The 72,089-nt window shown below is 41.4% G+C and overlaps 2 protein-coding genes and 1 long non-coding RNA gene across 4 annotated transcripts in view; all 3 read right to left on the bottom strand.

The window, feature by feature from the left end:
* Window positions 1-3,605, bottom strand: part of C15H5orf47 (chromosome 15 C5orf47 homolog) — a 6,345-nt gene extending 2,740 nt beyond the window's left edge. The window contains exons 1-3 of the mRNA XM_064671775.1: window positions 3,046-3,605; window positions 2,265-2,356; window positions 721-823 (exon numbers count right to left, since the gene is read on the bottom strand). Coding sequence (XP_064527845.1) covers window positions 721-823; window positions 2,265-2,356; window positions 3,046-3,274 — 424 coding nt within the window. The 5' untranslated portion in view covers window positions 3,275-3,605. The remainder of the gene's footprint in view (window positions 1-720; window positions 824-2,264; window positions 2,357-3,045) is intronic.
* An 8,544-nt stretch (window positions 3,606-12,149) lies between these two features.
* CPEB4 (cytoplasmic polyadenylation element binding protein 4) lies at window positions 12,150-54,601 on the bottom strand. Of its 2 annotated transcripts, XM_064671772.1 has the most exons (9): window positions 51,909-54,601; window positions 41,968-42,049; window positions 25,723-25,746; window positions 23,707-23,880; window positions 21,281-21,370; window positions 20,668-20,786; window positions 19,691-19,805; window positions 19,327-19,508; window positions 12,150-16,566 (listed from the first exon to the last, which is right to left on the bottom strand). In XM_064671772.1, exons 1-9 carry the CDS (start codon window positions 53,028-53,030, stop codon window positions 16,339-16,341), a joined length of 2,136 nt encoding a protein of 711 aa, XP_064527842.1. In that variant the 5' UTR covers window positions 53,031-54,601; the 3' UTR covers window positions 12,150-16,338. The 2 variants fall into 2 exon arrangements, with proteins under 2 accessions (XP_064527842.1, XP_064527843.1); XM_064671773.1 differs by lacking the exon at window positions 25,723-25,746.
* Window positions 54,602-59,530: 4,929 nt separating this feature from the next.
* On the bottom strand, window positions 59,531-68,675 carry LOC135422545 (uncharacterized). The gene is made up of 4 exons (XR_010434520.1): window positions 68,459-68,675; window positions 66,611-66,674; window positions 63,362-63,517; window positions 59,531-62,374 (listed from the first exon to the last, which is right to left on the bottom strand). It is a non-coding gene; the product is annotated as an uncharacterized LOC135422545 (long non-coding RNA).
* Window positions 68,676-72,089: the final 3,414 nt, after the last annotated feature.

The following is a 72,089-nucleotide window of genomic DNA, read 5'->3' as shown; positions in this document are numbered from 1 at the left end:
TGTGGGTGAACATGTCATTTTGTAACTTGCCTGGTAACTCTTCATGGATTAGCATATTCTTTTTCCTAAAAATTCATCAGACTGTGAGGCCAGAAATTCCAATTCCATTTGTAAGCATACACTGTATTATCTTAAATTGTGCAGCAACTACAATGTCTCTAATTGAAGCTGGCTCAATGCACAGCACCAGTTTTAATTCCCGAGTCATTTTCCAGTAATGAAAGAGCTGAATTCAGTGCACAGTGTGAGAACATGTTCGATGGTTATGTTAAATTGTGTTACAGCAGCCTTTGGGGAGCATCTCATTTATTTATTGTCTTATGAAACCAACTGCTATTTTCCTACGTGGAAAAATAAATTGTTATTCACACAAGTAGTGCCTTGGACCGATCTGTGAATAAGTTCAGTTACACATTTCACATGTTCAGTAAAACTTGCAGATGTTTTGTGTTCATGTCTTTAATGTCAGATTGCAGCAAACACTTCCACCATCCTTCCTCCAAATTAATGCACAGAAGACCCTCAATGAAACATAAGGGGCTTTTCAAATAAGGCTGGAAGTGTCTAAAGTATGCAATGAATTCCATTTGTGAGTTGTAAAACCTACTACCCAAAGCAAACAGCTGAATGGACCTTAAACCTTGGGATCTTGAGTCAAACCAGTTGTATTAATAATTTGTTTTTTCTAGTAAAATAAAACACTATCAGTTTATTTCCTACCTTCTCCATCCAGCTGACTGCAGGCCAACAGTCGACTTCTGAACCTTTCATTTTCTTCAAGCATTTTTGAAATGACTTTCCAGACCTTATGCCAGACTTTGGACTGAAAGATAAAATGTGAAGCATATCAAAAGTTTGCATTAAAACATCTATTGGGCAGACCTTTAAATTCTACACAATGTCTATGAAGCCCAGCTGTTGTTTTTTGTTTTGTTGTTGAGGATGGGGAAGGAGGAGAAGTGAAGAACGGATATACATGTGGAATACTGGAAGAATTGCCTCTATTTGTAAGTTAAAGCCATAAATTCTTCCACAAATTTCCACATGAGATCTCCTCCTCCTTTCTTGCCTAGAACTATGTGTTTATCCAGGACTTGTGAAGCACCCTTCTAGATAAGTAAAGCTTAGGAAAATGTGTGTAGAGCCATTAAGCTCTCTTCAAAGCCATCCAAAATGGGGGGAAAAATAAGATTGTTTATTTTTCCAGGAGCAAAACCTTTCCCATGTGATCCCTCAACAGCAGCATAACTCAGGCCCCATGCTCAGCTTCCAGAATGGTGTTGCTTATTTCATATCAAATCCATATTAATCTGTTTTATAGATGTTGATAACCTTTATTTTAGAGGCATAAAGCTCTGTCTGTAGTTGGCACATTTCAAACTTGTGCCTTGAAAAGATTAAATTGGAATTGTTGATAAAGGCACCCAGACAGAGGTGGCCTAACAAACAGAAATAGCTGTTGATACACTGAAGTTTGGACTTTTGCTGGACCCCATCTGTGAAACTAGTTTAAAGATAATTCCTTTCTCGTGGATATTTATTGCTAAAACATATCACATATTCCTCATTCTTTTTGAAGACTATTAGATGTACCAGCAGAGTGATATTCTAGGATGTTATTAGCTGTTCCTCTGCAGTCAGTAGCATTTTACTGTTTTCAAATCAAGTATCTATGACATTTCTCTATTCCAGTCTGGCTGACTACTTGTACTTCACACATTACAAAATCTCATAACAAGTTACTGTTTAATAAATGTCCCTTTCAAAATTTCAAGCATTTGAAAAACTAATGAACAGGAACAGAAATACATCTGTGAAGCAGAAAGCAATTTTGCATTGCTACAAGGATGGTGTTAATACCTCTGATTCCTGCCTTTGCTTATTTGTAACCTGTGGGAGTTCTTTGTTTAAAACACGAGAGGAAGAAGAGCTGCAGAGCTTTTTCCTGCTGGGTTTCACCCACAAGGTGTGCAGTGCCCTGGCCCAAATCCAGCAAAGCATTTCAGTACAGGCTTTAAGTCAACAGCGTACTCTCATTTTTCAAGGTAAGCACACACTTAAGTGCTTTATTGAATAAGAGCCAGGATTTTAAAGCCTCCAGAGAGGGAAAATAATACCATTTTTTCTTTTCTGTAAGTAAGGATTTCAGTAACAGGCTACCAATTCCATCTTTTAATCTCCCTCATGCGCTCTCACACACAGAACAAACAGGAAGCAGTTTTCTCAAATGCCAAGGCAACTAATTCAGCTCCCCCATTTTATACCTTTTTCTTCTTTCGTTTTATGACTTTATCAACATGTTTTGAAGGGATGGGAAAGTCAAAGGTGTGAGCCTTAGCTTTAGCCTCTTGGTCACCTAGAAAGAGAAATTAGAAAGCATTTTTTGAGTACTTACAATATATTCCTAAGAAAGCGGTTGATCACTGGAAGTGTTCAAGGCCAGGTTGGATGCAGCTCTGAGCAACCTGGTCTAGTGAAAGGTGTCCCTGCCCATGGCAGGGGTTTGGAATGAGGTGATTTTTATGGTCCCTTTCAACTCAAACCATTCTATGATTGTACATTCCTATTAAATTTTTCACCGATGTAAGTTTAACACCCAGTCTAACTGTGCTGGGCACATTAAATTACAGAATTGCAAAATACCTGAAGCTGGAAAAGACCTCCAAGATCATCTAGTCCAAGCTTTAATCAAACACCACTTTGCCACCCAGACCAGAGCACTTAGTGCCACATCCAGTCATTCCGTGAACACCTCCAGGGATGGGAACTCCATCACCTCCCTGGGCAGCCCCTTCAGTGCCTGACAGCCCTTTCCAGGAAGAAATTCCTTCTAATGTCAAACCTGAACCTCCCCTGGCACAGCTTGAGGCAGTCCCACTATTGCTGATACAGACAATAAGACAATGCTTGAGCCACCTCCACCCCTCAGAGAGCGAGGGGAGCCCCGGTGGGACAATATCCAAAGCCCACCCCTGGGAAAGGGGTTCCCGACACACGGGGGGCACAGCCCTGAGCTGTGCCGGGCCCGGGATCTCTGACACCTACCGGGGGGGCGGCTGCTGGGTCTCCCCGCACGGCAGCTCCCCGGGCCGGGGCTGGGCTCGTCCTGCGGCTCCGGGGCGGCCCTCGGGCTCCTGGCCGAGCCCGGGGGACTCTGCTCGGAGCCCCGCCGTGAGCCCCGGCCCAGGCGGATCACGGAGCCGCAGCGGTGCGAGCCGAAGCTGTTCACATACACGAGGGGCACGGGAGGGCGGCTGCGGCGGCCGCGCTCCATCTGCGGCGGGGGCGGCCAGGGGGGCCGGGGCTGAGGGGAGCCGGGGGTCGGTGAGGGGAACCAGCGACCGAAGAGCGATGAGGGGAACCGGGGCTGAAGGGAGCCGGGGGTCGATGAGGGGAACCAGGGACCGAGGCGCGATGAGGGGAACCGGGGCTGAGGGGAGCCGGGGACTGAGGGTCCGTGACGGGAACCGGGGCTGAGGGTGGTGAGGGGAGTTGGGGGCTGAGGGGAGCCGGGGGGTCGGTGAGGGGAGCCGGGGCTGGGGGGGTGGATGTCCCCCTTCCTCCGGCCAGCGCTAGGGTTTAGCACATAGTGCTGCTGCCCTAAGCCATGTATTGATACATTTCATGCAAGATATTGATCTATTCCTGCCAGTGATAGGCGGACTCCGGGCTGAGGGTTGGTTGGTGCATTGTTTGTCTCTACAGCAGAGGAACCAGCGGCACCTCCTTGGTGCGGGTGCTGCCGCAGATCCTGCACTGATAGAGAGAATTTCACCCCAGACAGTCCGCCTGCTCCAGCCGCAGGCTGTTGTCCTTCAGGCAGCAGCAGCTGCGCGACAGCGAGAGGACGCCCGGCGTGGTCAGCCCAGCCAATGCAGGTGCTCGGCAGAGACGGGTCCCACTGCAGCACTGGGGTTTTGCTGGATATGGACAGTGACAACTGGATTTCTGAAACCACTTAAGAGCACAAGTCATAGAATCATAGATTGGTTTGGTTCAGAAAAGATTTAAAGATCATTTCATTCCAATTCCCTATCCCAGGTTGCTCCGAGCCCCATCCAACCTGGCCTTGAACACTTCCAGGGATGGGGCAGCCACAGCTTCCCTGGGCAACCTGTGCCAGGGCCTCACCACCCTCACAGCAAAGAATTTACATCAAGTCCCACTTACATTTTCTTTGACACTGAAATACTGCTCTGGATTATTTCCCAGAGTTTCAGCACCCTTGGCTGCCCAGAGGAGGGGCAGCATTGCGAATTAGAAACAATAAATTCTATGAAAATGCTTTTTTTCTAATTGTTGTAACAGCACCAGCAATATGAATGGTGCTGACAATGTGTCACCCTTGGGAATGGATCCAAAGAGACCACGAGGTCCTTCCCAGACCTGAGGAGGCTGAGGGTCCCTGTGTGTGTCCAGGAAGGGCAGGGAGCTGCGGAAGGGTCTGGAGAGTCAGTCCTATGAGGAGCAGCTGAGGGAGCTGGGGGGGCTCAGCCTGGAGAAAAGGAGGCTCAGGGGGGACCTTCTCACTCTCTACAACTCCCTGACAGGAGGGGGAGGCCAGATGAGGGTCGGGCTCTGCTCCCAGGGAACAAGGGAAGCGGAAAAGAGGATAACAGGAGACTACCTCAAGCTGTGCCAAGGGAGGTTCAGGTTGTACATCAGGAGGAATTTCTTCCTGGAAAGGGCTGTCAAGCATTGGGAGGGGCTGCCCAGGGAGGCGGTGGAGTCCCCATCCCTGGAGGTGTTCAAGGAACGTGGCACTCAGTGCTCTGGGCGGGGTGACAAGGTGAGGATCGGTCACAGGTTGGACTCGATGATCTCGGAGGTGTTTTGCAGCCCCAATGACTCCGTGATTCCCAGGTCCCGTGTTCCCGCTCGGCGGGTGCAGTGCGGGCGGGCCCCGCCAGGTGGCGGCCGCTCCCACGGAACCCGCCGCTGTCCCGGTCCCGCAGCTCCGGGCCGGGAAAAATCCCACGGCACCGTCCTGCCAAGTATCCCTGGATTCCCAGCTATTGTACACACTGTCATAAAAAGGCATGTTGTGTATGCAGCTGGAAAAGAGAAAAAACAACTCGCAGAGGCACAGCCTGACAGTTCGCCTGAGTAATTTGTTATTTCCCAATTATAAAAGGGCATCTCCTGCAGGCTCCAAAGGGTACAGACTAAAAAGGAGGTTATAGATATGACACAGCCACCGAGTCAGGAGCCTTGAGATCAACTGTGACCTCAAATATCAACTATGACCTCCTATATTAGGAAAAAGGTCTTCCCTCAGAGGGTTGATTGGGCACTGAACAGGTTCCCCAGGACAGTGGTCACGGCCCCAAGGTTGACAGAGCTCAAGGAGCATTTGGACAATGCTGTCAGGCACATGGTGGGATTGTTGGGGTGTCCTGTGCAGGGCCAGGGGTTGGACTTCGAAGATCCCTGTGAGTCTCCTCCAACTCTGGATATTCTATGCTTCTACGATTCTCAACTCCACCCCTCCCCAGTCCCAAAACTCCCTCCTTCTCTGCAAAGACCTGCACTAACCAGCTGTCCCAGTGAGGTGGCAGCCAGCAAGTTCAATTTGGGGGTATTACACCCAGAGAGAAGCAACCCAAAACCTTCATTAAAAACCACTCCTGGTGTACAAACTTCCCCAGGTCCATCACTCACACAGCCCTGACCAAGAAATCCCTCCTTTAGCTGAAATATACCTCAGTCCACACCACAACCCCCCACTGAATACTCACACATAAACCTGACCAGCCCCATATTCATTCCATGACTGTCCCCACACTGTGCAGGGACACTTGCTGCTTTATCTTCCCGGGCAGGAGCTGCCTTTGCCAGCTGGCAGGATGCTTCCTTCCTCCGGCCTCGTCAGGGCATCACAGCTGCCAAATCAGTGGTTTTCCCAGCACCTGTATTTATAGAATATGCTTCCACCCTGCTAATGCAAACACACATGCCTCGTGTGGCACATTTTGTCCACTTTTCCCAACAGCACATTGCCAGGACTTTGATCTCAAATGCAAATTCAGCTCAGATCCCTTTTAGGATCTGTTGCTACTCAGAAAAATCAACGTCACCTAAAATCTATCTGCAGATCTGTCAAGTTCAGCTATTTTAACTGCACGCTGCTCTTCATCCACCTTTCCACACGTGTGAATTGACTACCAGCTGGCCACTATCTTTGTATTTATCACTGAACAAACATCTCAGCTTTTCACCACAGCTGCAACTGTCTAGTTAAAAATAGCTCAGATTCCAGCTTTCAGTCTGCACCTCATCGAGTTTGTTTTGTATTCCAGTGTCAGCTCCTCCAGCTCAGAACTTACGTTGGTTCCTGAATTCCATTGTTTCAGTTTTACTTTGGCCAAGTATGTGCCTTCATCTGTGAACCCTTACAAAGGTTTTAAAATGAGGCAGGTTTTGGTGGTAGCAAACCTACAGCTCATGCCAAGGAGAAGGAAGAAAGGAGCTGATGGGATATTGCTGCACACACAGTCAGTGATTCCCTGAATAAACCCCACCCTTCTGCTGCTGGTAGAGATTTGTTTTTCTCTGAGCATTCTTTGCAATGGAATTCAACAAAGTACTCACATGATTCAACATAATTCATAAAATCAGGGAATGGTTTGGGTTGGAAGGGACCTTAAAGCCCATCCAGTTCCAACCCCCTGCCATGGGCAGCGACACCTTCCACTATCCCAGGTTGCTCCAACCCCTGTCCAGCCTGGCCTTGAACACTTCCAGGGATGGGGCAGCCACAGCTTCTCTGGACAGCCTGTGCCAGAGCCTCACCACCCTCACAGGGAAGAATTTCTTCCATACATCTAACCTGAATTTACCCTAAAATTCAATATAACTCAGGCAAGGCCAGTTGCTCATTAACTGTTACATTATCTTGATCAACTGCAGTGAATACATGAGAAATAGGAATCTAACACTGTGAAGAGGGATTTTCACATGAAAAGTGTGCTTATTCTGACAACAGCTACGCTCAAACCTTGTTAATTATACCCTCAGCAGTAGCACAAACAATTATTCTATCACCTTCATTTTCACAGAGTATTTAATAAGAGTCACTGGCATGAGGTATTTCATTAGAATGTGGTTACTCTACAGAAGACACTGGGGACCATTTATTAGTGTAACCAGGAATCATTATAAAAACAAAAGTCACCACTTCTGGTAAGTCAAAGCAATGCATTTGCCTTCAGATTCTGCTTACTTGTAGAATTTCATCATTTACTCTGGCTCTCAGTTAATTGTGTGAGCAATGACTGGGCAGCAGAGAGAGAAAATGGCCAACTGCCCTTGGAATGCACCTGGATTTCATAGCAATGAACCTGCACATCTCCAACTGCTTTACAAACCATACACATGGGAATCACTTCCTCCACACCACTCCTATGGAGAGGCCTATTTTCCCATCTCTTCATACTGTGCATAAAATTATTTAGCAGACTGTAAACTAAGTTTGTTACATAAAAGCCTGAGCCTCCCCTTGAGAGATTTCCAAATCACTGAGAAGATCCATAGGCTTTATAATCAAAACCCAAGTCAATGAAACCAAAACCCTTGGCTTAGAAGAATTTCATGTTACAATATTTAAATAGAGATTGCCAATTGGAAATTAAACTACGGGGAAAACTCAAAAAGACAAAACAAGCCCTGAAATAACACCAGAAGTGAACTGCCTGATTTCCAGGGAAGGTTTGTAGTCAAGTGGATAAAGCAAAAAGCAGGAAAGGATTTCAGTTGCTGTGATTTCATTTTCCCACATAAATGTGCAAGTTATCAGTATTAAGGGATGACATCCTTTGTTTCCAAATCAGAGACAGGAAAACTTTACCATATTTTAGGCTGCAGAGACTATGAAATTCAATATTAAAAGTTACTCCTGCTATTCTGGGGAATGAGCAGTCAGACCCTGTGTGAACACACTGCTGAGAAACTTCAGTGACAGGGTGGGGATCGGTCACAGGTTGGACTCAATGACCTTGCAGGTCTTTTCCAGTCTCAATTCTGTGATTCTCAGCAGTGAGGCCTCTCTGTGATAGCACTGGGGCCTTTGCAGAACTCAGATATTGAACATTCCCTGCCTCCATACCCGCAGGGATCAGGATGTTGCCAGAAAAGGAACTTGAGCAGGGCTCCTGTCTCCATGGATTGCTCACTCTGCAGAGAAAATTGAAGCAGTCAGTGCTTTGTTCCACCATCACATTCTTCCAAAGACACCCTCCCCCCTGTAAAAGCAATGCTTGAGCAAATTTTCTTGCCACTGACTGAAGAGCTGAGTTGATTTTGCCAGTGTATACAGAGCAACATCTGCCTGTTCACAGCTGGCCCACTGAAGCAAAGCTGGGGGCTACTGCCTGCTGCTTAGTGATGAGAATTCCTCAAAAACCTAAGAAATTGCATTTAAGTCACTGACAGAAAATTCAGAAACACTTGGCATGAGCATCCTCCAACCCAAACCAGCACTAGGCATGAGCTTAAAGCCACAAGCACTGTCTTGCAAAGCGACACTCCTAAATTGACAACTTAATGCATAGCAAGGCCTAAACAGTCCCTGAGCAAACTGATCCTGGTCCATGAGTCAGCAGCACTGTCAGACTGTGATTTACAGTGAGCACTTTTTCAAGCCTTGGCTTGGAGAAGGCTGGCAGAGACTTCTTTTTTCTTTAAATGCACTGCCCTACTAGTGCATTGCTACCCTTTCACAGATTTCAGATCTGGGCTGTTATTAAGGCACACAGTGTGTGTCCACTGCATCTACCCCATCACTCTGCCATTTAAAAACTGTGTTCTTCAATCCCATGAAAAGCAAATCAATTCAACCTGCTACAGTTTTGGAATAAAAAAATACCACATAGGTGAGAGCAATAAAACTAAGTCCATTTTAAACATTAAGAATAATGGAAACCCAAAAATGTGTCCTCAGAGTTACCCTTTACCTGCACTGTGTTCAGAGGATTTAATCTCAGCTTTCATAACTTACCAGAAATAAATTTCTGGAAGCATAGTCAAACACAGTCTTTATATATTGTTGTTTCGTATATACCAGGAGTACTGAGAACTTTTGACCAGCAGATTTTGTGACAGAACCTTAAGAGAACATGGTCTCCCGAGCTCCATAAACAAGGTGACTGAGAAAGCTTCCCTTAGTGATAGATATATTCAAATAAATCAACATTTAGTATCAAATTGTCTCTCTGACAAGCTCTACAAGAAGTCAGGAAATTATAGTTCCTGTGTCATGAAAACAGGTGATATCTGATGGCATCAATCAGAGCATCAGGATTCAGGAAGACTTTCAGTGATGTATTCAGAGCACTGATTCACCCTCTTCAATTTCTATGACTGCATAGACAGCTGTGAGTATATTCTTATCCCACAGGCTGTTTTTCATACTGACAGACTGAATCAGCTTATTTTACACAGAGGAAGAGATGCCAGTGTTTTTCCTCATCTATCCTTTCTGAGGCTATTACTTGTCCTAGATTTCCTGTAGGCAGGCACTGTGCATTTTGGGCTGGGGCTGAGCGAATAAACAGCAGCTGGAGAATCTGGACTGGCAAAACAAACTGTCCAGCAACAATATGACAGCTCAGAGACTGTCTGGAAGATACACCTCAGCCTTTAAATCAGCACAAGATGGGTTATATCCACCTCCAACCAATGTGGAATGTGGCAGCTCATTTAGTGCAAGGAGCACCAGGAGAGCTGGCAGTGACTGTGCTGGGGCAGCTTCTGCTGAAAGGAAAGAGCTGGGATTCCATACCGTAGAAATTCTGGAATTTCACCCAGCAGGCCAACCTCCATCTTCTGGAGTCTGCCTGTACCATTTATTTATAGCTTCAGGACACACTGGAACCCAAAAGGGATTTGTTACGTCATCTGTCCTAGAAAGTTACTTCCCAGCAATTCAGAATCAGCAAAGGCCATCATGTGATCACTACCAACAGTGACCATTTGGAGTTTTGAATGCTCCAGAGCTTTGGCATTTCACCTTACTGAGTTGAATGTTTTAGATTCTGCCTATATAAGAAAATTTCATTTATTAAATATTCACAAAGTATTTTGCAATCTTCAGAACAAAAGAATTTTAGACTGAATATGCACATCCTCAGCTGTAAATCAGATACTGGATCCTGATAAAACACTTCTAAGTTTACAGCACTTTGAACTGAAATCAGCCAGGGAGTGCCTTGTTTGTGAAGGACATTGCTGATTCCACCACCATGGCATCCAAAGACTTAAACCCTCCATATTCCAGGACTAAATTTCAAGTCTATCATAATTGTTAAAAAACATCAGATAAGCCTCTGGTAAGCACCATTTGCACTGGAAAACAATGACAGGAATTTGCTAACACATCGGAGAGGCTGAACTGTGACTATTTCCTAACAATCCCGATGCAGAGAATGAAGGGATAACTCTTTCCAGCCAAGTCACACTGGTTACTGCTGTCTCATGCTGCTTGGCTGGCACAAAGGGCAGCACTGATCCAGCCTCTCTTTCTCACCCAAAGCATCCCAGCTTTTCTGTTTACACACTCTCATTTTAAGGGAATGGAAGTACCTGCACCAGCCACCAGGGAAACTTTTCATTCTCATTAAAAACTAGTTTCTAAAGGCATTAGCTCCTACTTGGGAATCCTCTGAAGCCAATGGCAAGTGATGTAATCAGCCTCTGGCAGAACTAATCCCAACCCCGCAAGATCTGCATTTCCTGGAGCACCCACACAAAAGAATGATACTCACCATCTATTTAACATTTACACCACCATTCCTTCTGTGATGGCACATGAGATTAGTGACAAAACTCTTGAATTCTTTCAGCACAGTTCCTGCTGAATATCCTTGAAGAGCAAACACATAAGGTCGTAACACTTCAGGGAACTTTTCAGAACTTTAAAATTTAGATATTTTAAATTAAAGACTGAAATTAGCAAGCTCTTTAAAATGCCGGTTGTCCTCCTTCTGTTTCTTTCAGATCACAACCATGAGACAATTTAAAAAGAATCCTTGTCTGTCCACGCCTTGCTGGGCTCTGCCCGAGCCCCAGTCTGGTTATCTGCTTGTCCCAGCTGCACAGTGGTTTCTGATTGATATGCTAAAGAGAATTGGGATTGTTCAGCCTGGAAAAGAGAAGGGTTCAAGGTGACCTAATTGTGGCCTTCCAGTACCTGAGGGGAGCTGACAAGGAAATTGGAGACTACTCACAAGGGCCTGGAGCGACAGGACAAGGGGGAATGGCTTCACACTGACAGAGTAGGGTTAGATTAGGTATTGTGAAGAAATTCTTTCCTGTGAGGGTGGTGAGGCCCTGCCACAGGTTGCTCAGAGAAGCTGTGGCTGCCCCATCCCTGGAAGTGTTCAAAGCCAGGTTGGACAGGGCTTGGAGCAACCTGAGATAGTGGAAGGTGTCCCTGCCTATGGCAGAGGTTTGGAACAAGATGATCTTTAAGGTCTCCTCCAACCCAAACCATTCTAGCACTACCTGTGCCTCAGGGGTTCTCTCCTCACTGAACAGTCACCTGCCCAGTTACCTGGATCTCCCAGCTGTGTTTAGGGTTTCACCTCTCTGGATGAGCTGCAGAGAACACTGAGTACAAACAAGTGACCCAACTACAATTACCTGGCCAGGCTGACACACTTAAAGCTGTGCAAAGAATAGGAAGGGCAGTGCTGGAACTGCTGAAAGGCTTTTCCAAAGCTCCACGAGGTTTCTACTGAACACTCAACAAGCACCAAATTCACAAAATTAAACACTTAGCATGCAACACATGGACCCAGTGGGTAGATGAGTAGAGAGGGTTCTCGGAGCCTGATTCAACAGAGAGCAGCTCTACAGCCCTCCAGACACAGCCCTTCCCAGTGCGCAGCTCTGCCCAGGGATTTGGTACTGACTGGGTGCAGCGTTCAGGGCTCTCAGCATCTCTCACCCTCCTTCCTCTCCCCAAGGAAACCTCACTGCACTTTTGTGACCAGAACAGGGCACCAGAACTTCCCCTAAAGCCCTTTTCACCTCACACAGCCACACACGCACCGTAACCTCTGTCAAAATCACGTCCCCAAGCCCCACGAGCTTCAGCCACAAAGGAACAAGTGTCTACTGGAAGATCAAAATAAAAAGGTTAAGGAGAAACATTGAGTTAAAAGTTTTATTCATTCAACATCTCACATTACAAATATTTAAAAATTATATGCATACTGGTATAAATAGTCATTTGCAAACTATTTAATAACATTAATTTTCACTAGCACTTCAACAAATGAACTCTTTAAAAAAAGTAACTTGTGTTATATAACTTAGAGTAGAACATACAAAAATATGAACTTAAACGTGAAAATGACTTTAATAAAAAATGAATTACCCTTATTTAAAATGCTATAATAAATACTACAACCTCCCCATACACAGTAAAAACTATATGGAAATTCAGCCAAGTAGTACAATTAACTGACATACTTAAATAACTTTTCCTTCTGATAATATGAGCAATACATTGGGGGAAAAACATATTAGGGATTAGTAAAAACTAGACACCCACTTGCTAAAAGTTTCACTTCCAAAAAATATAACAAAAAATCTGATGAAAATTATAAAAACTAATTATACTTTAAAATTTAAAAATATAAAAAATAAAACAGTTGAATACAATATTGTCCCAATTCTTACAATGCTATCACAGTAGCTTTAAAATAAGATAATAAAATAAAGCAAATGACCAAAACCTTTTATTCCATTTTTTTTAAAAATAATCTCAAATTTACATTAGTAGAAAGATTGATTTCTGATTCTTTTCTTTAGAAACACCAGCAAGAAAGAGGATTTACTAGAACAGTAGAAAATGACATTTTTAAATGTCTGCAATTAAAAACAAAGAATTACACTGCAAAGATCTTCCAGAAGTCTGAAATAGGTATTGCACATAACTTGAAGTTAACTTGCCACAATTCATCACATTCAAGTTTTAAATCACCTTTGAACAGAAGGTTTTAACTCTTCAAAAACACAAGGGGTGAATTATCAAGTCTTTCCAACAGCATCCTTATAAAACGCTAAATTCAGTCACTGCAAGGTTGAAATTTGCATTCTGCAGAGGTCTGTGTATGGAGAAGTAGAGACTATACCAAAAAGCACGGGGCAGTGGGGTTCCTTTACATATAAAATAATCAGAAACACTTTATTTTACATTGCAAAAATAACCATGTAATTACTCTGTAACTACACTGGAAGTGCCTGGGCGGTGCCAGGCCAGGGGGATCCGACTCCACGCTCCCCAACCCCGCTGCTCATCGAAGGGACACCCCACGACTGGTACCTAATTACACGTTAATCACGTCTGGAGCTACATGGTAACCCCAAAACTACAAACCCCATGGAATCAGAAGGACATGTCATCACTATTGAAGCACAGAGTAATGTATATAATTGTTTATGCCCTGTAAATCGAAGTGTAACCAAAGGATCTGTAAACACGCTTGTCACACAATCACAAGTGAATATTAGTAGAATAACAATTTCTTACATTAGTCATGCATACTAACATTACATGCCTGCCACCCAGCAGACTCTCTTTTATTCTTTAAATATAATTTAAAAGAGCAGACACATTTCTGCATCAAACACCTAACATCGATTCTTTATTAATAATAAAAATGGCTAAACATTCACCAAAAACGTCTGCATTTGTGTATAATTTTTAAAAACTCAGTAAGAAGCGGTAGACAATTTTGATGGTTCTTGACTTTTAAATTTCTACACTATATTTATGCATTTAAATTTCATGGGTCTAAAGACAAGTGTCATTTGTCACTTTCATGCTTTTCTTCTTTAATTCTCAACTTTACATATACTATTTCTTAAATTATATGTACACCAAATACCTGGTGCTGGGTTAAGATGTTTAAGCAACATGCTTTCTTTTCTCTGCAGATTCTAAAATAGCATTGCCAGTGCACAACATCCATAATTCAAAATGTATGCAGAGCACTGAAATGTATAAAAAGCAGAATATAAGAAAATAAAATTTATTAAAATTATTTATATTAAAAAATGAAGTATATGAAGATCTCTCAGTAATAAAAGTACAAAAAGCTACTCTTTGCAATATGAAAAATTGAGGTATTGCATAAAGAGATATCCCGTCAGTGAAAAGTGTGCCTAAAAATGCTCACTGTTGGAAAAACAAGATATACAAAAGTAGTGCATAACAAATATACATTATGTGCATGACAAAATAAGTTAGCTACAAAAACACTGTACCGAAATTCAGCAGGTCATGTACAAAGGGAAAAAATTATTATTCAAAGCTAGTTCTCAAACAGTGTTATTTCTTGTAATGGAAACCCACCTCACCTGTTTGCTGGGTAGGATCGGCACAATAGCACACCCCAAGCCACCTACAAGCATTAAAAAAATTAAAGGAACATTCCAACTATAATTATGTACTTCAGAGAAAAAAAAGTCCCTGACAATCTACACAAGAGCACTCTGCATTTGCATTACTGTTGTCAATATTTTCAGGGATTTCAGTAAAAGCAGCTCCCTTGCTATACTTGACTAGTAGACAGCAAATGTCTCCATTTTGACCTTTGGAACTTGGTAAGGTATAAGTTCATTAAAGCCTGTATTGAAAATAAAAACTGCTTCTCATACAGATAATGGGGGCTGGGGGAAGGGGATGAGGGGGGCCCATGAGGGCTTTTAACGGAGCAGATGTTTTCCAAGCAGTGCTGAGGCAAGTCTTTGGTTTGGGAGACTCTGGGATAGTCCCAGGCCACTCAGAAGATTGCCAATAAATCAGTTTATTTGCACACTGCTACATCATCATTTGAGAAGTTGGCCAGGGAATTAGTTCAAAGGTAATAAAAATAATTTTCAGAACTACTCCTTCATTTGACTGTTTCAAACTAACCCCCTGCACAGCTCACATGGACTGGGTTAATGCTTCTCAAGGTACAACTCAGTTACAATAAAGCCGGCATTAACTTCGCAAGGTTGGCACTTCAAACACCTGCGTGTCTTTATCTCCCCATAGTTAGTTCTGGACAGGTGGAATCTTAGTTGGGATCCTTCTACAGGAAGAGTAAGAAAGGCGTGTGCACACTTGCACCATTCCATGCACAAATTCAGAAAATAGTGCAAAACAAGATTTAAAACTCCTTCAGTTCATGCCGTCTGTTACCGATAAATTTGAGGGGATTTTAAACTGACTTTACATGGGAAACCAATAAATAGCCAATTTGAGTTTGTGTGCCACAATGGAATATCAAAACTTCAGTAAAAATCAGTGATATCCTTGAGGTATCTTTAGGTTTTCTATTTTTTCACGTCAAAATGGAGAGCAAAAGCTGGCCCCTGATGAATGTTAGTATATTAGGATATAGAGTTATATATAGCCATCAAAAATAAAATCTATATATTTATCCTTCAGGAGAGGAAATGCCAGTTCACTAGTTGTCATTACTCTAGCTTTGGTAGAATATCTAGGGTTGTAACCAGACAATTGAGTTCTCTCAAAGAAAAAAAAAAGTGCACTCCCCCCTCAGTAGTAACTTTACTCAACTTTTACATTCAGGAATTCTTAAAATGTAATCATTTTGATGAAAATATAGTAAGCTCTGCCTATCTCGTTAGTAATTTGGATGCGGGTGGTAGCCAGAGGCACGGTCAGATACACACCGAGCTACAATTTCAGCCTCAAAACCCTTAAGAGATTTTAAAAAAAAAAAAAAATCATTATTATAGCGCTGCTTCAACTTTGCTCATGCATTTTTGTTGCTTTAAACATGCTCTTTCCTGTTGGTAGGTAAATGCTAACTTCATCTGTTGCTGGAAAAATCCAAAGTCCAAACAAAAAAGAGAGGCAAAAACAGGCTTCCCTGGGGGAAAAGTGTCAGAACAGACTGATAGTGTTATTGTTACATGGTTATTTAATAAAAGTATTATTATGTTCTTTATTAACAATAATTTAATTAAAAAACCAAAATACTCTATTGTTTCAATTCTCTTTTCTTAATATTTTTCTCTCCTCTAAGAAAACGTTGCAGGAAATTAAGTGTTCTCTCGGTAGTAAAGACAAGAGAATGCAACTCACTTGCAACATGTTATCGATACGAAAAGGAGTTCCCAATACAGTTTTCAATGACAAGGTTCTATAAAATACCCATATTATAGGTAATTCTTTCATTATACTATTGTTAAATTACAGACTACTACAAAAGGACATGCTGTGTGAGTAAGAGACAGGGCGGGGAGGGCTGGGGGCGGTCGGGAGAACAGAAGAGTGCACTTAATTGGAGGCCTGCAAATGAGCACTGCAGTGATCCTTTAGTTCCAGCGGAATGAAATATGTCTCGGGCGATCTCCTCCCTCCTTCACCAGGGGCTTGTGGAACTCCCTGCCAGCGCGTGAATGGATAGCAGCCCAGCAATATTCACAGTAATACTGCAGACAGGTAACGTTAGCACAGAAAAACGGAGCGAACTTCCCACCGCAACGGGCCCCCTGACATTCATCACAAAGCTGATCATCCAAGACATATGGCTTAACTTCCACCTGCGTTCAGAAAACGAGAAGAAAGTTCACAGTGCTTAATTACAATGTAGATAATGACAATTCCACAGCACCTACTCTCTGTGTTGTAGCAGGATGGCCATCAGAGTTCTGTAGCAGGGAGTTTACACTCAAGAATTTCTGCCCTGATTACACATGATCATGGCTGTTGAACACCCAAAACTCCAGTCACTTGAGAACAGTTCTGCTCCCAATCCCTATCCTTAAAAAAACCCCAGAAACCAATGCTGACCATCAGCATCACACATGCTGTCACTGATTTATAGAAAGGCCCAATCAACCTATTGCTGATACACAGACTGCTATCAAACCCCTGGAAAATCCTGAGGGGTTATTTTTAAACACGGTGATACCCGATTAAGATCCTCCCCATTCAGGCAGGAATGGAAACTATACAACACTGTAACTGCAGATTAAATATGCATGTGGTCTGCAAATTGCAATGTCAGAATTCCCAACATTAAAAAAAGTCATTTATTATCTAAATAAATAGCTCATGTCTGTATTTTTTTTTCCATGACTTAGTCCTCTCAGCAAAGGAAATCCACCTGATCTTGTTGGGATACAATGAGAAGCTTAACAGGGAACTGATTCCCGCCTACGCTGTTGGCATTAAGGGCCAGGTGATGGGCTGTAATTCAGTGCAACAGAAACAAATATAGGTACAACTTCCTGCTCTAGAAGTGTTTGTGATCCTTCTCTGAAGCCCATTTAATTAGATGTATTCACAAACATTTTCAAACATCCAGACTTCAACTGGTATCTCTACTGTTATCTCTGCATCTGCCCCCGGGCTGCTCCTCTCTGCACCTCATAAGCCTCTGAAATACCTCAGTCAAATAAGGACATTCACAAGTTCTTGTGTTTTAAAACTTACCCGATTTTATCACAGTCCAGACTGAAGTAGCTTGATGTCATTTGTGCTTACAGGAAATATAAGCTACTTAGAGACAGCACAGCAGCCTTTTTAATGACCTCAGTTTTTCTCCTCTTCCAGTGCTCAATTTGCATTTCCCAAAACCCCTTTGTGCCAGCTCAGAAGAATGAATTTGCAGAAGAGCAGAAGCAGACAACAAATATTCTCCATCCCCTAGTCTGCTATGTAGTGCAAGGCTGGGAATGTATTGAGGAGTGTTGGCTTCTCCAAGTGCTAAAAGGACGAAGATGCTACGCAGGCCTCCTTCAGGTGGTGGTTCTGCTCTGTTACCTCTGCTCAGCCACCTTCAGAGGCCAAACCACAGCACAGGTGTCCTCAGCACATTTATTCAGAGTGTGATAGGAGCTGTAACTGCTCCCTGAGCTGGTTACAGAGAGATTTCCCAGCCCCAGAGAAAAAGCTTTATCAGGTCCACTTAGGGTGGCAGCACTTGGCAGCAGTGCAGGCCACTGAACACTTCATTTGCATTATCTCTGTGAGGGCACACCCTTTAGCAGCACCTCCTTGCCTAATTTTACAGGAAATCCCTTATTGTTACTAATTTTGTTTTTATTTTTACAGAAGAATATTATTAGAAAATTCTTAATAAATAGTACCTTATTAATAAAAAGCTGCATTGCCACTGTTGTACTTTTACCTTCCTCATGCACCCAATCCCTCCTACAATGAATCCTCTGAGCACTTATCTCCACACATTTATTCTGAACTACACAAAAAAATGAGGAAATAAGGAGAGTGGGAGGAGAGAAGGAAGGGGAAATGGATTGCAAAATCTTTGCTAGAGTTCACAAGTACTTACTTAAATTTGTAGTCCCACCAGCTTCAATGGACCTATTCACCCAAGTGTCTGCTTATGCAAGCACAAGTTGCACAAGGGCGGCCCAAATTATTTGTTCAAAGCTGTTCAGAACTTATTTTGGAGCCAAGATTAGAACAAAGACATTCCAATTCACAGGCCCACAGTCAAATTGTTGTTACAATTCTTCTACCCAAGCTTTATAGCCAAAGCAGGAGTGAAATGATAATGAGCTAATCAGCCAAGTTTGGAGGGTTTCCGCTGTATTAACTATAAAATTAAGATCAGTAGTGACAGTCATGTAGGAAAAATCCAGGGACAAAGGATGAATTAGACAGAACAGGAGATGTGAGCATCTGAGTTTCTCAAAATTGTGTTCTGAAGATCACTGTAACTGGCAGGTACATTTTATAGAGATGAAGAGAGCAGAAGCAAACTGCAGATCCATTTGGCATATTTCTCTAATTTAAAAAAATAAGGAATAAAATAATAAAGGAATAAAATAACTAAACACAGCCTTTACACAAGCTGTGGGGGATGACTGTGAGGCTGCAATGCACACAAACAAGTTTAAAAGGCATTATCATGATGGTCTTGGACACGCAGCACACACTGTGTAACCCTGGGGTGGTTCTGCCCTTCTCCCAAAAGATGCAGAGCAGGAGTAAGAACTGCTCCATCTTTGGCAGATACATTACACAAACACTACAAATACTTGCAGTGGGAGCATATGATGAGTGCAATATTCTTATAAAAGGGCAAGGCAGCTGACACGCTTCCCACTGTGCTCAGCAATTCGAGAAAGTCTGTTTCACAGTTGCCTCCCACGTTCCAGAACCAGCAGCTCTGTACCACTCCTTCATCTTTATTCCGTGTTGTATCTAAGTGGCACAATCCAGCCCTAAATATGCAATTAATCTGATCTAACATTTACAGCCTCCGCAGTGACACGTGTTTACAAGGAAGAGCGTTTCCAGAGGAAGCGCGGAACGAGGAGCGCAGCCCTTACCCGTTTATCAATCTCTCCGTGCTGCAGCTGAACAAAGCGAGCGCTGATAGCAGCAATGTAACTCTGTTGATTAGAAAATGCAACCCGCCCAGCTCCTTTGGGGTACTTCAGCTCGGGGTCTGTGTCGATTCCAGCATAGCACACCCCTCCGTACAGCCGGTCCATGATCATCGCCAGCTCCACTGAACCACAAAGGAAAAACAAACGCCGCTGTAGAATCGGCAGGTTTTTTCCCAAAAGCATCAAATCGATCGGTCCAGTTGTGTTCACATCCCCCACTTAATATTCCCTTGCTGAATTTCCCCCACTGCTCCCCAAACAAGGCTGCACATCCAACATGCCCAGTGGAACACGCAGTGTGTACCTGCTCGTAAAGGCCGAGGAACACCACCAACAAAAATGGTTTTTCTTGGGTCAAGAGGCTGTGAACCATCCATAACAAAATCACTATCACTAAGGTTCCAAGGCCGGATCTGAACCTATGGACAAAAAGCCTTTTTTTTTAACCATTCACAATTCAAAGTATCTCAGTAATATAAACTAAAACAGTGTCCTACAAAGAAGAAAACTTCTTAAACAGCCGTACTTTGTAAACTCAGTTTCTACTTGTTCAGCAATCATTTCTCAAAATGAAGTGGTAATAAGCTCTCTTAAGACAGACCATTTGACCGTACTAAATTTCAACACTTCCTTGTTAGCCAAATTTCTGGGAAAAAAAGCTCACCCTCTACTTACACATTTACTTAATCATGACTGAACTGTTCTGTACAACTCCCCCCTGGTGCTCACAGATCTACCCTGCTCATATTGTCCCAGCCAAATGTGAGCACTAGACCAGCCTTATCTCAATGCAACAGGCTTCAGGGTTGCCTGTTTATTTACTATGCTGCTTTATATTTGTCTACAGCTGGCCAAATTTGAAGCACAGGAATACAGCAGAATTCCCTCCAAACTCTTAACAAGCTTGCATCAGCCCCCAAGCCATTTGTACTAATAATTTATACTTCAATGCCACGCTGTGCTTTTTAGGATTTGTCTCTGTCAAAACATGTTACCTGCAACACTCAAAGACATTATGAATTCCACATTTTCATCAATAACAAGCATAAAATACCTGTCTGGAAACACATCTTTTTCTAACAAAAATATGCATTGTAACTAGACTAAAAAATTTCATGTCTAGTTCAATAATAAGTAAGTTGGTCTCTTTTCTTTGAAAACTTAATTTGACATCTTAAAAATTTTAAACACTAACATTCTGAAGACAGAAAAGATGCATTTGAAGAGGCCAGTTTTTGGTTATCACCCAGGAATTGTGCAGGCCCTGACAATTCCACCTACCGGTTTGTCTTTGATAGTGGGGCTGGAAACACAGAGATAGAGCTTTCCATCTTCTTCAATACATGCATCAATCAGTGCCTGCACAGAGCTTTCATCTTGGAACAGCAAAAATGCATATCCTACCAAAGGGAAAACAGGCACATAACTGGTTTTGCCTATTTGCCTATAGGATAATAATTTAACCCAGAATTATGCTTGACACCATGTCATCACACTGTCACACAGCAAGGGATGAGCTTCAAGGTGCTCTCACACATTTGCAGCCCTCTGGTTGATCATATAAGAGACAAAATCTTTCCCAGCTTCTGTGGAAGCCATTTAGTCCCTTTAAAGAACTATTTAGGGTTAGGTTAAAAATGAAGAACAACAGGGGGAGAAAAAGCAAAATGGAATAAAATAAAAACAGGAAGCTAAGGAAGAGTTCTTTTAGTGAATAATAATTGCAAAGCCACACTCTAAACTTCACCAGTTTATAACAATCCCAAGGACTAATTGTTTGGATTTTTTTCCCCTAAACATTGTGTCATTGTAAAAACAGTCTTGTCTAAAATGGAGTCTTATAAAGAAAAATTATTCTGAAATGCTCATATGCTGTTGGTTTTCAGTTATTTACCTTTAGGAGGAAAATAAGATTTGCTCTCTGCCTTGTGTGGCCAGTCTACAATCAAAGGTCCAAAGCGACGAAAGCTAGCAGTGATCTCATCTGTAACAGGAGAGAGGAAAAGGCATGAATTTAAATCAAAATAAATTGAATTTAAGACACCTGAAGAACACTGATTTCAGGTAGCTTCATCCTATAAACAAACATTCTGTGACCCTCAAGGTTCAGCTGCTCAAAGCAATGATCAGTAGCTGATGAGGAATCTTTATAACAAGAGAACACCTGTTGTGAAACAAGACAGACCAAATATCAGGCTTTTCTTTCTATTTTTAATTACAAATAAAAGTTCATAACCCACTAATTTGCAGGAATGGAGTCCCTCCATCTATACAGTTATAACAATCCAGCTTCAGCTATTCTCCCACAGAGTTTAGAGGCAATTTGCTGACTTGCTAAGTAAGCAATCAGCTCTGCCAATACAATTGTGGAGGACTGGAAACAAATAAAGGGCCTATCCCAAGACCCAGCCATGCCTGTTCCCATCACATGCCAGTGCCATATGTGCACACACCATCTGAGCTTGGCCTCAAACTAAAGCAGAGTGAACCTGGAGGACAGTTATGGAATTTTATAGGTGAAATGGCAAAAAACATGTTACTGGAGCAAGGAGCAATTCTTGTATCCATTTCAATTCTGCCCTTGACCTCAGATTCCTGGTAGAAATTTGCATATGCTAGTTCCACAGAAGCCTTCTACTTGGGATTTTGTTCTTGAATTTGAGTAATTAGTCCCTTTTCCTTCTCCACAGACACAGCTGAACCAGCACCAGTTAAAGCTCTCTGGACATAAATTTTTCATTCAAAAACTGAAACAAAAGGAATAAACTTCACATTGCTGGAGCATCACCTAAGCTGGCAACTGCTCAGCTCTACTCTGCTTCTGTACCATCTTTCTGTACCACCACTGTGGGGGTTCCTAATACACATTTTAGCAGATTTTCACCACCACATGCAGTTAGAAAGCTGAAAAGGCATTGCCAATTATGTCTTTTTCAGTTTGGTTACACAATTTGATGACATTGCTAATGAAATAGTGACTGACAAGGTTCTCTGTGCCCTTCAGATCCTCAGGAACACCTCCAGCAATGTTGTGTGTCAGGATTACACACTGATGAAGACAGAAACCAAGAAGAACAATACTTGCACTACATATCTATTCTTAAAATTAATCTCAGTTCAGAGCAGCACTTAACCCAAATTTAATGTCAAAGCACATACATGAAATGCATTCTAGAAACAGGATCAGAAAAACCTTAAAAATTCAACTGTGGTGCAGATTTTAAACTAGATACTCCTTATTCTAATTCACACTCGTGCAGTTAACAGGATGAGCCCTGACAGAAGCAACTCGGAAATTCAAGTCACTTTCGTTGTACAGGAAGATCCTGTTCTTCAATATTTGGGGTCCAGAGACCAAAATATTGACATACTCCTCTGCTTTTAAACCCACAAAGGTGACAAAGTTAAGAAACTAGCAAAACCCAAACAACAACAACAAAGAAAGAGAGACAACAAGGTCATTTTCCCTCTTGTAAACACCATGTTATATTTGACCTTTTAATAACAAAGTAGCTCTAATGTTTGATGTGAAATTCAGGTTGCCATGTCACAGCAGTGCACACTGCCACACATTATGAGCTCTCTGACATAATTAAACAATTCTGTGATTAAAAAAAAGCAACTTCTCAGATTTATTCCTGCTTTTCTTTTAACCACTATCCCAGCACACTCAGACTTACAGAACACAGAGCTCTGGTGAAACAAAGCTTTATGACATGTGTGCATGACTTTTTTTATTTATTTTTTTTTTATAACAACTGCAATGTTCTGCCACCTGTGTCTGTCTGATGGACCCACCACAAATTCCTGGTGCCTCACGGGATGCCCCTGCACAGATTCACTCCTGTCTGGGTTCTCACCATGCACATGTTTGAAGCTACCACAGGACACAAGCACTGCTGGAAACAACCTCAACAGCTACACATGAGCAACCAAACAGAGAGTTAGGACTTATTGTCCCATACAAATTTTATTGAACCCTGAGCAATACTTTTCTTACTACTGACTTCGGGGGCCTGTAAAATGATTGCAATAGATTTCTGAGTTTCAACAGGTGATATTTGCTTGTTTATTTTTGCACTTTTATACTTTTCATACTGCTGAAGTCAGGTAAATGTGTGGTAACGTGATGCTACAGTCTAAAGTGACCTGAATTCTCTCACATTTGGCACAGACTGCAAGTGGTAAATGCAAAGATCCATTTCTGTATCAAAGAGTTTGGAAAACAATCGTTCCTTAGCTAACAGACAAAAGGTTTCACACCCCAGCTTTGCCATTAAGGCAGAAGCAGCTTTTCTGGGTGAGATTTTCTGGGTGTACCTTCATCAATGTCCGGTGGCAGTCCCCCCACAAAGACTTTCCGGGAATATCGCTCCACGCGCTCTCCGTTCTGGTGGGAGAAGCAGTGAGGTGATCCCAAACCACTGTGCAGAGTCTGATCCCCACGTCCATCATCCAGGAAGCCATCTTCCATTGGAAACAGTGAAGACTGACCTGAAGAGGGGGTTAAAAAAAAAAACAGGAAAAAAAAAACATACTAACAGAACAAAGCACACACTGTTTAAATAATTGGAAAAAATGCACCAGTTGCTGCATCAGCAGAACTGTGAGCAATCCGCCCTCTGAACGAGCAGTTATGTTCTCAATTTCATATGACCCTTTTGGTTTTCAATAGCATTCAGCAGCTCAAATGCATTATTTCCTACCTCCTTCATAACCTCCCTGCTGCTAAGACAGACTTGAAACAAACTGGTATTTCTAACAAGTTGACCATTTTCTATATTTCATGTTTCCAATTAGATTTCTTTTAACAAGTGTAAAAAGAGAAGGGAATATAAGCAAGTCAAGCCATATATCACATTTTCCAGTGAACAGCTTCTTACAGTGAGTCAATACAATTTCATGGTGCAAATGGGAAAACAAGAATTCTACCAGCTAAATACATCACACATTTAAATTAACTGATATCTAAGCATATCATAAACCACCCACTTGTAAATAACAGGAAAACAGGAAGACCCACTGTCATTTACTGCAAAGACTGAAAACTGTCCCCCCTACAAGTTTACTTTGATGTTATGACAGAGTTCCGTTAATGGAATCGTTCTAAGAGAAAATGTTGTAAGCTTCCCCTCACAGTCCAGCTTCCCCCTATGATAATCCTTTATCACAGATTTCCTAATAATATTTGTTACTTTCAAATAATATCCTTTTATTATAAATGCAATTGCATAACATCATAAATAGAGCACCTGCTGTTCTCTTCCATGAATTCCCTCTTTAGTTACAGTATTCAAGAGCTACACAACAAACTGAGTAGACTTCTACTCATTTAAGGAGCATTTTAGGAATAAATATATATAGGGAAAGTAAGCAATGAGGTGTGCTACAAGCTTTAGGATACATTTCCTTTTGCCTATGATGGGATATACTATGTCTGCTATTTCAGGATTCATCACAATCTACCGCAGAAATGTACTGGTGAGGTTAATTTATCCTACTCTTGCTTCCTTCCTTTGAAAGAAATTGATTTTAAAAAAGAACACATCTTGAGAACAGAAAATTTGACCAATATCCAGACGTTTGCCATGCAAAAAATCAAACAGCTAACAATGTGAAAGAAAAAAAAATATAATAAAATCCACTGTCCATAGAATTTACATGAATAAAAAATGGAAGGCTTGATCAGGTTGCTTTATTTGCAATTTCAATAATATTTTATACACCTTTAATTAAAATAAAAGTCACGTATAATCAGGCCTATTTCTGTAGCTGGGCAAACCTGCTTCCTGCTCTGAGAAAAATACTGTAATATTGACTTAAACATTGCTTTTCCCTAATGAACTGCTGCACATGTCATTTGTTTCATGTCTTAAGATCTCAGTCCTGCAGGTATCGGTGGGAGGGAGCAACTCCCCAGACCTAACCAGCCTTTTCAGGTTCATCAGCTGCTGTTGGGTAACTCAACACTCACATTTGCAGGATCTGGTTATTGAACCCAGCAGGACATACATTCACTATAGACTATGTTCCATCAGCACCCAAAATAAACTTCTCCAGCATTGGCATTCATAACATACACACAAAGAGCAACACAGCCCCCCGGGGTAACAAATCATACAGGTGATGTCCACTGTGAGAACTGTGACCATTTCAGCCTCAAGTACTCCCTAGTTCAGTTAAAATGTTGATTTATGGCATGCAGACTATGTAAATTTATGTGAAACTGCTCCTTTATCATCTTAAATTTTGGACTTTGCCCTCTAGTAACAACTTAAGGTTATTTCTCCCATGAGACATTGTCAACATTAGAAAATTAAATAGGAATATTGTTACCTCGCCTTCTCCCATATGTCCTTGCTGCATGTTAAATGAGAAAGAAAACAGCCTTTCAATCATTGTTATAAGGACCAAAAGACCTTGTTTTATTGCCTTTATACTGACTCAGTGATTCTCAAGCCTTTTCATATCCAGGTCATTTAAAATGGTGTTCACAAGCTGACCCCCCCACCCCCCACGACTTCCTCACACCATCTCTGTTACTTACTGATAAAACACATTGACAGGAGACTGACAAAGTGGATATGGATAATGAAAGAGACTTTTTGAAAACAATTTTAGTCCTCAATTTGCACATTAATTTTTATTTATTTCTTTATTTTAATCTATGTCTAGGTGTGTGCCTATAAGCAAATGGATCTTTTCTCATGCACCAAGTTCTCTGCCTTGCCAGGCTGCAGAATACTCTAACACTGATCTTCATCTGAGCTGGAGGAAGAGCCCCAACAGAAAGAAAGGGAAAGACTATTGGGTTACGTTCTGTTTTGAAATTAGGTTGATGTAAAAGCTTTGCACAACCCACAAAATCCTTGGTTAAGTTATTACTGGCAAATAACCAGCTGAAATACTGACAAGTCAAAGGAGAAAATGTCTGGGCCACTAAAATTGCCTTCCAGACCCTCTGCAGTCTGTGTACAACAGTGTAGATTATCTCATATTAACTCAGTACACTTTACTGGAATAATTCAAGTTACCCACTGGTTCCCACTTTTCATGTTTCAGAACAAATCAATTCTACCACTAAAAACCACAACATTTTCTGTGCTGGCTTCCAGGACCCATTGTCAGAGCATGGCCAAACTTTCTAATCAAACTTGCACATTCTTTCTCTTTTAATCTCATTAAAATCTGTTTCTGAAAGTAGGCCAACTGTTTTCAAAACTTGGATTCTCCTGGCAAGTACTATGAGAAACTCTGAGCACATCATGTGTTTTATTTTGCTTCCCCATTCAAAACCAAGGCCGACAATTTAAGCATTTGAATATTTGTAAACCACAACAATACAGGAGTCGTTTCCTCTTTCAAAATAAAAACTGTATCAGTCCAATTTACTTCATGATTATTTAACATCTGTAAGATCATTTCACTCCTCTGATCTTTTGCAGGTAGAGGCACTTACAACACCAAGAACACAAAATGTTGAAGCCTCGGGTTTTGGACTGGAGCATATTCTTGAGGCACAGGTTTTAGGGGAGAATCTTAAAGGCTGAGAGCCTTTACAAGTATAATTTTTTCCATGGTAATTTTGAATTATACAAATCCAGGATGCTGATATAGTCCTCAAAGCAGAAATTTAAGGTTCTTTCACAGAAAGCAATCACAATCTTACTGCATCCCTGACAAAACTCAGCAGCCTTTGCACGTTTTAGAGAACATCAAGCACTTTCAAAACCAGCTCTGCCTATAAAGCCATTAAAATCCTGCCTGTGGTTTCTAAATTACTAACAAAACCACACAGCCTCCTTCACTCAGTACACCCACTCCTGGCAGCAGAGCACGGAGCACAGACCCGATTCCCACTGCGGATCTGTGACCACAGTCAGGTCAGAGGACTCCTCACACCTTCATCACCTGTGGCACTCAAGGCAACAGGATTTTTCTGCTCTACCAGAATCAAAAACAACAAAAAAAGGTTCACCCACCAACTAGGACATATTTCCAGTGCCAAATACTACTGAAGAGGTTTTGAGAACCAAATACTAAGATTTTTTTTCTTCTACCTAATTTGCTTCTTATTTTCTGCATTTGCTTCATCTAACCCGCAAAATACCAACATCTGACAGTTCAAAACATTTCTCAGGAGCCACAGTTTATAAACTACCCCAGTACAGCACAGATACAAACTTTCTCTGCTCACTGAATGCAGAGTTCATCACACGCCATTAATTTCACACAATGTGAAACTTTGTGAAATACAAACAGCATTGAAGTGAAGGAATGTTCTTTTGGCAAGCCAGGAAAGCAGCTGAGTTACCCTTTCTGTCCCTGGCTTTCATAATTTCATATTAAGAAAAATCTTTGCTACAGGAATACCCAGCTCAGCTGCTACACAAATGAAGCCTTAAAATGCTACCAACCATGGAAAAAGATTTAATTCAGGATACCACAACACTTGATCGTCCCCTAAAAGAGACAACTACAAAGTTGGTTTGGATTCCTCAGATCTGTTTTTCCCTTTCCCATTTCTTCAGTGTTTCAAATAATTGCATAAAGGGCCTAGGAGAGATTTACTTATCTCACAAGATGTTTCAGCAACAATTATGTTACAAAACCTAAAAAACACAAAGTGTTTGTGTAACTAATTCATCTGCTCATTAATAACAATTACTTTGTCCCCTCAGCCTGCAACACTCCTTTCTATGCTTTCTATCCTTTACTGCAACACTCCTTTCTATGTCAGAAATAAAGCCATGCAGAAAGTCAATGACCTTTTGCAAAGATCTGCTGCTTTTACTGTCTGTCATTTTAAGGAACATCATGAATAAGAAACCCACTCAAATTTTTGTGTCTTCTCCTCATTTGAGCCCATTTCCCTCTCTCCCTTGTTTTTTAAAAAAACATATATTTTGTGTCTAACATAACTCCAATTAAATATGCTGAGCTTTCTTCCCTCTACAGGAAGCACTGAAAAGACTGTCAGGATGTTGTGTATAATCCCACATCCCAATGACATTCTGCTGAAAAAGTATGAAAAATATCTGCAGGAATCTTAAATCACATCCTGAACCCCAAACTTCCTACAAGCTTGGCCTGCACAAAGTGTGCCCAGGTTGAGCACCTGGTTCTTGCTGCCTTCCCACCTGCAGAGTGATTTCAGGTGTATTTTATATCTATACCACCATCAGCTGATGGTTAAATATTATATAAATAGAGAAAAGTGTAAGAATCCAGATTTTTTTTTTAAAGGGGTATAATAAGGTTTTGTTTATACTGAAACCTTTCTGTATTATTAATGGTAGCTGGTCATAGGTGACCAGTTGCTTATACTGAAAAGCAAATATGACCAACACCAAACATAGCTTCAAGCTTTCACTCAAACTGTTCATACTCTGAGAGGCATTTTCTGCCCCTAAGCAGAAGCAGGGAAGGTGACTTGTTGCTGGGCTGTTTTCTGTTTCACTTAGGACTTAACTTTTACAGAAACAGAAGCATCAAAGTTCCACAGGATTATTTCTGAAAGTGAGCTAGATATCTGTTGAATCTATTAGAGAAAACATTTACACTTGCCTTAGTTTTACTTTTAAGTTATAGAAAAATAACTGAAATACAATCTGGTTTAGCCATTACAACACCAAAGCCTTATTTTTACATTTTTTTTCACTGAACTATGTTTTGCAATTATAGCAAGATTTACAACGCTGTGCACAAGGCCATTAAAATATGAACTATAATATTTTACTACCTTTTTCCTTACTACTCCCTGAGGGCAGGTAGGGTTGACTGTAACTCAAGAGAGAGATTTTATCATCATTTCATGTTTCACAATGCCTTTCAGATGTCATGCATGGATCACATGTTTCTACCACAGGTAAGAGCACATTTCACAAGAGGTTCTATAAGGTCACCTCCAGCCCAATTTCACATCTCTATAAACATCTCCTTAACCAAACCAAGAGCAGAAAAATTCTAAAGAACATCTATTTTTAACATACCTTTGGTTAAATTATCTCTATATGAGGGTGCAATTTAGACACCCAAACAGATATTTTGCAGAGAGGTATATATAGTTTCTTAAATTAGAACATAAAAATCTTATCTGCCTATATTATACACAAAAGTATTTCTTTCTATTTAATAGAGTCTTACAACTTAAGTCTTAGATGACATTTTCAACATGAAAGCAGATGACTGACTGTAGTGACAGGACAAGGGAGAATGGCCTCAAACTGACAGAGAGTAGGCTTAGAGTGGATATTGGGAAGAAATTCTTCCCTGTGAGGGTGGGGAGGCCCTGGCACAGGTTGCCCAGAGAAGCTGTGGCTGCCCCATCCCTGGAAGTGTCCAAGGCCAGGTTGGGAGGGGCTTGGAGCAACCTGGTTTGATGGAAGGTATTCATGTCCATGGGATGATCTTTAAGGTCCCTTCTAACCCAAACCATGGTGGGATTCAAAGGCAGGCAAAAAAGGTACTCTTTTTTATGCATTCTTTGATTTTAGTTCTAAAATAGTATGGACAAAAGAATTAGGCTCCAGTTCTATGACTGTTAACATAAGCCATGTGCCTGTGTGCAAAAACATTGCCCCGTTCAAGCCCTTAATCTCATTCCAGTCAAATTCTCCCCAGCACATGATATTTTGACTGTGGAGCAACAGCCAATGCATGGTAGAGAGTGGCACCGACCCAGGATACCTGATCCAGCATAAATTCCATCAATACAGAATAAACTGAACAAAATTTTTAACAAATCTGCACTGACACTGAACTTATTCCATGTCAGACCTTTGCACCTTACACTCACAGCCATCTTTGACACTGTCAAATGAGATTCCTGTTTTAAAAACTGTTTTCCAAAATAAGCCACTAAAAGGGAATATAAGAGATTCCCTTTTTTTGGTAGATTTCAAACACTACCAAACTTCAAAGAATGAAAAACATTCCAATAGTACTTTCTTAATCTTAAAACAACCTTAAGAAAATTAAGCACCTCTATATATACATCTGAAGAATGTGTATTTGTCACACTTTTAGCAATGTCAAAGCCAGTATTAAATCAGCAAAGCAGCCTCAATCTGGCTGCAGAGTAAAATCAAGGATTTGCACCTTTGGAAGTACTGATTCTGCAAAATTAAGCAGCAGAGATGCCAAAACCTGTATTTCTCTTCCTAATATATTTTTAAAGAAATACAACGTAAAAAGAAATTTTTTAAAGCATGTTATAAGAAATACAGCTCTAGTTTATGTCCAAAATGTCCAAACGAATGCTGAAAAACAAGAGTACTATTGTAGATGCAAATATTATGCTTTATTTCAAGTAAAGCCAGATGCCTGAAGACAAGTATTTACCATTCCTTCTGTCGAGAACAGTAACAAAATGAAGTTTGTGTTATTCCACAGCATTCAAGTACAGGTCTGACTAGAACCTTTAATTTTAAATTACAGGTCACTGTCACAAAACAACTGACAAACAAAAAGCAAACAGGTTTCTTTTCTTCAAAAACCCTGAAGAGAATCTACCTACACAATCATTTGGTAAGTAACACTGTTTTACCTGTGATTATGTTGAATTAATTGGGTTCACATGGTAAAAAGGTAGAATCTGAGTGAATGGCACAAAGCAGATTCTCAGCATAATAACTGCTAACAGTGAGTGTTGACAACTTTATACATCAAATAACTGGGGGATGGAGGAGGAGAAAAGCTGAGAAATACTCAAAGGGAAAACTACAGTTCCCAAGCCTTGTGCAATGAGCTTCAGATTCTTGGGACTTTAATCTGCCTAAAGCAAAACTGCCTCAAGGAAGAGATGGTGCAGTTATAGTCAGAAAAGAATCATCTTTGGGGGGAAAAAAACACACTAAAGGCTCTCATTCTTTACAGGCTGCCCAGAGAGGGTGTGGAGTCTCCCCCTCTGGATTAATTTCAAACCCACCTGGACTCATTCCTGTGTCACCTGCTCCCGGTGACCCTCCCTTGGCAGGGTGTTGGACTGGATGATCTCCAGAGGTCCCTTCCAACCCTGACAATTCCAATGGGACTCCCTGATTCTCATGCACTGCCCATCCCAGCTGCAGTGGCAGGCAGGGACAAGAAGGCACAACCTGCTTCCAACTCGGCCACTCCAGCCCAGCCCAGCTGCAAATCCTCCTTTGTCAGGAGCTCAAGTGAACTCGATTGGGCAACTGAGACAAAAAATCCTAGACATGATTCCAGCATGTAATTACAGAACCACAGAATCACTGAGGTTGGAAAAGACTTTCAAGATCTTCGAGTCCAACCTGTGACCCATCACCACCTTCTCAACTAGACCAGAGCACTGAGTGCCAAGTCCAGTCATTCCTTCAGTACCTCCAAGGATGGGGACTCCACAATTCAAGCCTAAGTCTGAAGGGGAAATGGGGGAAAAAAAAGGTTAACTATGAAATTCAGTCTGTGTGAGGGCTTTAAAACCCACCACCACTATTATTGCTTTGCTGCTGATGCTCTCAGGTCTGTCAGACTAACACAGGGCCATGTGGGCTGAACCTCAAGACGTGATTTTCCTACATTTCAACAACCACTTAACTACTCCTGAAAGGTGACAAACCAAATACAGTCTCCTTCATCTCAAAAAATACAAAAGCTTCAAAGCCAACTTTGAAGTTTCCTTCGCTATCAAAATACAAATAAATCCTCTCCTAAACCAACCTGCTATAAATCCTAAACAATTCCTAAACATAATTACAGCTTTGTCTACAAGGTATTAGTATTTTTTCCCTAATTCCAGTTATGTTACAGTGCAATACTGCAAATCAATTTAAGTGAAACCCTTAAATATCATATGTATTTGAACATTCTCTTCTCCAGGAACCCCCACAGGGTCTGAGATAAGAAACCAAAAGCAGAAGAACAAATCATGTAGCACAACCCTCAGCTGGAGACTGGATGTTCGTTGGAATTATACTGTATTTCAGGAAAGCAGGCACCCTACTGCTGGTGGCACTGAGCTTTATTTTATATTCATGTATGACTGCTGGAGAAGAGACAAGAAGTTATAAAAACATCCAATCTTTTGCCTCAATACATCTTACAATTTATGATATAGAATAACTGGCAGCATTTATCTTTTGAACACTTAAAGTGTTACTACATTCACTTTAAAATTTAAAAATGAAGGCAGAATTTGCGACTGGGAGAAGGAAAAGCATTACACAAATCAGCTTCTCAGCCACAAAACTACTTCAAAGGTGGTAACTTCAGTAAATTCCAAAACACGTATTAATGATGGACTTTCTGACAGAAGGAAAGGGAAGGATGGGATGACATATGCTAAAAAATGTATTTTCTAAGTGACAAAACAATTTATCACACCTATTATAGAATTTATTGAACAACTTATGAAAACATATGGAAAAGGTGCAAAAACTTCCCACATCTCCCATTCATAGTCACAGTTCTTATCACTGTGTTCCCGGACTCTTCATACGTAGCATTTCACCCCAAGAGCTGTTGGTATCTGCCTACACCATCCCACCAATTCCCACACCAGGAATTCTGCCTGTGCTTTACTGAATCACCTGCATGTGACTTGCAGGAGCTAGATTTACACCACAAGATTTAAACCTGGGTTCCTGAAGTACAATAATAGGTTCAACGCAATTTATTTTTGTCTGTGGAAGGAATGATCACAAGACAGCCTGGAATGCAACATGAGGGCTTTGTTCCTTTTTTAACCATCCTCTTACTTCACTCCCAAAAAATAAAGGAACAGTAACACAAGCAAGTCAACATCAACCTATGAGGAAAGGCTGAGAGAATGGAGATTGTTCAGCCTGGAGACAAGAAGGCTTTGGGATGGCCTAATTGTGGCCTTCCAGGACCTGAAGGGAATTTACAGGAAAGATGCAGAGGTGTCCCTGCCCACGGCAGGGGTTTGGAACTGGATGGTCTTTAAAGTCCCTTCCAACCCAAACCATTGTGGGATTCTATGATCAAGCACTCTCCAGTCTCTGCAGCACAACATTTCCCCATTTTTAATTTTTACAGTAAATAGCATAGGTAAGACACTAATTTTTCCAGTTACATAGGTGAAAAAAATGTACTATACACTTCCCCACACCCAATCCAAATGGGAAGATAAACAGAAAACCATACTTTAAAAGAATCACCACTTCATTTCTTCTGCTTCCATTAAAAAAAATGGTGGACAGGACCAGGCACCAGCAGTATTTATATAAGTATCCCCACATTCCATACACAAAATTTATCCTTTCCTCATACTCACCCATCTGACTGCTGAGCTGGGATTCTTGCTAATGGGATTTCTAAGTAAAGCTGAAATACCACTCCCTGCACTTCACTTGACATGTGCATATCTAGAGAGAGCCCATCACTACCCCACTCACATGAAAGCCCAATTATCAAGATTATAGTGGAAAAAACAGCTGACCAATCTGCATTCCAACACACAGTGCATTAAAAACCAAGTACAGATAAATCTACTGTGAGATGTATTTTCAAATTTGCCTTAGCAATAATTCTTATCATTCTATCTAATGCTGAATTCAAATAAGTAGATCCTGAATACACAAATTCTATATGCCTCACAATTCCTTCTAAACACATCTACAATTGATGCAAAAATCAAATTTCAGGGTGCTGCATAGTCACTTCTGAGTATATGCAATAACTGCCCACTACTAAAAAAGTGTTTCTGTTGTAACTTTCTTAGGAGCAAATTTTTCCCCTTTACACTCACACTTCAGCACTCACCTCCTTATTTTTCCACAAAACTCAGCACCATTCTCACTATACCCACTTCTTCAGTTTTAAGAAAAGCACATCAGGCTTTTCTTTCTGCTTCTTTCATGCCATTTACAGCCTCATAAACATGACAGTAGAGAGCATGCAAAATGGGGCTAACAAAAGACTCAAATGATTCAACATCAAGGCAAAAAGTGAACAAAGTGAGCAAAAAGAAAAAGAGACAGGTATTTTGAGTAATTTGGGAAGAGAGGCAGGCAAGTTCTGTGTCTTTTAAAACAAAGAACAGACACTACTCATGAAATACAGCTCCAAATTAAAGGCTGCTTTGAAGATGATCCAGAATGGTCAAGGATTATCAAAGCAAGAATTCAAAAAAGACAGAAAAACCCCAAAACCCAGTTGGTGGACAAGGCAGATGGTTAAACACACTTCTAAAAAAAGAGATGGAATTAATTTCACAAAGACACAAATACAAAACAGAAAGAAAGCAAAAAAACCTTAGAAAGGTTTTAATCAGATTAGCAAGGCTGCTGTCATGGCATTCAGAACGATTTTGTTGGCTGTACCACTCTTGAAGACCAAATCACTGAGTTAGACATGAAAATATTCAGCAGTATTTCGATGTTTTGCTGTGTTTTAAAGATCCCCAAATGCCACATCATTTACAGCACATACATTTTTAGGAAATAACTTGTCTAAGGAGTACAAAACGCATTTAATTTTCCACATGGTCTCTGGTGATGGGACAGCACGTCAGGTCTACTCCAATGAAGTTCACAGGCATCCTGACACTGATTCCCAAATTGGATCAAGATCAGAAAGCCCTGGGATACTGTACTGCTCTGTGGTGGCAGGGGAAGGAATTTCCTGGCCTCCAAGCATGGTTGCATTAATACCCTTTAGTTTATTGCTCAGTGGCTCAGTTTTGGACAGAGCAAAGATCAAGGTATTGCTCTTCCATTAATAGCCCACCTCAAAATCCTGCAGTGGTGAAGGAAAAACATTGAGTTGTTTGACTGTTACTTGATATCTGCATTATCAAGACCCACATTCTATAATAATCAGCATTTCTCACAGGTATTATCAGAAAGTTTAAACTACTTAGGGTGCCCCAGCATAGGTAACCAACAGTATCTGTTTCCTTACCTTGTTTTTTTCCAGTACTATATTTAACATTATATATATTTAACGTAAGTCAAACCCCAGTTCTGAATGCAGTTCCAAAGGCACATAAATGTCAGCATTTTGAAAAATTCCTCAAACTCTGAACAGCACCATAACCTACAAACTACTTCCTACACACTTAAAATTAAGAATATCAGTAAATCCTGATGAAGTAATTTAACATCAACAGCAATTCACTTCTTCCAGCTGTTTTCCACCACTGAAAACAAATACTGAATTGCCACATTTCAGTACATAACTTGGTTTGTGCTACTATTTACTAAATTATTCCAGATGATTGAAAAAAATATTTTAATATACCTTAAATGTCACTTCCCTATCCTGGGATTTTTTAATTTGCATTGTAATATGGGAATTTGCAGGAAATAATAAAACTAACAATAAAACTTAACTACTGCTTTATTTTTCAATATGCATCCCTGTACATGCATACAAAGCATTTAAATTATTTATTGGCAATTATTGGGAATGCACAATGTTTTCTAAAATAGTGTAAATGGGTCTTGGCTTTTTCCTGTCACTTGTAACAGAAAATTAAGGTGAAAAGTCAAGGAATAAACATGGCATTCAGTGCTCTGGTCTAGTTGACAAGGTGATGATCAATCAAAGTTTGGACTCAGTGATCTTGGAGGTCTTTTCCAATCTAAATGACTGTATTATTCTACGAAAAAATTCTCAAAAGTATTAACCTAAATTACTCTCTACCTTTGCCTCAGGGCAACCTGTATCTCAGTCCACATGTTTTCCAAAGAACCAGCAAATTCTCATTTCATTTATATCCACTTAAAATTCCAGACTGCTATAAATTTTAAGACTTTTTTTTTAATTGACCCCATTTTCTTATGGCATACAGCACCACGAACCCAGCCCATCACTGGATAACTTAGAAGTCAGTCTAGTTCCAAGGCTTTCACTGCCAAAAATACCCTGTGTAGCTCCACATTCCTTCTCTGGCTACACACAAAACCCACACCCAGAGCTCACACTGCCAGTGGGGGGTTGTAGGTAAGGAATCAGAAGCCTGAATTATGGAAGGGGGAGGTGCCTGGGGGTTTAACACAGCCTTATGAATCACAGAATCATGGAATGGTTGGGGTTGGGAGGGGCCTCTGGAGATCATCCAGTCCAACACCCCCACTAAGGCAGGGTCACCCAGAGCAGATGACACCTGAACACATCCAGGTGGGTTTGGAATGTGTCCAGAGAGGGAGAATGACTTCCCTGAGCAGCTGTTCCAGTGCTCTGCCACCCTCCACAGAAAAAAGTTCTTGCTTATTTGAGGCAGAGCTTCTTGTGTTTATGGCTATTGCTCCTTGTTCTTGAGAAAGTCTGGCACCATCCTCTCGACACCCGTCCTGCAGACATTTGTATGCACTGATGAGATCCCCCCTCAGTCTCCTCTTCTCCAGACCAACCAGGCCCAGCTCCTGCTGTCTCTCCTCATCAGAGAGTTGCTCCAAACCCCTCATCCTCTTTGTGGCCTCCGCTGGACGCTCTCCACTAATGGCACAGTCTCTCCATAGCAGTTTAACAGCAGACTGAGAGGAACACGCCAGCTCTGGGAAGCACAACACTCCTGGTGACCTTCCCATCCCAGCTCAGGGATGGTATGCTCCAAATAAACTCACTGTACCTGGTGGTGTTCTCCTCTCCCCACTCCCACCTACAACATAAGTCCCAAAACCAGCCAAGGTCCCTGAGAATCACAGGTGAGCTGGGAATTGGGAGGGACCGGCTGGAAAACGTGTGCCCTGGCAGGAAGAGCTGGTGGGTGGGTGTGTGAATTTTCCAAATTCTGCATCTCTTCCAAAGAATTTAGTTCAAGCCACAAACCCACATATCCATTTAAATGAGAAAGCTGGGAGTTTATGAGGTAATAGCTAATGAGTGTAAAATCATACATTATGTGTGGCTTGTGTCCATTACTTCTGTGTCAGGGTAGAATCCAATCTATGAATCTGATCTCAGTGTTTATTAATAGAAGATTTTAGTTTCTTCCTGTTGCCCAGGTGATTTTGTTTTCTTACAGGATTGTTGGCTGTTTCTAAACAAAAGCTCTGATAAACCCCAAATATTGGGAAAGGCAGGGATAACTCAACAAACACTTCAATTGCCACAAGAGGACTGGGAAAGGAAAAACATAAAAGATTAAAAAATTAAAATATTGAGTATTGCCCCAAAATTTTGAGTGTTAGCTACGTTTGGAAAAAAGTGTGCCCTTGCTTGTTAATATTCTAGGATATAGAATAGTAGAAATTATAATACATCTACTCTAATCCACCTGAAAACAGTGGACAGCAATAGGAATGGGAGCTGCTGATTTCAAATAAAACACACACTGACTGTGTTTCCCCCATCCCGGCTCCCTCAGCATGGGTTACAGTTTAGTGCTATTAGACCCAGTTCAGCAATATTTTGAGATAGTAGAACAATTGGTTTTCCTCTTAATTAATATGCACTCAAGTCTGCAAATCCCATTAGCCTTTCCTGGCATAGGAGGTAAAATTCAGGAAGATCCTGAGCAGGAAACATTCACACAGTAATTCATGACAGCTTCCAAAGACAATTAGGGCAAACCTGAACTGTCTGCAGCCTGGTGCAGCAGAAAGGAAAGGTTTTGTGCATATTGTGCATATTATTTGAGGCTGGATTAAAACATTACACATTAAAAAGCTGCAAATGAAGAACCCTTAGATAAGACTGACCTTGGTCAGAACAACCACTGATGCTGCTCCCCAAAGTCTGAGGTACAACCACCACAGCAGCCTATGAAAAACCTCAAAATATATTAAATTACATTTTAAAGTAGGTCAGATTTTGTCCTGTGCATATATAAAGGATCACTTCCCTAAAGAGAATGTTATTTGGCCCTTGGCAAAAATTGGGACTGATTCTCATCAGATTCTCATTAATTTTCTGGATAATATAGAAAACCAAATGGTCTGTTCTACTCAAATAATATGAACATGCTGCCTAATCCATATGACTAGAAAAGAAGCAACTAGTTCAGATTCTTAAACCTCATTCAGAAAATGCTCTCAAAACTATTTGGATTCCTGTCATCCAAGAACACTTTATAAGGTTTGCATACTTTCTTCAATTTTGACATAGTTTTTCAGATCCATATTAAGGGGCTGATGAATGCTTTAAAAATACAGCTCAGACTATACACTTGCTTGGAGAAATCCTGAATGGTTCTCATCATTCTAGCTTTCCAGCTCTAAAATTTAGAGCTAGAACAAAAGCTAAAAAAAGTAAAAAATGCTGTTTGACCCTCTCCCTCAGTGTCTGTGTGTATAACTTTGACCTTAGTCTGCTTGTAAAACCTTTCCTTTTGTGCACAAGTATGTTTAGTTTTTAAGACTCTGTCACACTCTCAGCACTCATGCAGACACTGAGCTGTTCACACCCACATTTTTACAGGAGTGCTTTGCAGTGCTAGAAGCAGATGGACTGGCCTGCTGCTTTAATCCATTCCACCTTGCATCATTTCCAGGCAATAACCTTATATTCTCAACTGAAATATAGGATATTTCAGTCATAAAGCAGCCTGCGGTCATAAAGTATTTAAAGATATTTCAGTGTCACTTAACAAGGAAATATTTAGTCAATCTACTACTATTACAGTAATGCTCAAATTGCCATCTGGAAGACCCAGATTCAAAAAATCAGTCTCTGGATTCCAGGCTCAGCTCACGAAGGCCGAATACATTGTAAAGAAGATGCAATTAGTCTCCGGGGAAAGGCTTCTGCAGGCTGACGTTGGCTGGGCAGCACTCAGCACACTCACTGGGGTGGATAAAAATAACATATTGAAATGGCAGCTGCTCAGCAAAGGAAGAGGATTTGAGCAGGGATAAAAATATACCTTAAAAGAGGGGGTAAAAAATGGTAAAATGCCTATCCAAAGCATTAAAAGGTAATAGTGAATGTAGTGAATCACTGATACTTAAGATTCACCTTTTAGCCTCACACAGGAAATGCTATTTATTTCATAAAACAAGACAACCCAAGAACATAATTAATACTGTCCTAAACAAATCCAAGGCTAGCACAGCTTAATCACCTCAGCCATAAGGAACACACCACAAATGGATTTTGTTGCATTTTGAAGAATTCCTATTTATGATTTTATTTCAGAACCCACAGCCTGCTGCTCTGAACATATCATTGAAAGACAGACATTATTTCCAAGAGACAGCGGGTTCCAAACTGTGACTGATGTCTATGATCATGTCCATACTCTAACTTGTTTTGAAGCCACATTTAACAGTACCTCTTTCTCTTGAAGTCCACTACAGTATGAAGGGGGTGCTGTCAGTGCTGCACACTAAACTCATCTCGAGCCAGTATTAAAGCCTCTCACAGACTCACAAGATAGCAGTGAGACCTATTAGATCATCTAAATTATTTCCATGCCATTCTGAGATCGCTCTCTCCAGTATGTTTTATTAGTGTCTTGCCCAGGCTATTTTTAAAGTCTCAAACCCAGAAGCTTTTCCTTTCTGAGAGTATCCAACTTTAGTTCAAAGCACTGCATGCACTGATTAACCCATTTAAAATGCAAAGCGAAAAACTTCTTATGGTTCTGCTTATTTAAATGCAGGTGTTTGAAATGGCAAGCAAGATTTAGCTGACAACCATCATTTGTCCTATTTTAAGATTTCTAGATCCAAGGTTTAAATAAAGATGGGGCAAGAAAAGCGAAAACAGGAGAGACAGGATCTGTGTTAAGACAAAATCATACAGCCACTGACACAGATGGAAAATAAACACAAAAGGTTTGTGATCACGAGCCCCACTTCAGGCTTGGTGTGGAATGTTTTGTACCAGCAAGTCACGATTTTTTTCCAGCTGTATCAGTTGGTTTAACTAAAGGTATTTCCTCTCCTTACAAACCCCACCCTACTTAGGGATGATCTCTGCAGCATTACCACGGCACAGCGGATGCTGGTTTGAATAAAGATCCATTCCTAAATATATTACAGGAACTAAGTCACTGTGTGCTGTGCCAGAGCAGCAGCAGTCAAATCCAGTGTACTGCACATTTCACTATAAGCAAACTTCATGTTCTTGCCAAGGAGACTCCTGAAAATGAGGCTTCACAACAAAGTATTTCACGTAGGATCACTTAAATTTCTCATCTCAGTTTTGAGGCTTTTTTCTATATAGTTATATAACTATTAACCCTGTTACAGAGTAATTTGCAAGAAACCTAAGAAATAATTCCCAGAACAGGACCTAGTTGATATCACTGTCTTTCAGTCAGTCTGAGACAACACATACAAAACTTTGGCCAAGCCACAGATGACTCTGCAGAGGGGATTAACAACCAAGCTAAAGCAGGAATTAACGAGTATCAGAACTATTTGTATTCTTTGCTGACATACTTATTCCATCATTCTCAAAACATGTTAAGCACTCAAAAAAAAAAATTCCAATGCAAAGAATCCTTTCAAAGCACTTAAACGAAAAATCATTCTGCTAACAGAACTCCCCTTACTTAGTTGCTGAATATAAATACACGTGGAGCTGACTTTGTTAAATTCAAATTTAAAGGGAAATTTTATTTGTTCTATGGCCATGTCACCTTGGGCCAGATTTCAGCAGCTGTAACCTGGTTTGGGATGGCCTGGCAGTTGAACAGAAGGTCTTGGGGCAAATACCAGGTGCTGCAGTCAAGGAAGGGCACCTGATTCTTGGTTCTCTACACAATGCTGGAGGCATAGGATGCTGCCAAGACAGCATATAAACCAAATGAAAACTATTAATACGTGTCACTTATAAAATCCTGGTCCCCCCTATGTAAGGAGGGAACGTATTTTGGGGTTTTAATCCATTTGGCATTACTTTTATCTACAGCAGGCTCCCCTTGTCATTTCAACAGGAAAGAGTATTTTGTGGTGCTTCTCATCACCCTGAATGGCTGCACAGCACTGGGGATGGGAAACTCAAGCTGCCTTTCCAGACCACAGCAAAGGCAACAAACACAAGTTATTGCCAGTTTATCAGAGGTTGGTCTTCTGAGCAAGAATCAGTATTAAAACAAGTCAGATTTCATTATCACCACAAGCCTTGATAGCAAAAGAAATTTACTTGCAGAAACCACAAGTGCAGGTTTGTTTTTTTAGTGGTCTCATGACTGGTAACAAAACTGAATCCTAGATAAGAAGTGTGTGTGAGAGTTTGACTTCTCTACTCATACAAGGAACCACTGAACTGAAATGGATTACTCATTCTACAAGAAACTAAAGTTCTGAATTGTAGACCACAAGCAGTTTCTATTCAGACAAAATTATACCCAGACAATACTTTGAATACTTTGTAAGTTGAGGTATTTCCAAAGCAAGATTACCTTTGCCAAAAAACTAAAAAAAAATAAAAAGAGAGAAATTCCAAATGCATGTCAGTTCAACCTCCTTTTTTCTTTCCCAATGGTACCAAAAAAATCTGCAATTTAGGGCAGCACAGAACTGAAAAAAAAATGTACCTGTGTTGCAACAGCTTCATCTACAGAAAGAGGGTGCCCACCCCAGCTGACCATGCAACAGGTGCACAACGTGACTTTTCCTCATCAAAACCAAAGTTTCTTATTCTAAGTAAGCACCTCTTCCCAATTATTTACTGCAGGAAATAGTCTCTTTCTAAATTTACCTTTCAGTGAATCATTTTCAGCCCTCATTATGTCAATTAGTGAGTTCTCCAGTGAATGCATGTCGAAAGTCCTCGTGCGATCCTGCAAGCAAACACAAACAGAGCCAGTTTAGGCAACACACAGCGTTAAACGAGACCATCTGAAACATAAAAACTTCAGTTTTCTTCTACATTACTACAGCAGAATGAAGCAAAACCCATACACCAAAGACAGGCTGATACAGGAATATTAAAAATTAGAATATTCTTAAATAAAAATCTGATCTATAGTTATTGTAACCAATCATTTAAGAACTCAATTCAATATTTAGTTTGCATTCCTTTCTACACAGCAAAATTTTGTTAAAAGTAATTTCATAGTTAGGCAGTAAAGATCATATCCTGGGAGACAGAATTGCAAGGACAAATCATAAAACAGGTATTTCAGTCCAAATTTAAGAAATTTTAAATTCCAGAAACATGTAGAGTTTCCTCCACCTAAACAACTATCTCGACACCTGAAATAGTTGAATTCTGTGCAGTCAGTTCAAATTCTACATCATTCTAAGGTAGTCCACACAAGCACGAGTGTTCCAAACAGTCTCATTTACCAGGTGACAATTTTGCTTTGATTTTTAATTCTGTGAATTCACAAGTTTGGCGTTCCAAGCATTTCTAAAATTAAAGGAGGACTCAACAGATGGGAGGCACAATGTCTCCTGTACTTTACTGTTTCATTACCTCCAGCCACCTGAAGTATATTACTACATATTTCTGCTTCCTATTAACCAAAGGCATTATTTAACACGTGGGTCACACTTTCTCAATCAAACAACAAATTCCACATTCTATAAATCTGATGTTACAGCAACATAAAATATCCTGGCACTGCCTTATTTTAACTGGCAAATTCAGAATAACTGAAATTTCTTGTAAACTCTGAAATCTTTACAGTACCTTATAAGGTCACAAAGGGAGGCAAAAAGTCACCATAGTTCCCAAAATTATTCACTTATCCATGTTATCTGTATTTATACATTTGGATTTGGAAAAAAAATTATACAATTATATTAATCCACCTTTAATTTAGTTTTTCTCTGTCCAAGAAGCGCTCTAACATCAAATCTAAAGATTTTATTTCATTCCTGTTCTAAGGAATCCCCTCTGAACCAAGATCAAGCATTAGAAAGTATCTGTTCTAACAAGAAAGCAAACTGTGAGTAGTTCAAAACAGATATTTTTTGCTTTAAGCTGCTTCTCCACAACTATTGTTATTACAGCTCCAAATAATGTTTTTTGTCCCTATCACTGGCTGTGAAGCTGAAGTTTCTCCAAAGCACACAGATCCCGCTTGGAACATTTTTAAAAAGCAGTGGTGAAGTAAAAAAGGGTATTGCACAGGCTGTTGTGTATCAGGTTATAATGGCCTTTACTCCAGTGCTGAAGCAGCAGCGACTGCGTGTTGCAAGGGGGGTTCTTGATATCACACAGATCAGACCCAAAATGATCAGTCATTCTGGACTTTAAATATCTCATACTATTTGAAGAGCAGTGACACACCAGCTCCTAGAGTCCTGATCCATTTCCAAGTTGTAAGTTACATTCTGACCACTAAAAACCCACTGGTTTTCAATTAAATTTCCTGGTATTTTTCCTCTCTTCAGAACAGTTTATTACTGAGACAGAACAGGCGACGTATTTCAACCCGGATGTGCTGCATTTCAAATAGCATTAGAAAGCCCAGGGTTTGGAACCAGTTGCTTTATTAGTCTAGCAAATATCAAATTTACTATAAAAAGCAAAGCACTGCCCTGTCTCTCCTCAGTATTTATTTCCGTGGTTATTTCTATTACAAGATAATTGAGGCACCTCAGAGAAACCATCACGAGCATTTAAATTCTAAAACTCAGTGTTTTACACATTTCTTCCTTTATAAGCAGTATTTAGTTTATTGTTTTGACTTCTCCTAGTTCATAACTTAGTTCACACTCTAGTTACATTAAAATCCTTTAGCAGGATTGAGTACAAGTCCTGGGGTCTTGGATCCATTAGGATTCAACAGCTGGGAAACTCAGGAATGGGCACTAGAAGACAATATCTGCATTTCCAGCAGTCCTCACAACAGGACAACAGAAAATAGCCTAAAACACAGGTTGGAGAAAACCTGACATCCCTCAGTAGCTTCTCCTTCCTGAAAGCATTCTGGCTTTCAGCACATTGTATTAACATCAAATGCACCCCATGAACAGCTACAAAATTCTTATTTCACAAAGTGCAGAACCAAAGTATTTCCATGTCTTTGTGGAATTGTGGCACTTAACATTTCAGTTGTCTGAGAGACACGAAGGGAGTAATCCAGGCCAAGTAATTTCCAGTTTATTGTGCCCTGTATGTGCTGGGACACGTGAGCCAAAGTGAATCTCTTCTCCCTAAAACGTCTGTGTTGGGTTGAGTTGTAAACAAAGGCTTTGCTGCAATGGTAAGTTTTCAACACTGAGAACAGAGAATTTAAATATTTGAGGGGAGAAAGTGGAATTGAACTGGTTAGCTAACAGGGACATCACGTTCTCCAATAGAAGTTTTTTGGGGTGAGGAGTTTACAGTTTTCCCTTTCTGAGGGAAGCAGCAAGGTGTCACTTTTTCAGTGTAAGGCCCATAAGCTGCAAATCACACTGCAAACACTTTAAAACATGACCCTGTGCACCGATACAAAAGATTAACTGGTCAGCAGCTATTGGCAATCCCATAAAAGGAGGAACAGCTAAAACATGGCCCACACTTACACTCTCTAGTGGTTCCAGTCACTTGTCACAGCACTGGAGATTTCCAGAGGCTGGAGCACCCTCAAAATGCTGCCATGTTACTGTCTCTTGCCTATTTTTCCAGCTTTCCATTTCTAATCATCACTGTCCATGCATGGTGCTGAATGGCCCCTGGGAAGATCGGCCTTAGTCTTGGCTTGTTGGAGTTTGCTCCTCCGTGTCTTTGCTTATCAATTAGGAGAGAGCAAACCATGTTAAACACAACTATTGAATTTTGACATATTCCTGAAAGCAATGCAGCAGTTCCCCTCTCTGGAAACGCAGAGAAATTCAAGAATTTGGTACGTCAGTAACCCTGTGTACATCTAGGCAATGAAAAGATGTCAGTCCTAAATTAAGACCAGCCAAAATGCTAAGCTCAATTGGGTCAGAGGTTTGCACAGTGCTTATAAAGAAAAAAAATCCATTAATTTAGTTGATTACTTGCCCAGATATTGAAAGTCACCATTGGTAGTTTTTAGAATTTTTATACAAATTCAAGTCCTTTTATAGCAAAAATGTTTTGAAAACAGTAGGCCAGATTTCGTCAGTCGTAACTTCCAAGATGGTCAGTGCATTTTATGAGAAACACGTCTGAAATCTATCCATGCATTATATACCTGAAGTAAAATTAAAGGCTGGTAAAGGCTAATGGTAGTGACCATATCACTGAAGAAATGCCTAACTCTACATTTCACTCCATAACATCAAAAATAGCTGTAACAGTCAAGATACTGATCATGAACTGGTAACTAGATGTGATACATTTTATTTATGAGTTATAAAGCACATAAACCATACTGTGCCTAGGAAAAAACTGATGTTTTCTTTAAAAGACTTCATGCAGAGAGAATTAATAACAACATGGTGGTGGTTTTAATGAATCAATTCACAAAGTTACAGTGCTTTCCTTGGAGCTGAACTGCTCACTGGATACTTATTTATTTATTTAGAAAATAAATAGGGGTAATGACTACCCTGGACTAAAGCAGAGTGTGCAAACTTCAGTAACAAAATGTGGCTACCACAGCCTGGTATTATTTCCCTGGCTTGATCACAAGAAGTTGGGGGCTTTACACGAGTTTGTTTAGGGTATCAAAAATTTTGCTTTATCAGAGGGCTCAAAGGACACACACATTTAGACCTGGGAAACAGAACTGAGGCAGACAGACATCATGTTAAACACAAGGCCACCAAAAAATAAAAAAGAGAAAACCAAACCAAACATACAAGAAACCAATCAAACAAACACCACCGAGCAACAAAAAGAAAAGAAACCTGCAGTCTTAACACATGACTATGTTTAAAATTTCAATCAACATTTCAAAAGACGTTCATTACACATGATTTTGAACAAACAGTGCTGTTTTCACAATATACAAGAAGTGACAGCCAGCAGATCTGGTTAAGAACGAGCTATAGAGACTCTGAATGTTCTACAACAACAAACAAAACAGTTTTGGACTATAAACTGGCCATCTCTTTCTACAGAAAAATAAAATTATTCCGATTCTTCTACTGTCTAGAAATAATTTCTAAGTGTGTAGACTGTTCCTAATAATGCAGCCTCACTGTAAAGAGAGAAGAATTCAGGACTTTCATGTCATGACTTTGTCCTTGGACTCCTGCAGCCTGGGCAAACCACTTCACCTCTGTGACTACAGTGATCTCCCCCCGGCACCCAGATTATTTAATGTTTAGAGATCTTGTAAGAAATGGAGCCACTGGTACAGAGGAAATCACTAAATTCTAATCCCTACTCCAATTTTATTTCTCCAAGTCCAAAAACATTTCATTCCAAAAAGAAAGTCACTTGGTGCAAAGCACGTACGAGATATACTGGGACATCCTCCCATGCAAAAGAAATTAAATGAATTTTTCATGCACAGGAAGACTATACTTTGCACTTTAAAAGCTCATGCCTAAATTCTCTTGCACGTCAGAAAGATGTACATTCAACTTAACTATGAAAGTGCAGATTTATTATATTTAATCTGCACCCACAGCACTACCATCACCTGAACAATTAAGATTCCAGAACCTGAGAGTTTCTATTCAGTACTTCCCATGAAGGGCCTCCCAGGGCTAAATCCCAAAATGTACAAAAAGTCAAGCCTGGCAAGGTATGAGCTCTTGTTGGTAGCTAAGTCTGGGCCTGATCTCTTAAAACAAGGTTTATCTGAAGGCCAGGGCATCAATAATAATGCCAAAGATGCCATTGCACCAAGTGATTTACTGAAGGTGACTAAGGAGTATTTATGGAGTAGCTGCAAGTGGGGCTTGTTTCACACATTTAAATATTTGTCAAACCAGATTATTTATGCAAATCAAAAAACTCACAACTACATTTGTACCCTCATTATAGCACAAAAAGCCTGAAACTTTCTGAAACCTTGTTCCTGTTTCCCATAACTCAAAAGCTGTGTGTCTCAGGCACAGTAAGGTGTACAGGGCGAGGCAATATCATCATATTTATCATCATAAATACAAGTTCCACATTTTTCTTTTAACTGCAAAACAAATTTGGACTTGATTATGCTTCTGGGTAAGCTTCTCCTCCTTCCCACCACCCTGCAAATGCTGTATTCCAGCTTCCAGTTCAGTATCCAGTGAATTAAAAGCTTTGAATAAACAGGTTTTTCCTGAAAGGATGTTGCTGCATTCTGCCCGAATCATCTTTTATAGCTTCACCAGGGAACAATAAGAAGGAGCTGGAAAAGTTAAGTGGCACATCAGACAGGAGTTTTTTTGGGGAGGGCACAATTCTGGTTTAGTCAAACTTGAACTTTTTAAGTGTTAGAAATGACAGACTTTTATATACATTTCCAGTAACATGTCTATTTTAGCCACAAATTAAGTTTTCTATGTATCTTCTAGAAAATACTTCCCATAATATCTTGTGTTCTCACTCTTTATGCTGGGCTGCTAAGTCTGCAACTTTCAAAGCAAAATGCTTAATAAGAGTACTCCTTTTAATCTTAGGAAAAGACAAACATAATTCAAATAGCTTCTAACAAAAGCTCTCTTTAAACAGAAACCCTGAGGTCAAAAACACACAGGAGGGCCAAAGCCCAAGTATTAACGTCAGTAGTAAGTTTATAAAACAAGAACAGTGTTAACTTCCACAGCACTTAACTTGTGCATGTCATACCACATTAGAGTGCTGCTAATCCCACAGATCAGTAGCTGTGGGGAACAGCACACAAAACACTAATTACTACACAACTGATGTAGTTATAGAAAAATGGGTGAACAGGTTTAAAAATCCAACTTTAAGTATTTATTCTATTTTCAAATGATAGCTTGAGATTTCTTGGAATAATTGCTGTTGCTAGAATAAAAATGGCATTCTGCAAAACAAATAACCTCTTTTTATGCAATCAGCTCTCGTGAGTTATGAAAAGGTTCCTCAAAACCAACTATTAAAATAAAGGGGCATGGTAAAGAAATTTACTTGCAAAATCTTTTCAAGAGGAAAGTTTAGCAAGTGCATTCAAGAGGTTATTTTTTAATTCCAGTTCCCCGTGAATTTGTTTAATGCACTTATTAAACCAACCCATTTCTGTGGGCAAACAAATGCTGACGTACAGCTCAGAATTCAAACACATTTTGTAATCACGTATGTGTTTTCTCAAACATTCCATATCTGCCTGGGGGAAGAGCAAGTCTCTCTGGCACAGCCCCTGGATGGATTTGGAAGGGGTTATATACCTGGAAACCAGCCACTGTAGAAGAAAGGAAAAAACATTTTGAACAAGTGGATATAATGAACTGCTCTCATGTACAAAATTCTTTGAAATGGGCAGTTATTTTCAAGCCTGATTCCGGGAAGAAACACAAATTATTTTTAAGCATTTTTACAGAACGCTATTGCTTCACTTGCTTGTGTCTTCAGAGACCAATTTAAAAAACATCGTCACACATTGAAGATGAGATCTGGAAACCTGGAAATGCCTATCAAAGCAAGATTTATGCATTGCATAACAGGCAGGATGTTCCACTCATGAGGAAGTGCAAGTACACAGCAAAAGGAAAGCCAAAACAATCTCGAAGGCAGTGCTGCCCTAAAACACAATTACTGAGCACCCAGTTTGTCAGTGCTGCTGGGAGACAAGTAGAAGGAATTATTTTAAAAATCAGTAACTTGGAAAGATGCAATAGTCACAGTCAAAGCATTTTCATGTATTAAATCTCAAGGAAGCCTGTCAAAGCCAAAAGACTCCCTTTCTTTTCTTTTTAATTTTAATTCAGGAACCATTTTTTCATTTGGAGACCATTTCCTTTTCAAACGAACACACAAAGAACAATGGCTTTTCTCTTTTCAAAAGACCTTTGAAGGGGGAAGCCTGCCCAGTGGCTAAAGCACAACATCAAAACTTAATTTCATTAACAGATCTGGTAAGTCTTCTCTGACCTTGCTTTCAGTTCCAAGACATTCCTACAGACATGCTACTTCTGAAACATTAGGAGACAGAATTCCAAATGGAAAACACTTAGAACAGAAAGCACCGGGTTTGCATGCAGCCCTCCATACCAAGCACGGCATCATCAAATTGCAAGGTTATCTAAGAGATCACCACAGTATTTTCCTTTCATCTGAACCATTTGGAGCACCTACTTCATCCCAAGAATCGAAGGGCCACGGGCAGAAATGTTTGAAGTGAGCAGGAATTCACATCAGTGGCTTATAGGGGTATTATGCAACATCGTCCTCTTCAAAGAGGAAACGAGCATTTACTCCTGGTTACCCTAAGATTCCCATCAAAACAGACAGAATTCTGTGTGTCAGCAAGCTTTGGAGTAGAGACAACCTCTGTGAAAAAAAGAAAGTGATCCCCAAATATTTGCAGTTGCTGGTTTGCATTTTGCCTTCCAAAGAAACTAATTTTCACTAGATTGCAGCAACACTCGTTAATGATTTAAGCAGCAAAACATAAATATTAAATGAAAGGGATAGTTGTATCAAATTACTCCATTATGTTGCTGCAGCAAAGACAGCTTTCAACTATTTCCTAAACAGGAATCTAAGAAGATTCCAGTAACAAAATAGCCTTGTCCAGTACATGATTGCTACCACGTCTAGTACATGAAGGATACTTAATATAAAGACAGATAGATGCATGAACACAAATATATAATATCCTACAGTCCTTATTCTGCTTTGAGGCAGGCATAGAATCAGCATAATCAAGGAAAAAAATAAAAAGACATCAAAGGTCAAATTTTACATCATTTGTTTCCAGCAATTCAAGAATTCAGTGTGCTTTCAACACTCAGCTAAGTGACCAAAGGAGCTAAAGATTTTATACAAAGAAAAAAAAAGAAAGTTATAAAAAGCAGTTGTCCATGATGGCTTCAAAATTAATCAGCATCTTTCTAGGGCTGCAGTGCTGAAGTCCTGTTTTGCTGCCCTGCCCTTTTCCTCACAGAAGTGACAGTATCGGACTGGAAAGCACTTCACTCCACACTTTCCTTTTCTTGGCACGAAGGAGTGTCAGACTTGGTCTTGACATGTACAGCTTCATCTGAGTGTTTATGTAAACAGACACCACCATGCTACACAAAAATCATTTCTTTACCATGATCAAACTACAAGTGTCTGCTATTTTATGTCTGGAACGGCATCCACAAGTCAAGGTTGACTTTGCCAGTTTTCTCTAATTTCCTTGATGCCGATCCAAGCACGTTTCTATCCCTGTGTATATATTTGGGGCTTATACACAGCAGCAAGGACACACTTGATCTCATTCTGTCACTCTGAACATCAGCTACGTGTCAGGGTACAGAGTGAATCAAACCCTGAGCCAAGTCTCGCTGCAGTGAGGCTGAAAAAAGACCAGCTCCAGCTGTGCCCTTTTTCTAATGGTTTCAGTGTATAAATTCCATATGCTGGATACAGGTTGATTATATTCATTACAAATACCGACATTAAAATCAATTATTATTATATGCATTCTAAATTTAGAAGGGCTCTACCTGATATTGAACCAGCCAACAGCTCTGCAGTAGAAAAAAGGGCCCTAAAGGAAAGTTCCTGCCAGAGCTGCTGTGCTGTCAGCAGGCCCTGCACAGCACCAAAAAACAGAACAGTTTGCAAAGAACCCAACTATCCACAAACCCACAAAGTCATTATTAAATGTATTTCTGTTTCTTTACACCATGACACATATTGTACAGTTTTTATCTTCGAAATTATTTAAAGTAGGTCACCCTGGGTGTCTTGCAGCATGGCCAGAAATACTGCAATCACGTTGAGATTTTTACTTTTGCCCTCATTTGAAGAGCTTGAAAAACAACCCTGGAAATGTAATAGAGCTCTTGGGTTGTTTAATTCACCCTAAAGGAGTTTACAAAAGGCACACACACACATAAAAGCTCGGTTTAACTAGTGGTCAGATGAAAAGAAGAGTACTTCTGGTTTAATTTCTACTGTAAATTAGGTTCAACATTATACAATTCTTTTCAAATTCATAACAAGTCAGCCCCGAAGGAGAGGCTGAACTGCCACTGCCTCCTGCCAGGAGAAGGCCATAGCAAAAATATAGGAGACCACCAACAGACACTGGTCCAGATCTAATTTTAGTGATGATTTAATGGCTTGTAACCAGAATTTGCTGCCATTACTGAGGAGAGCAAACTGCACCAATTACCATCCTGTTTAAAAAAATCAAAGTTTCAAAAAAAAAAAAAGCTACACAAACTATGTTGCACTGCAAGTCCATGTGATACTTGAAAACAAAATACACTTTTCTCAGATGTGGTACATTCTTGAGTATTTTAAAAGGCCTCAGATGTTTCATACTCCAACAGGCAACACTTTTTTTTCCTTATTCCTTTTTGTAGATATTTGCTGCTGGTAACTAAATTTCTTCATTGGCTATTTCTATCTGTGTGTTAGTATTAAGCTGAAGGGAAAGTGGCTAATACAGGTGGCTGGTAGGCAATAGATATTTATCACCATCACTATTAAAAAACAACATGAATCACAGCTTGGAGGATCATTCCCATTATGACATTTCAAGTTCAGTATGTTTTTTTTTTTAAGTTGTAAGCACAGAAATCCTACAACCAGGCTGTGCTGTTCCAACACACTGCACTTCCCAGAGCATTTTAATGCACTTTGGGGTCATTTTTCTTATGGACAGAACAGAATGTGCTCACCTGAAAGGGAAAAATGTTGTCAGCTCTATTCAAACTGTCTTCCATCCACGATTTTGGAGCGAAGGCCGAGCTGGGCCGGGCGTACTTCTGCAGCTGGATATGATTACTTGCAAAATTCTTCTTTAAGGGCGAGATGGAGTTCAAGGGTGTTATCCCTCCGTTCAGTCCCCGGCGGTGGTCTCGACCTTGGGACCCTCCCCACCCACCGTATCCGCCGCCGCCGGGGCTCCATGAGGATGGTGTGGGAGAAGGGCTTTGGTAGCTGCTCCATGGAGAAGGTGGCTTGTTAAGATTATTAGCCAAATGAGGCAACTGATTAAAAGCAGCATTTCTGTGTGTGAATGGAGGTGGGTGAGGACTTGCAGGAGACCTCCTCTGTTGCTGATGCTGATTGTGATGATGCTGAAAATGGGGGTGATGAGGGTGGTGCTGAGAGAGGGGTCCGATCTGGGGGGAAAAGCTACCACCAAAGCCAGGGCTGACGTGATGTGGAAAATTCTGAAACAGCAGAGCACCATTATTAGCTGAGGCAGTAGGGACCCCTCCCTGATGGAAAAAACTTGCATCTTCATTGATTATTGTCGAAGAAGAAGGAGGAATAGCTGCAGACCAGTTACTAAAACCAGTCAGAGAAGATGCAGTGGATGTCAAGGGCTGTGTTGAAGTACCGAGCCCCGAAGCCTCCTGATAATCAAATCCTGTTAACACCGGCGATTCTATTCTGATTTTCTCCTTTCCATTGCCATTCTCTGAAGAATTATCACCCTGATTTTCTTCAGTTTTAGCTTTCTCGGGTTCAGAGAGCATGCCTGCTTCCTGACTTTGACCAGGGGAAAGCTGCTGTTTTTCTAGGGACTCTTGCTTTTCCTGTTGCTGAGTTTTAGATTTTTCTGACCCCAGAATCTCATCCTGAATATTATGGGCAGCTGGAGCAGGAAAGAGCCAAGCTGACCCAGCACTACTGCCATTGGCAGCTGTGTTATTATTTATAAAAGCAGCAGGGCTGGGGGTTGCATTTTGATGATGGTGTGGAGGCTGCAGATGTGGATGAAATCTGACTGGAAAAGCTGACTTATTTCCAGTGTTGTTTTGCACTAACACTCCAAACCCGTAATCCCCCATTTATTATATTTAGGGTTTGAATCCTCCCTGTAAGAACAAGTTGATGTTTAGTGTTTAGCTTGTCCTCTTCTGAGGCAAGATTAGCAAGTATCCTGTTTTTCACTAGATATTCCAGTTTCTCCCTCCACGCTATTTGTTTCAGATTTGGATAAAGATGTTTTATCTTTTGCAAAAGATAGATTTCTTCAACTATTTCAATGTGTCAATTTGTGTCCGTTTCCTTCCTTTGGGCAGGAGGAAGGGAAAAATAAATCTTTGGTTCACAAAATAAGAGGTTTCCTTTTTCGAAAGGAAATGCACAGCAATGAGAGAAAAAGCTTCTGGCGAATAAGGATAAAGAGATTCTAACTATGCTGTTTTTTTCCTCCTCAGCAGCCTTGACTCGCCCATAAATGAGTTAAGAGGGAAGAAAAAAAATACAATGACGTCTGGTCCCTCAACCCCTTGGCAGCAAAAAATAGATTTAAATCTGGAATAATTTAATACATCTCTATAATCTAATATATATTTGTGTCCTGTTTAAAAAGAGTCTTTGCTGTGGACAAGGGAAAAATTTACCTCAGGATCTCAGCATTCAGAGGGTGAAAAGGGTAAGTGAGTTGCAGAAGAGGCTTTTCCCCCGTGCTGCTGGGTTTAACCTATTATATTTAGCAATAATATACACCGTGTGTGTGTATGTGTGTGTGTGTGTGTGGTTGTTTTAAGGGGTAAGATCTTATCTCAGGAAATCAGTATTCTATGTGTGCTGGGTGGGGAGTGAGTTGTGCAGAAGGGTGGATTCTTGATGCTGCTCCTTCTGGGCTGGGTTTCAGAGCTCGCCAGACTCGCTTCTTATTTATGATCCAATATTCGCGTGTCCTTCATAAGAGTCCTGGCTGTCCGAGGAGGGAGGTTTTCATCTCAGAAATCAGCATTCACCGTTCGGGGAAGGGAAGGGAGGGGACAGCGCAGGAGGAAGGGGAAGGAGGTTTCTCTCGCTCTCTGCTGCCGGGAGGGTGTTTTGTGGTGCGGGGCTCGCCTCCTTCCCCGGGAATCGCGGCTTTCCCGCAGCCCAGCGAGCCCCTGGAGACGCGCTCCCTCCTCAGGCTCTCGGCGTCCAGCGGGGCCGGGCCGTGGGTGCCCCGCGTGTCCCCCCGCCCTCGCTCGAGCCGGGGGAGGCAGGAGGGGTTTTACCTCAGCAGCGCAGCAGCCTCCGGCAGGGAGGGGAAGGCGCGGCCGGCCGGGCTCCTCTCTCCCCCATGGAAGGTGTTTAAGCGGCTCTCCCGGATCGCCCGGCGGGGTCGGGGCGGGCTCTGTGTCGGGGCGCAGCGCTCGGGGCTCCGGCGGCGGCTGCTCGGGGCGCTCGCTGCCCTGCGGCTGCTCGGCTCGGCTGCGGGCGGGCCGTGCCCCTCATGGACCGGCCGCACCGGGGGGGGGGGGTTCTCCGCGGGGACGCTGCTGCGAAGATCTGCAAAGACCAGGAGACCGACAGCCTTCGGTAGCCGGCGACGTGTCCCCGGCGCGGAGCCTCCGCTGCCACCGCCTCGTTTCGCGTCTTTTTTTCCGTGTGTTTGCTGCCGCCTCCCCCGCCCCCCACCCCCCCGGCGTCCGCCGCAGCCGGTGCCTCGCTGGTCCCCGCGCGGCCGCTGCCCAGCCCGTGCCGCCTGGACCGAGCGGCCGCACCAAATGACAACCAGCTGGCGGGGGCCGCGCGGCGCTTCCGGGGCGGTGGCGGCCGCGCCCCCGGCCCGCCCCCGGCCCCGGCTCCGCCCGCCCGGGGTCCGCTGCGCGCCGCCATGTTTGGTAAGGGCAGGAACACCCCGGCTGGGGCGGCCGCCCCGGCGCTCGGAGCGCCCGCCCGCAGCGCGGCCGCCATGTTGAGTGTGGGCAAGAGGTCAGGCGGATGCCGGTGGGGCCGCCATCTTGGAGTGAGGAGCGCGGCGCCCGCCATGTTTGTGCAGGGCAGGGCGTCACCTGTCACCGCGCTGACAGTGTGTCTGTGGTGTGATATACAGGGGTCTGGGTTGGAAAGGGGCAATAAAGATCATCAGATTCTACCCCCTGCCATGGGCAGGGACACCTGCAACCAGACCAGGTTGCTCAGAGCCCCATCCAACCTGGGGTAGGGCACCCACGGCTTCTCTGGGTGACCTGTGCTAGAGTCTGAACACTCCCACTGGGAAGAATTTCTCCCTATATCCAACCTAAATTTCCCCTTTTCAGAGGGAATGGCCGTTCCCCTTTGTCCTGTCACTCCAGTCCCTGATGGAGAGTCCCTCCCCAGTTTCTTTGTAGCCCTAACAGATACTGGAGGGGGCTGTGAGGCCTCATCACAACCTTTTCTTCTCCAGGCTGAACAATCCCAATTCTCTCCGCCTTTCCTCATAGCAGAGGTGCTCCATCCCTCTGATCCTCTCAGTGCCTCCTCTGGACTCACTCCAAGCCCGTGTCCCAGCTGGGTCCCCAGAGCTGGAGGCAGCTCTGCAGGGGGGTCTCACCTGAGCGGGGCAGAGGGGCAGGATCCCCTCCCCTGCTGCCCACACTGTGGGATCAGCCCAGGACACACCCAAGTCCTTCTCTTCAGGGCTGCTCTCAGTCTCAGGGCTAATATCTACAACTGAATACTCCATGAAAGGCTGCCTATTTGTAACATCCTTCAGCACCCCTGGACTGCATCCCCTGCAATGGCTTGGGTTGGAAGGGACCCTAAAGCCCATCTTGTTCCATCTACTGCAGGTCCAGTTTATACAAGAGTTCATTTTGGGGATGGGCCCTCTTTTTGCACATTTGCAAATTAAAATATGCTAATAAAAATATAGTTCAAAATAAGTAACAAGATCTAGTGAAATTAAAATAACTATATGTAGATACATCAGTAGAAAAATCAACTGTAAAAGGAAACATGCAGAAACTTTCCCTCAGTAGTTTTCATTTAGTAGTGGGGTGTCCACTGCTACTTGCTCCAAGACTTTTCTGCCCACTCAGTCATCTCATTGTAGGTTTGGATGATGCGTCTTTTTTTTTTCTTGCGTTTTTTACCAAACCAAGTATTTCCCAACAATTTTATTAAATAAGCTTTTTTTTTGCAATCGTAGATACCTTGTTTCATTGTGTGAAAACGGACTTGTTTACATATGGTGAAAACATCATTGTGAAAATATAATTACTGGGTTATAATTTCCCCTTTTGTTTACTGCTTGCAACCTATGTGAGCCCATCTGATACTGAGTATTATTTTCTCTGTATTTTTCTAGTCATACTGTTATTATCATCATTATCATCACATTCAGGGTTAACAGGCACTTCTGTCAGGATGCCATGAACTTGGCTCTAGCAGCAGATTGCTATTCCATGAATAGTTTGGGAAAGACTGAGTAGATGGCCTTAATTTAATTTCAGGCACACCCTTGCAATGCATTAGGGTAGATGCAGATCCACTAGAGTGATACGAGCAGAACAACTTCCAAAATCTGACTGTAATCACTTCGCTTCACGAACATGGTTTGCTCAAACCATGGGAGGTTTCTTAACATCCAACGCTGGGATGGTATCACTGCCCAGCAGCATTTGTGTCAATTTATTCAACCTCTGAGAAAAAGTGCCTGAACAGTGCGCAGGGATTGCAGCCACCATAATAGTTACACAGAAGAAAGTGAGAACTGTCTATAAATAAGACAACCTGTGAGGGAGTTGCCGCTTTGGTGGCTGGATGATGTAACGAGAGTCTCAAAGAATGCAAAGCATGACAGTGTCATAGAATCACAGAATGGTTTGGGTTGGAAAGGACCTTAAAGATCATCTCATTCCAGTCACCTGCCATGGGCAGGGACACCTTCCACTAGACCAGGTTGCTCCAATTTTTTTAATCACTCAAGCCATGAGCTGGAGCCCTTGTAGAGTCGAATTAACCCTTTATCACATAGTGAGTTACACACTGATTTTCCTGTAGCTTATGCCTTGACCTAACTTTTGGATGAAACTTGAAACATGAGATCCAAATAATTAGAAAACCCCAAATCCTTGGGCATCGAAGTAATGTGAATTTAGCTAATTTAGAAATTTAATCTTAAATTTCCCTTTACCACAACAATAAATATCCAAGACTATTTTTCAGTGGGAAGGAAAGGGCTGAGTTTTCTCAGTAGCATTTACTTACACACAGTGGTGAGATTCATGCCCAGATTTGCTGCCACATCTGCTGAGGTCCCTGCAGCTCAGTCCTGATGTATCCAACGCTTTTCACCTGAAAGAGGTTTCAGACTGAATGACACTTGAAGTGCTTTAAATCATCATGGTACCTTCCACTAATCACTACCAGCATTTAATGGATTCATTCCTGGAAGCACTTCAACTCTTCTGGGTACCGTAGAGGAGAGGATTCCTCTGGCCACTCCAGCTGACATCATTAGGCAGCTTTAGCTGATGACTGCCAATGGCTTTGTGCACTAAGCAGGCTCCCCCAGAATCAATCTCCAGGGTCACAAAACCCTTAACAACCTCTTCACTGTGAGACTAAATCACAAGTGGGAACATATTGCTCTCCTCTGAGGATTAGATTTCTTAGTCTGCTTTTATTCTGACAATATCACCATAACACATCATGCAATAAGTTCTTGACTGTGACTCAGGTCACAGGAAAGATTGAGGATGGCTGAACTGGTGTAGAAAAATCTGTGTGCTCACTTTTGCTCAGTCAGAAATAATCTTGAGATCTGTGATTTGCTCGGGTCTGGTGCAGGGCCTGCTCTGTCTTTCAGTGTTACATACAGTGAAACACAGCAAAGGGGAACGTCTTCAATTTTGTCAGGTGTGCTGCATAGTCTTGGTAAGGTCATATGTCCCATGAGATGTGGAATTGCTAAGATAATTTAATAGATTGGCTCACAGATAAACTAAACCTGAAAGCAAATGGAATCCCCAAGAAGCCTCTCCAGCTCAGTCACACGACTCATCCTGGGAGAATCTAGGAGAGCAGATGTGCCCTTTGTGATAACACTCTGCATGTTATCAAATCAAGGTCCTATTGAGCTAAGAAGTGAAAGGACTTGCAGAGCTGAGAAGGAACTCCTTATGGAAATGCCTTGCCAGCAACCCTCTTTTTTTTTTTTTTTAAATCAAAGTACCGTCAGCTCTCATGCATCTGCTGATTGCAGCTGTCACAGTGTCATCCAGAGAGAAAGGTGAGCCCTCGGTGACTCAACACATGAACGTCAAACACTAGCACTGCACACACTGGAGGAACATCACATTGATGCACCTGTTTTGCACTGTTGGTGGGGAAACTGAGAATTCAAGTCTCAGTTAACTGCTGTGCAGTTAAAGTCACATGCCTTAAAAAAAGGGAGCAGAAAGAGGATAAGAATCTCTTTTATAGGGGCAGCATTATCAGCTGTATCTTATTTATCAAAAACCGTAACTGCTGTTTTCTTGAATGTCAAAAGGCCTATTAGGATGTTCTGATCTCCAGTTTTATACTAAAAATCGTTGCTGTATCTTGCCCACACAATGGTCTATGACATATTATCACAGTTTAGTAAATCAAATTTAAATTCAAAATTAACACTATACTTACAGCACAGGGACTTGAGGAAGAGTGCAGTGGGATATGCTAAAATTCAAAGGGATCATTTATGGGATTATTAGTCACTCTAGATGTTCCTCTACATTACTTTAGGTCTAGATTATCACAGAAGACACAGGACTTGCTCACAGTCAGTGGTAATAAAAGCAGCCAACAGATCCGAAAAGCTGCATCAACATTTTATCCTAAACAATTGCTCCAGGAAGGCTGAGCTAAAAACTTCAGGCAAGCTGTCAGTAGCTAATATTAGCCTACACATACAGAAAAATTTTTAATTTCAGAGCAATTTTCAAAGACTGCAGAAAATGTTCTCTAGGCTGCAGAGAAAATCCGACAGTTCCTTTTTGTGCTGATGCAGCTGCAACTGCTGTTTGCTAGATCATATCTCAGCTTGGTCATTGCAATATCAAAGTATGATTTTATAAACCTTTTAACTCTTGTGTAAAACACACTATACATGCTAATGGCTTCATTTGACTAAGCTGGCTTCGTCATTTTGCTGCAGCTGGGTGAAGGTACTATATATTGATATACCCTCATATGTTAAGCAACCCCTTAATGGAATACATTGCCTTGGAGTCTTTAGTCTTTATGAAAAAACCCTTATCACTGCCCAGAGAACTATTTTGTGTGCAGTAATTATGTAATATTAATGAACAGTATTACATACAATTTTTTTCTAGCCCTATTCTTTGTATGGAATGTACTTCAGAATGACCTGACACTGCAAAAATGCCTCTAGCTTCCATGGCTCATGTAAAATACAATAAATACGTAAATAATTTAGAAGAGGAAATAGGTGGTGTTGCAAAGGCAGTGGCATTCTTACCACTGTGCTTCAAAATCTGCTGATGTGACCTTTGCAAACCCGTTTTTCTTTTTCCATTTAAGGATACTGCTTCCTCAAGATGGACAAAAGAAATTCCACACAGACACGGAGTTTTAAAAGGCCAATTTGAAGGCTCACTTTATAATTTTCTTTCTGAAATTGTAGAAGGAAAAAAGCACACAGGGAGGTATTTGCCTGCCCACCGTAGCCTTTCACAGAGAGCCTGGCATATCTCTGTGCTGTGATGGGATTCCTGGAGCTAGAAGTTCCTAAGTTTTGAGCCAGGATGCTCAAAATCTGAGAGGCTGAACCTGAACCCAGTGGATGAGCCGTCCTCAGACGTGCCAGGACAGCCTGTCCAGGGGCACCACCCATTGTCCAAAAGGCATCTGGAAAGCAATGGCCACTCAGTGGTCTTCAGTGAAAGAGGCCTTTTATGCTATGGAGACTTAGCTTCTCAGTCTCTTGGGGTTTAGGAAGTTTTTCCCACTTCGAAGATAAATAACTGCTTATTTAATTCCTGTTAATAAAGGAGGAATGCTGGGCTGTTGCAGGGGGCAATTAGTCAGGGCTTGCAAAGTGCACTTGGTGCCGAGTATAATTTTTACTGCAACTCGGTGACACCTTCATTTCTCAAAGTAAGATTTCATAGCCCGTTCATTTACAAAGTGGGCTAGTGCCTTTGGGTATTTGGGAAGGGCAAAAAGACAAATTGAAAAGCATCAAATCATTTAATTTGAAAGTGCATTAAGCACACGCCTTCCAATTTTCTGACTAAAATGTTCGTTGGCTTTTTCCAAAGAGGTTTGTATTCAGGGCACAGAAATAGTTTATGGATTTTAGATTCCTGAAATACTTAACAATGCTATTAAGGGGAGAAAAACACTGGCTTCTTGTCCTAAAAAAAAAACAGATTCACGTGCAAAGTGTTAATGAGCCCAAGTGACAGCTTAAGGATAAATATAGCATAACCCTCAGCCCCCAAAGTTAGCTAATCAAACATTTTCTAGAACGGAATTTCTGAGAAGTGTGGAATATATAATAGAAAAAGAAAAGCTAACAATATTAAGAGTCCAATTCAGAGTGACCAAAATGAGGTAGGTCTTTTTTTCCACTTGGGAGCCACAGTACCCCCAGCACCTGGAGCAGTTGGATCCTTTTGGAGCATTGCTTGATGGAATCTGTAGTCTCCAGGCTGCATCTCCATTATTAAAAAGGAGAGCAGTGGCAATCTGCTCCATTTTAGGTAAATTAAGTGCAGCTCTTTGGCTCCTGGCACATTCCCAGCGCGGCTTTGAGATGAGTATAATTCCACAAAATCCATAGAATTCAGAGCCCAAGTCTGCTACTGTTCCCCCTTCCCGTGCCTTGCAGATAATGGGGAGTCCTCTGTTGGGGTCTTTGCAGGGAAGAGAGATATTGTGCATCTGCTCTAATGAATGTTGGGTTTCAGTGTGCTGAGGGAACAAATTCAGAAGAGACTTCCAGTTTTTCCTTTGAGTTCCACACCTGATGGCTTCCATGTCATATTTCCACTGGCAAGGGAGGGGGGAATGTTGCACATTCCATGTCCCCCTCCTTCTGCCTTGCGGGGTGAAAGAGGGTGTGTTTCCACCGGCAGAGTAGAATGAACTCATGCTTTCCAGTTTTTCCCCATGTTAGGAAATAGGTCCTGTCTCATTACTGGTGACAGCACATATTGGTAGGTCATAGAGCAAAGGGAGAGCCTTGCGTAGAACAGCTGGGGCCCAGAGCCAGAAATCTCATTAAAGTAAGCTGCTGCTATTTCCAGCCTGTAATAGAGCTTTGGAGCTTGATTATATTCAGTGAAAGCAGGTCATTACAAACACAGTGCTTTTTGCATATTATCTAAATTGAAATAATAATATGTTCTCTCCTTTCATGTGCTGTATTGATAAATCCCAACTTATGAATGAAACATGTTGATTAGTTAGTTAAAAATAATTAGTTCCATATTATGCCTCCAAGTTTAAGGCTTGATTAGTGCAAACAAATAACTTTTCTAGATAATAAGTCATTTACAGAGTATTCTCTTAAGTGGAGCACACAGGCATAAAAATAATCTGCAGCAATAAATTGTGTTATTTGTTCTCTCTTTTCTCTTTGACTTGAAATATAACAGTACTTTTAGAACTTGAGAGACAGAATATTTATATCTATATGCAGATTCTGATCTCAACAGCAACTGCCGCAGTGCATCTCTGGCGTTATTTGATTGAGGTGGCAGTGAACCAGGTAAGAATGTGACCCACAAGTGTTCTTTGATTCAGTTTTTCTGGCCACATAGCCCAAAAAGAGGAACAATCGTTTCTTACAGTGACCGAGAATATTGCTCTGTTTAGCTTTTTGTTATTTATCTTGCTTTTAAATATCCTGATATTTGCATCAGAACTGAGCTAATGAGTGGTTTTCCTTAGCAGTGGAAGTTCTTTTGAAGGAAAACAAAACCCTGCATGAACATTTTTTTCTAGTCATCGGTTCACGGAATCCAGAACTATTCAACAATCTCCATAAGCCCAATCCTGAATATGAACATTTTCCTGAACCAGGGCTTAAGGCAGTCATATGGACAAAGATTTTTTTTTTTTAGCTCCCATAGGGTTCTTCTCACACAGGCAAAAGGTGGTTCCAAAACTGTGTACAGGAGACATCCCTTAAAGAAAGGTTATACATTGATAGGATTATGGGGTATACACTGTAATAAAATTAAATAACATCCTGGTAAAAAGCCTCGACTCTGTAGATACTGTCTCTGCTGGTGCTCCCACCTACAGAGCCTCTCTGATGGAAAGTTATGGCTCTCAATTATCACTGTGAAAATCCAGCCCTATTTTGGGAGTGCTAATAACTTGTAGCAGTCATCGAAGTGTGGGAGTTTGACGGTGTTGTTGGAGAATAACAGCCTTGGTGTTTGGGCGCTGAAGCATGACAACCCTGGATGAGGCAAAAAGACGCTTTTGAAAGCATTTTTATAAAACTCTTTTCCTTCCCGGTTGACAGGAAGACTTGCAAAGACTAGGAAGAGAAGCAGACTGCCAGGAAGGCAACTAATTTGATAGCGGGAGTTGTGGATGGACACTTGTCCACCACTGACTGAAAACACCAACTTTCCACCTATATATAACCACCAAACAGCCAGGAACTATAAATGGCTAAATCTCTACTCTTTTGTGAAAGAACTGAGGTGACTTACTGGTTAAAAACTCTTCAGTCCTTCCCAGTCCTCTCAAAGGGCACTTACTGAGAAATGGTAATGGTTTACAGTCTCAGAGTGCTTTTAAAGCACTCAATGTCAGAAAAAATGGCATTAACCCACTCTCCTCCCCATATTCTGGACCTGTTTCTCGATGCTAATCAGGAGTAATTTCACTGAAGTGAAGGGAGTTATACAAGACCTGTGTAAAAGTGGAATCAGATCCATGTATCATACATTTAAGATTCCTGGCAAAATATGCTGTATTTACTTGAGGAAATTAAAACATTTCAGAGTTTGGATGATTTAAGGGCTATGTTCTTACTTCCTAGAAATTAGAACAGTACCTCATGTAATCAATAAGTGTATAAAACTGTCTAAAATGCAAGCATTGCAGAGGTCAGGAATGGAAAAAACACAGCTGAAATCACTTTACATGATATACTGGAAAAGCAACATTATTTTTACCAATAGCTCTGAGAAGCCATTGCAAAAGGCAAGAAACTGATTTAATGGTATGGCAAACAGCATTTGTTTAATAAAGTCAATTTTTGCCACTTCCATGGCAAATAAAACACAACATTAGACTGCTCAGTTGGCTCCAACCTCCCTTGAACTTTAAGAAATTCAGGGAAACAAGCTCTTGGGTTGGACCTGTCTGTGTTGGAAACTCCACACTGCAGTCATACCACACTATCAGTATTATTTTTACATCAAATCACAAGTACCAGGCAGTGGGGGGTGTATTATGTCCTCAACAGTCTGGAATAGAAATTCCTCAGTTACATATGAAACCTCTCCAGTGTCTTCCACAAGAAGTGTCTCCATTAAGACTAATGAAGTGCTGATTCTGCACGAGAGATGCTGCAGATCCTACAGCAGAGCTGTAGGGGAGAAATGGGCTCTTAAACACGTAGGGAGTCACTCATCTTCCACCCTTGAATCTGAAAGAGCTGCTTGAGGAGTTTTCATAGAATCATAGAATATCCTCAGTTGGATGGGACCCACAAGAATCATCCAATCCAACTTGTGGCTCTGCACAGGACACCCCAACAATCCCACCATGTACCTGAGAGTGTTGTCCAAATGTTCCTTGGGCTCTGGCAGGTTTGGGGCTGTGACCACTGCCCTGGGGAGCCTGTTCAGTGGCCAACCACCCTCTAGGGAAAAAACCTTTTCCTAATATCCAACCTAACCCTCCCCTGACACAGCTTGGCCCCTCGAGTCCTGTCACTGGTCACAGAGAGCAGAGATCGGTGCTGCCCCTCTGCTGCCCCTCGTGAGGAAATTGTGGGTTTGATGAAACTTGGAGGTGAGCAAGAAATTGAAGGAGGAAATATCCTGGACTTTGAAAGCATAAATAAGCTGCACAGTTTTCTGACTTGTAATAACTCACTGTATCAGCTCCTGGGTTACTGCAGGGGTACAAGGAGGCTGCTAGAAAGAGGAACAAACAGTCCTCTGTGCTGCCCCTTCCCCCTGCCCTACAATGCTCCAAGGCTTGCGATGTTTGGCCAAAGAGCAACTTTGGACAACACATGCTGGTGATCCTGAGTCATTGGCTAATGTTAAAGGCAGACCTGCAGTCAGATGTGCTGTGTGAAACAGGGACTTTGCCATCAGTGAAACTGCCCTCTGGTTTATGCCTGATCTGAATTTTGCATCACACGTGCTCCTAAAGACATTAAAAGAAATTTCTGTGAACATCCCGTGAGGGGAATTGACCCCTGCAGAGTCAGCCTTGGTTTTGAATGGGTGGGCTTCTTTTGGCTTGTCACATCTTCCTAGTGTCTAAACCTCTGCCTTTGTATTATAATATGTTGGACCATAAATATCTGTAATGGAACAGATTACATCAGCTACCTTAGTGCTGCCAATCTCAATATTAAACTCTGCAGCAGCAAGGAGCCCTGCCCAAAGGACTATGACAAGTATTCAACTCCATTTATATTAGAATACAAAGTACAGAATAAACCTATATAGTTTCTGGCAGCTGATGCTACATGTCAGATAAGAATGGCACAGGGGAGAACAGTGCCAGAGCATTGAAGTTCCTTCTTAGATTAAGAGCTGAGGATATTTGATACATGCCCTTCCTGAATGTGCTGTAGGTTAGTAAATTTTTTTTATTTTTATCTTTTAAATAGTAAATCCCCAATACCCAAGCAAAACCAAAAGGTAGTTTTGTTTATTTCTGCACCCACTGACTCTGTTAAGGATGTGCTGGCTGCAACAAGGGATAGAGAGAGATCTGGTTAGATTTTAATGTATTTTCACCTCATTTCAGATACTCAAATGACACTGGTTGAAATGCTAAAAAATATGTTCAACATTTCCTTGCAGTTTCTGTTTACTCAATCAGCTGCACATTGACTGTACTGTCCTCACTACAGTTTCAAGTTTGCTTGAGGTTGTTTGGGTCAAATAAAATCCCATTGCTATGAGTTAAGCCAACATTAGGTTCCAGGGAGCTTGACCAGAACTATTGTCCCCATGTTAGACTGTTCATCAGAACTTTTTTCTTTTCCAGCCTTCATTGTGAATATTCTTGGAAGAGACTGCTCAAAGATTGAGGTAGCAAGTGTAAAATAGTTAGACTTAGCGGAACACAGGTTCTAAAATGTGGGAGACATGATTCAGCATTTCAACTTTTCAGCATTAATGATTTATTGTGTATTTTTTTGAAGATTTTCAAGGGAAAAACTGTACTGACTTCTCTGCATGGGACTTAGAGATTCTGTAACTGGAAAGATAAAGAAGTTGGCAAGAACTTGCTTTATCCACCATGCTGTTCTCTGTCTGCTTCTAGCCCCACAGAGATGGCTTCATTCCATTAGTATTTACTGCATATAAATTGCAAACAGCATGTTAAGATGCTCTGAGGAAAAAAGCAATAAAACCACAGAATATATGAATGCTCAAAAATTGTATTGCTGTTGTAGGAATATGGAACCAGATCCTTGGGTCCTGTGCCTTTATTTCAGCAAAGGAGCTGGCCTATTGTTTCTATTTAAAATTGGTTGCCATGGTGGTATCATCCGGGCTTTCACCCTGATGAAAATTGTTTGCATCTGTGACGCAGAAGCGCTGGCAACCCAGTGTTTGCATCTACCTCCAACACAGGGGTAATTGTGGAGATGGAACCTGACACTTCACCTGTGCAGAGTAAATAGGTTCCTTAAACATCCATGTACTGTTAAAACTGTGTGGAAGTGGAAAAACTGGTGGTTTGATCTTCTGCAGCTCCTGAGGCTGCAGAGACCTCAGACAAAGTGGAAGTGTTGAAGTGAAATTCCACGGCCAGGCTGACCTTTCCCCTGGGCGTGACCCTGGTGCACAGTTTTGATTTTGCAGCACCACCTGAAATTTCTGGGAAGTTACAGGTCTCGCGTTTTTAAAGTGATGGGAAGCCCTGCTTGACATTCAGATCTGCTGATACAAGAGTCTCTCTCTTCCATTTTCTAATGAGCCTCGATCATTAGCCTCCTTATGTCACAGGCAGCTACTGATCCCATTAATTAGGTGAATGGCAGCCACCAGGACACTCAGAAATGTCTAGGAACAAAATAATAGATTAAAAAAGAAACTCTTCATATGCGTTTATCTTAGGTGGCAGTTCAACTTCTGACCCAAACTTGCTATGGGCTTAGGTTTAGGGTAGCAGAATCTCATGAGGGCCCTCCAAAACTTCCCCCTGCTTCCCACTTGGTGCTGATCCTGTAGGGCACATTCACAGAAACAAACCCCAGACAGTCCTGGGTCTCAAAGGGACTTTTAGGCTTAAAGCTTTCTCTTTAATTAAAAAAGTTCTTTTGGAATACTAAACCTCCTACAAGGAACAGATGGGGTTAATGCTCCTCCCTGCATTAGCTGTCAGCACTATACTGTGAACAAAACAACAGCAGATTTACTAGCTAGAGTAGTGCTTGTTAAATTGAATTACATCTGGAACATTAGTATCAATCCCTTCCCTTTACCTTTATTGGGAAATCCTCCTTTCCAGCATGAGTGATAAGTGGGGGAGGAGGAACTCAGGAGCAGCTGTGAACAATGAACAAGGACCAAATGTTATCAGCAGGAAAGAAAACCTGGTAGTGCCAACTGCACAATGGCAGCTCTCCCTGTGCAGAGCAGGGTCGGCCTGGGGTGCCAGCTCTGTATTCCCTTCTAGTTTGCAGATGAAACAGCCAGGCAGTCTCCTGTCTGTCTTTCCAGCATGGATATTGTATTTCAGCTGATGTGCCTGCAATGCTGATTTTGCTGAGCTGGAAGAGAAAGATCTGCAGTGTAAGAAATTATTGAAGGCAAGCAAGAACCTCGTTGTCTTTTGGCGATGTCAGTGCGACCCTTATCAATAATTGAACAGCTTTTCCAGGAACACAATCGAGAGAGACCAGACTCTGTGCTACCACCTTGCTGCTTCAGTCAGCTGTTCCAGGAAAGGCTGTTCTCCAGAGGCAATATTGTGCTGTTCCTTTATTCCACAGGCTCACAGTATCAGAGCTGAGGCAGTGGTCCATCTGATACATCACTTCCCACCCACACTCTCATACTTAAAAACATCACAGGCTCGAAATAGGGACCATTTAAAAGGGACTGCCCTGTCTGCTGCAGCCTGGAGCCCAGTGGGGTGTTTGGAGAGAGCTGAGGGTCTTTCACAGTCCCGTGAACCTTTAGTGTTGACTTTTCCATTGGAAAGAGGAAAGCTGCAGGTCAGAGCTTCACTCCATTGCTATCACAAGGACTTGGCAATAGTCATGTCTGGATCCTAAGGCCAGGAGCTTTGTATAAAAATTGAGAAATGGATTCCTGAAAGCTCTCTGTTAAAAAGCTGGCACCTGAAGGATGGGAGAAGCCAGGTGACTTCATGTTTGTACCACTCCTGCAGAAGACATCTTTATCTTAAGCCCTTTGAATTAATATGCCACTCTAAGAAGGGGCCAACTTGTAATAAATGCTGAAAAACAATCAGCCTATGAGGGGGGAATATCAGAGGTTGCACTTGTTAGGCCTTTCCTACATGTGTAATGTGAATGATAAAAAGGTGATGGCTGTGCTCTCCTGGCAGCAGTTTTTGTGGGACAGAATTTCATCCCTTACCTCAGATTTTGTGGGTTACTCTGAAGGCATAAAGGGGGTAGACACTGTGCCCTGCAAGGCTCTGCTACCCTGGCATACTATGGGTAAGGCCCTGGCCCCTTCTCAAGTTCAGCCTTATCATTACATTGCAATCAGGAGAGGCGAGAGAGATTTCTGCAGTAAATATTGTATCAGGCAGTCTGGGCTGCTTCAAATGAGAGCAGCTCATAAAGAGCTACTAAATATAAAATCATCCTCAGGGCAGCTCCAGTTTAAGCCAGGGCATGTCAGCTCTCAGAGAAGCACAGAATCTTCTGGGATGTAAATAAGATAAAGGCAGGATGAGGAGGAGAATTAGAACTTTACAATTGAAATTCTGAAAAATAAATGGAAGATGTGCCATGTAAAAGGAGAGGAACAAAAAAAACCCATCAGAAACATGAAATGTCCAGTATGTGCAGTCCTAGAGTTTGGAATTTCAAGTGTCCTCCACCACAGTATCATGTATTTCTTAAACTAATCACCCATCCTGCAAACCATGGTTCCTCTCTATCTTGGAGGAGCTTTAAACTCATTCTAACCCTTCTCTCCCCTCTCCTTTCTCCAGACCATTTCTTCCCCTATTTTTCTACATAACCCAAAACATACATGTCCCAAAAGCCACTAGCAATAAACAGAAATGCAATGATTAAATCTTTCACTGACAGAACTGAGTCTTCCATCACTGCAGCCTAAACTCCACTTACTAAAAAGGCAGCAGATGTTCTCTGTGGTTTTCTGTTTTGTGTCCACTGGTTCTGTGGATGGCAGATCTAGACCCAATTTTACACTTTACATGGGTGTAGCTTGGCCTAAGGAGGGTGCAAGGGAAGCAGATCCCCAAAACAGACAGGTTATCTGGTGGGGTCAGGTTCCTGCTGGATATTATTGAACTAGTTCAGTGATCCATAACTAGATCTGAACTTTGCTGCTCTGGCCTATATCTGACAGAGATGAAAGATTCTATCTATATCCTCCGGGCCACACGAGTCCATTTCTGAGCTGTATTGTGTTTCCAGGTTATGTTACCAACAGCTGACTCTGCTGACTTCTTGCATCTGAATCATTCCTCCACTTGTGTGCATGTTTTCAGCTGCAGAATATAGTTAATTCAACAATATATGGAAATCAACAATTATCAGTAAATGCTGAAGTTTAACGAGGTGACAGCAGGACACGCTGTCAAGTAGTTAATCGTATGAGCCTGACCATGCTGACAGGTTTACAAATACCTTTGCTAAGCTTCAGTGTCAACAAGATTTTATATATTACAGGCAGGTCCTCTCTTGCAGGGTACTTGCACCATCCTTGAGATGGGTGTCCTGGTACTTTTTGCATGTACACTCTATTCCATAGGCATGTCTCTGAGATGTTTTTCCAGTTCTCACAATACCCAGGCCAACTGCACTGCATATAATTAATCTGCCTTCTGAAAATAATCTTTTAATCATGACATTAAAAGCATAATTTAAAAAAAAAAAAAAGAAAAAGAAAGCAACAGATTATACAGTACAAAACAACACTAGTAAGGAAAAGTATCTATGTCCCAATCTACTTTAAGCCAGCCCAATTTAACCTGTGGTTTTATCATCTCCTGCTGTATCAATTTAGACTTATCAGACCTACTTTCCTACACACATCTTCTAAATGACTGTTTACCCCTGAAGCAGGTGCCTCACAGTCTTTTATCCCTGGCACCCTATGAAAAACAAGCAAGGAAATGAAGTAGGATGTATTTGACAAGCAAGAATGGAGGCAGATTAGGTGAGCACCTAAAAAGGAACTGGGAATTTAATTTGTCTTGGTATCAACAGTATTCAAGCATCTAAACATCTTTTAGTACCTTGACCCAATTGACTTGGGCACAGTTCACCCAATAAATCCGTAGCAAAGCAATTTGAGTGTCCCCAGGTCATCTGCCAGCACCCAAAATAACAAACTGTGATGGTTGGGGAGAGTTATAAATGGTTCTTCAGAACAGTAAAGGTGTTACACGTGACCTGTCAGGTCAGTAAAAATCCACTGGCTTATTTCTTCTTGTGCAACGTTGACTTAATTCTGGCAGCTTTCCTGAGGTGTGTGTGGCTTGTCCCAGAGTCAACTACTACTGTGGGCTGTGGGCTGAAATTCATCCAAAGGTTCTATAGATCTTCAAGCCAAACTCTTGCTCTTTGTGCAAAATGTGTTGCAACAGTCAAATCCTGCCGAGCCCCAGAAGCTGGCCTGGGAATTGCAGCCCTGGGTGCTGGGGCTGGGGACAGATTCCTTTACCAACACTTAAAACAAGAACACCAACCTGCAGAGATAATTGAGCAGTTGTTGCTAGGAGGTTTCAGAGCTGCTTTCTGAACTTCTTCTAAAATTGCATTTGCTTTGTTTGGATTTTTAAGAAACTTTGGGAGCTAAATACGGCTGGATCAAAATCACCATAAAAGGAAATTGGATTTGATGACCCTCCACTTCCTGAGACTAATATTTTCTGGGCACAAAACAGCTGTCTGAATCTGTCTCTGAAAGATTCAGGAATGAAGAACAGGTTTTTTGACACTGTTTATTTGCACTAAGATTGGAGCAGAATATCTCAGTCCAGAATGTATAGAGAACACACACACAATATACACTCATACTCATCATTGCAGTGATGTGTGTATATACATGTATATACAGTGTATACAAGCAAACCTCCTTCCACATTCATGCCTGTGGTTTAGTTGTCATAACACTTCCAATAGAGCTGGGCACAACCTAATTTTTCACATTCCTTGATCACCAAGCCAAAAACATACGATCAATTTACACTTTTAAATGTCTATATCACAACTCAGATTGTTTCTCAACATGTTACATTTATTTTAAGTTGTTTGAGTTCTTCATGAAAGTCTTTTCTGTTTTTCTGATTGGACAGTAGAACTTGAGGACATCTCTGTTTCACAGACAGATTAAAAATAGGTAAAAATAGATACAGCAAACTTGTTTACTCAGGACCTTTGCTGAAAGGAGGAATCAAACTAAATCCACTTCTTTGCTGCAATGAAAATCTGGTGGCTTTTACTGAAATAGTTACCATACAGCCCTACTGGAGGCAAGGTACTGTAACTTTTTTCCTTAAAACTCAACTGTTTCCTTGGTGCCAGTTTTTACAGATAAGTTATGAATGTTCTAAACATGATGGGTAAAGGAGGGAAGAGCCCTGGATTAACTTTAGAGAAAGACATAAAGTTTAATAAGGTCAAATCACCCACTGACAAGAGACACATAAGGGAAGAAGAATGAGAAAGGTCATAAAGTATGTACCTGCACAAGTAATTAAATAATATTACCAAAAAGCAGAGTTATCACATAAAGTCCATTAGTTTTTTGCACAAAATCCCTTATGATTGGGGAGGGAAGATGACATATTTCCTAGAGTCCAACTGTAGTTTGAGAGCCATTAACTAATTCAAAGTAGATTTTTTGGCCCCATCACCACAGTAAATCATCAGGATGAATGGAAAGTGTATTTAAACAAGGTAATGCAGTGATGAATCATCAAATCTGCTGCCTGCTGAGATAGATCACCCCTTCACATGGGACCTGCTTGTCCTACCTCTGGCTTAGGTGCCACTGATTCTCAGTGAGAGAAGTCACTGCAGTTAAATAAAACCACAGCTTTTTCCAAGTGCCTTCAAGAGTAATTTGTATATTTGATTCATGTTTCAGAAGTGGAAAAATCATTAAGCCCATTAAAGGAATAATATTGAAAGCCACAGTGCAGGGGAGGTGAGGCCTGATGGCTTCAGCTGGATTGGGAAGAGAGGGAGAAACCAGTGTGTGAGCCCTGACTCTTCCACTGCAGAAAGCAGCAGAGTGGGTGAAGCATCTGCCTGTGGCAGAGATGCTCTCACTGAGGACAGAGAGGAACGTTCATCAACAGCAACAAAAGACCTTGGAGCATCCCTCCTTGGCCCTTTATTTCCTGAGTGTGTAAGCCATGAATGATGAGTGTGCTGAGGGTTAAAGTAAAAATAAAAAATCACTCTCTGGGAAAACATACAAGAAAAGGGCAGCTAAATCTCTGACAGATGAGAACGCTCTCAGGGTGTCAGCAACAGGAGTTCTGATTTACACTATCTGGAGGGAGAGATAAGGACTCCACAGTACAGCAGCATCTAATAAATGATGCCTGCAGCACAATAACGAGAGCAAGCTCTTCATTTTATTTATTTATTTCACTGTTAATTTAGTGTTCCTGAAAGCAAGGGCTTTTTTTTATTTTATTTTTGTTTTACCTCTGGTCACTGGCAGTACAGCCAAGTTCTCCCTCACTCACAGCTCTGTCAAAAGACACTTTATAAATAA

The sequence above is a fragment of the Pseudopipra pipra genome, chromosome 15 (genome assembly GCF_036250125.1).
Source record: "Pseudopipra pipra isolate bDixPip1 chromosome 15, bDixPip1.hap1, whole genome shotgun sequence".
In the NCBI taxonomy this organism is placed as follows: Eukaryota; Metazoa; Chordata; class Aves; order Passeriformes; family Pipridae; genus Pseudopipra; species Pseudopipra pipra.
Note: the sequence above shows the minus strand (reverse complement) of the source record. Positions and strands in the feature narration are given on the sequence as shown.

Bases quoted from the DNA above. Each gene is read 5' to 3' on its own strand.
- CPEB4 (XM_064671772.1), bottom strand. From the start codon at position 53,030: ATGGGGGATTACGGGTTTGGAGTGTTAGTGCAAAACAACACTGGAAAT. The intron at 23,881-25,722 runs GTAACAATATTC...CCCCCTCTTCAG, and splicing joins GACATATGGGAGAAGGCGAG to GTCAGTCTTCACTGTTTCCA. The intron at 19,806-20,667 runs GTAGGTGGAATT...TTTTGTCCATAG, and splicing joins CCACTATCAAAGACAAACCG to GTTCAGATCCGGCCTTGGAA.